The following is a 72,089-nucleotide window of genomic DNA, read 5'->3' as shown; positions in this document are numbered from 1 at the left end:
CCAGGTCCTAAGTGCAGGGGGAGCAAACCTAAAAAAGGCACCCCCCTTTGGCTCCTCCTCTGGCCACGCCCCCCTTGGCTCCTCCTCCGGCCGCTCAGCGCCCCGCCCCGGCTCCTCCGGCCGGGCTGCACCCCCCCCATTGGCTCCTCCGGCCACGCTGTGGCCATGCTGTGCCCCCCCTCGGGGGGAGGGGGCCGGGGGCAGGCTGGCGGCGAGGGCTAGCTGGGGCTGGCGGCTCCCCCCAGCGGAGCAGCAGGCACAGCCTTTGGGGAGGCCGGAGGGCTCCTCATGGCAGAGGTGGGGGGAAAGCCGCACGGCTCCGGCCATGTTCCAGGAACCAGGGCCGCCGCCCTGGGGCCCGAGCCGGGCCGGAGCTGCTGGGGCCAGCCCGCTCGGCTGGAGCCGCCAGGGCTGGGAGTGGGCCGGCGCCGAGCCGGGCCGGAGCTGCTGGGGCCGGGACCAGGCCAGAGCGCTCGTGGGGAGCTGCTGGGAGTGGGCTGGCACAGAGCCGGGCCGGAGGGGCCGGGACCGGGCCGGCACGCTTGGGGGGAACTGCCAGGGCCGAGCTGGGCCGGAGCCGCTGGGGGTGCTTGGGCCGGAGCCGCCAGGGCCGGGAGCGGGCCAGCGTGCTCGGCCGAAGCCGCTGGGTTCGGGAGCGGGCCAGCACCCCAGGACCTGCGCTGAGCCAGGGCCGCTGGGGCTGGTCGGAGCCGCTTGGCCGGGGCCAGAGGGAGCCACTCGGCCAGGGCCGGACTGGGCCGCGCCGCGCGTCCCCCCACTCCCCGCCCCAGCTTACCTGCTGCTGCTGGCCTGCCCCTGCTTGTTTTCAGACTTCCCGCGAACATGTGATTCGTGGGAAGCAGGGGAGGGGGAGGAGCAGGGGGACGGAGCGTTCGGGGGAGGAGGAGGGGGAAGTGAGCTAGGGGGAGGTGGACAGCTGCGGGGCCCTTTTAGGCACCGCTTTTGAAAAATGTGATGGGGGAAGCGGCTGCTTCCCCTGCACCCCACTAGCTACACTAGTGTGTAGCGGGGGCTTTATAATCATTACTGTCCCCACATTTTCCACAGACTGTGTTCATTATGGAAGATCTCGCTGCTGAGGGTGAGCAGGGAATCAAGGGAGGGTCTTCTCCAAGACTGCGGCTTCTGCCCCGGCCCTCATGCAGCCAGCCTGTGTGCAGGAATGGTCTCCCACACAGTGACGGCTGAGTGGCATGTGAAAGTTACCCTTAATGGGGCAAGAAACAAAGTAGCTCTGCCAAAGAACCTGCAGCAGCAGATTGCCCAATATATCCATGAGAGTTTCCTGGAGATCTGAGGTAGATTCCTGTGAAGTGAGGGAGTCAATCAACACCCTGTTCCGCTGCTCAGACTAGGCATGTGGTGTTACACACATCATACAGACACAAGCCTGCTTTCTGCAACCCTCCTGCCCCCAACAACTTGCTTCAGCAATTCCCAAAATCAAAGCCACTTACCAGGGGCCTCCTCTTCAGTTTGTGCTTCGCCAAGCTCTGACTGCTGTGACTGGCTAGTCTCCTCCGGTAGAGAAGAGCTCCTGACTGCATGCATCTCTGACCTCCGAGTCATCCTCTGCCTCTGGGTCCCCCTCCCCCTCCTCGTCCAAGATTTCCTCCTCCTGACTCAGTCCACTCTCGACTGGCATGCAAGCCACCGAAGTATCCACAGGGGCCTTTGCAGTGGAGGTGGGGTCACCACCGAGTATCATGTCCAGCTCTTTGTAGAACCGGCAGCTTGTGGGTGCAGCACAGAAGCGGCGGTTTTTCTCCCGCGCCTTCTGGTAGGTGTTCAGCAGCTCCTTCGCTTTGACCTGGCACTGCAGTGTGTCCCGGTCATGGCCCCTTTGTGTCATGCATCATGAAATCTGTCTGCAGGTATCATAATTCCTACAGCTGGAGTGCAGCTGGGACTGGACAGCTCTCCCCAAATGCTGATGTGGTCCAGCAGCTCGGCATTGCTCCAAACAGGGGATCGCCCGGTGCGTGGAGCAGGCATGGCCACCTGGAAAGATGTGCTGAGACCACTGCACGTGTCACTGAGCAAACAGGAAGGGGACTTTCAAAATTCCCAAGGAATTTAAGGAGTAGGTCTCACGGTTGGTCACCTGAGAGCAGGACAGTAGAGTTCAAACCTATGACCAGAGAGGCGAGAACAGGCATTGCGGGACACCTCCTGGAGGCCAATTGCAGCACTGTAATCGACCAGGGTGTCGCTGGCACTGTGGCGCTGTAGCCGGCACAGAAAGCTGTATGTCTCTCATCGGGGTGCTTTTTTTACAGCGCTGCAACTGCGCAGTTTCTGCACACTAAGTGACTTGGCGGTGTGTATGCCTCAGGAGTTATACCGCAGAAAGCTGCTTTACTGCACAGAAAATTGCCAATGTAGACAAGGCCTTAGGCTTACCTCTGAATTTGTACCTGACTGACCAAGGGAGGAAGCAAGAGCTCATTTTTTCATAGCCTTATGGATATTTTAGCAATATTTTAGATTCAAATGAATTTGGTTTTAGACAGAATTATTGTAGAACCAATAGAGAAACTTTTTTGCATCGTATGCTGAGAAAAAACGATGCCACAATATGGACATGAAAAGAAATCATTGCAGCCTGTTAAAACAAATTAGGAAACATGCTTTCAAATCTTAATATAATTTCTAAAGAAAGGAGCCTGTTGACTCAAATGCTAAAGGTCTGAAAATGGTCAAAGAGCATCATAGAGCTAAGTGGGGATCCAAATTACAGAGAAGCAATAATGCAAATGTTAATACAGAGGGACCACTCAGCTTCTGTCTTTCAATAGCTGTGGTTCTGACTGGAGCACAGAAAAAAAATCAAAATATCTTTATCATTATTATTCTTTATTATTTGCATTACGGTAGTACCCAAGCCCCCAATAACAAATGGGATCCCATTTTGCTAGGCACTGTACAAACACACAGGCAGACAAGTGCCTGCCCCGAAGAGCATGTTTTTCATCTTACAGAGTGTTTACAGCTAAAACTGTTCCTTCAATGAGAAAACCGAAGCGTACACCCTTCAACGTTTGAATGTTTTGACCTACATATGTATAAAATTATGGGAATAAGAGGTAGGGAGACACAATAAAAGCCGACAAGTACTTGAAGTGTGTAACAAACATTTCTGATAGAGAAATTATCTAGCATGATAGCAAGATAACTAGTTAATAGTGGGATGAAGTTAATAAAGGAAAATTGAGGAAGTTTTTCCTGAGGTTCATCCTACACAGTGAAGTCTATTACACTGTGGAATGGTCTCCCAAGGGAAGTAACAGAAACCCCATTGCTTGGGTTTTTCCAAAAGCAGACTATAAAACAAAGATAATCCTGCTCCATCAGGGACATGGACTAGTGAGCTATTAAGCTTTCTTCACCTCTAGTCTATACAATTCTATGGGCAGGTCTGCACTACAGTTGACCTAAGTTATGCAGTTCTAGCTACATGAACAACATAGCTGGAGTTGACACACCTTAGGTCAACTTATTGCGGTGTCTACACCGTGCTGGGTCGATGGGAGAAACCCTCGTTCCGGTGGAGTACCGGAGTCAGCGCAAGAGCGATTGGCAGTCAATTTAGTGGGTCTTTGCTAGCCCTATGTCTATAAGCTTGCGTGACAATCAAATAGTTCCTACAGTAAAAGGAAATCTTTGCCCACAAAGTTGATCATTAACCCAGATGCAACGAACAAGTCTTTAGGCATGAAGGCCTACATTCACAAAAGGATTAAGCACCTAACTACCAGTTCAGGTCCTTCAATCCCAGAATCAGGCCCCACTGTGATTCACAACACTCCCACTCAGCTGCCACCGAACCACGTAGGTTGCTAAAGTCACTCAGCTCTTAAGTTTTTGCAGTAAAAATTCCCTCCGTGCCTATATCTCTGCCCTTGCACATATGCACTGCAGCTTCCCTCTAAGCATCCGGATGCCTAAGGCCTAGTGTGATGCATGAACCAGGGGAAGAGGCACTCCTCTGTCCAGCTCACCTGCAGGGCCTGATCTGGTAAGCCTGTTCAGAGCTCAGCTACTAGATTGGGCCTGTATAGGGAAACACACAAAGTGATGGTGGTAACCTCATAACTTTTAGCCTCGTAGTTAGGGTACTCACCTGGGATGTGTGAGACCCCTGGTTCAAGTCCGCCCTTTACTCGGGGGTAGAGTTGCCACCTAATTGCTAGTAACAGGACCCCAAAGGCTCTGTCCCCACCCCTTCCCTCGAGGCTCTACCCGCATCACTTGCTCCTGCTCCCGTCGCTGGCTGGATTATCTCAAGGAGCCTGCCCGCAGGTAGGAGGTGGCCCTAGCTGAGCAGGGGCTGTCATGGGTTAATGACCCGGTGCCTCCTCTGCCCCGTGGTAACCGGATTTTTGGTTCAGGTGCCGTTTAGGGTTGCCAGGTCCTCTTTTTGACCAAACTTTCTGGTTGAAAACTGGGTACCTGGCAATCCTAAATGGCACCTGGACACAGAAGCCAAAACACTGTCTAGGTAGAACCCAGATGGGTGGCAACCCTACCTGAGGGGAGATGAGGAGGAAGTGCTACTTCTTAGGAGAGAGCCCTAACCACTGGGCTATAGGATATTCTGAGTAGGGTGCTCTCAGTCTCTCCTGTTGAAGCTGTTCCACGGTCAATTAATTTTTAAATTTATCTGCGTAAGGGGACTGGAGCCTGCATCTTCCACCTCCAAGGCTACAGAGTCATTGAGTCTCTCTGGCCCAGTGACTCATTATTCATTTGCAGTGGAAAAGCTTCAGCCAGAGACACTGATGAAGCCCCACATCAGAATATCCTGTAGCTCAGTGATTAGAGCACTCATGTGAGAGGCTGCAGATCCCTCTTCAAATTCCTTCTCACCCTCCGGTGAAGCAAGGACTTGAAACAGTGGTTTCCCACATTGTACATGGGTACCCTAACCACTGGGCTAGAAATTATGAGGGAGGCCCATATCCTCACAAAAACTATGTAACCACCCAACACCAAGAGAAGGTTTGCACTGAGGCTCCCAAGCAGCTATGAGGGAGGCCCATATCCTCACAAAAACTATGTAACCACCCAACACCAAGAGAAGGTTTGCAGCTGAGGCTCCCAAGCAGCATGAGGCACCTCCCTCCAGCCCAGTATTAGGCGCTAAGTTCCTTGAGAGGGATGAGGCTTACGACACACCCCTCACCTTGGTTAGCTTAGGTGAGGAGCCACCTAGCGTGCTGACTTTTGTGAATCCCATTCCATACTGACGTGCCTATCTCTTCCCATTCAGTGTATAGAGCGCCTAGGTACCTAACACAGACTCTGGGAATCCCAGTGATTTTCTAGGTGCCCAAAAGTTAGGTGACAATCAACGTTGCCATGCCTAAGTTCCTTGGTGAATCTAGCCTGTAGTCAGTCTCCAGAGGAGGAAAATCAGTGCACCTTATGACTCAGCACCAAAAAGAATTATGGCTATCCAGGCTAAGGACACAAACATGCCTGCATACGAGATGACCAAGTTCTACTGAGGCACAAGTCCATGTCATAGCTTCAAAGAGTTTAAGGCCAGAAGGGAATCCTAGATCTTCTAGTTTGACCTCCTGTATGTAACACACCATTAAATTTCAGCCCCATGTTGAGAATCCATTCTTGATTTGAAGACATTAAGAGATGGAGAATCCATCACTTCTCTTGGTATTTCTTCCAGGGGCTAATCACCATAATTATTAAAAATTTGTGCCTGATTTCAAATTTGAATTTGTCTGGCTTCAGGCACTTACTTAGGTCTCCAGGCTGTGCTGGAACACCAAAGCCTGGACACAATCGATCTATAAAATAAAGTCCAGGAAACTCACGACAACTATCCACATACTTGTGTGTGCTTTTTAAAAAGAAACCCAGCAAGCCTGACTAAGTCCTCATTTGTGTGATCTGTGAGGCATCCCAGAACTTGACCTGCTGATCATGATAATGTCTATCTAAGCATATGTGCAGCCTCATAGATGTTGGTACTTGACAAAACTCCCAGAGTGGCATGACTTACATATGCCATGTAAGTCATGATCAGGAGGCCATCACCCTTCAAAGCAAACACATCAGACATCGGATATAAGCTGGGACAGGTATCTACATAACTGTGCTTGGAGTAGACACTTCATTAATAACTGCACAGGACATACCCAGGGCTATATTGCCCAGTGCGCACACACACGACTGCTGTATACCACTATCATTTTTACATTTGTATTGTTTTCTGAGTCAGGAATGGTTGGGCTGTGCACGGATGCAGACCACACCTACCTGCTGGGAGATGGAACACAGACAATCTCAGCCATACCAGGCTTTATTCCATCCACATCCTTTGGCACTGCCAATGCAAACACAACAGTCCTCTACTCACCTCTACTACAGAATCCTGAGGACACCACACAGAGATCATAGACTCATAGAAGATTAGAGTTGGAAGAGACCTCAGTAGGTCATCTAGTCCAATCCCCTGCTCAAAGCAGGACCAACCCCAACTAAAATATCCCAGCCAGGTCTTTGTCAAGCCAGGTCTTAAAAACCTCTAAGGATGGAGATTCCACCACCTCCCTAGGTAACCCATTCCAGTGCTTCACCACTCTCCTAGTAAAATAGTGTTTCCTAATATCCAATTAATATCCTTAGACCTCCCCCACTGCAACTTGAGACCATTGCTCCTTGTTCTGTCATCTGCCACCACTGAGAACAACCGAGCTCCATCCTCTTTGGAACCCTCCTTCAGGTAGTTGAAGGCTGCTATCAAATCCCCCCTCACTCTTCTCTTCTGCAGACTAAACAAGCCCAGTTCCCATAGCCTCTCCTCATAAAGTCATGTGCCCCAGCCCCCTAATCATTTTCATTGCTCTCTGATGCCTCAGTCTATGCAGGTCGGTAGCACCATGGTAAGTGATATCAGTATGGTTCACATGCCTGGAGTGACTGCTTTGTCACCATACCTCACAAATCATTGGTGCTGGAGCCTTTTCTCCTCATAAGGAGCAAGATCAGGCCACTGAACTCCTAAACAACAACCTGCTACTCTTAACTGCTACCTCCTGCTGCACCATTAAAAGGCCTAAGTGTGAGCTAGGATGGTGGTGAACAGAGTTATTGTGCTGGCTGGGTGAGTGAGAATTTCTTGTACACACCGAGACAGATCCCTGTTTGGCGCCTTCCATTTGGCAAGGATCCCCGACCCAGGAAGTGGTTCTGACAGGAAATCAAGGATGCCTCCCTTTATACTGCTTTTTCCAAAGAGAAGATGTGACTGTAACAACAGCACCAGCATCAGGAGGTGAGCTATGTCCCCATTTCTAGCAATAAACAGATACAGGGAGATCCTCACCCCCACACTAGCTGCTATATGCCCAGTAAAAGGAGCAGAGTGGTATAAAGGGACTCTCAAAGCCCTTGTCCCATGATGGGGTGGAGAGAATTACCTCAGTGGTGTTGGGAACTGTGCCTTTAAGGGCTGTGCAGACACCTGAGTCCTTTAAGAGCATTAGTGCTGAAGGTATGCCAAGGCTAGGGCTGGGAGGGGTGATTGTTGTCCATGCTGTAGCTCTTAGTGTTGTGAAGATTCTGGGCAGCCAGACACAAACTGCCATAACTTAGACAGGTCCCCAGGGCTGTCTAAGTTTCTTAGGAATTATGGAGAAACCAAGAACTGAGAGGCACAAAAGTGGCTTACAGCCATTATAGCCCCCCTCATTCTGGGCTGAGAGTTGTGTGCAGCTCCTCTTATAGCCACACTGCAGAATCTCAACCATAGTCTTCTGTTTAATGAACTTGTGCCTTATGATATTTTTCTAGGGTTGAGCCTAACTCACCAATAAACAGACTGCAAGTTCATGTAACAGGTTCACAGATCCAGATCTGCTTTTCATCCTGGCATATTTCCTCATTTCTAAGAAACAAGGACCGGGAAATGCGAGATCTCATCTTATTGCTCATTGTCTGGATGGCTGGTTGTCCTTTCCACAGTTTCTGCAGAGTGCAATTATTCTTCCTGCAGATGCCCACACTGTTTTGTTATCCTTGCCCTGTGTTATCCATTGGTCAAAATGAACATAGGAGTATTCTTTAGATAGGGGGAATGGCGAGAGTGACTTGGGGAACAGCTGCTGATAGGGCTCGTCAGCTATTGGGAAGTGGTTGACAGTGCTCTCAGCTGTTGTGGGTATTTCAATCTGTTTTTTATTCTCTGTATAGGGGTGAAGACTCAGTGAGTATGTATATAGATTGCTGAACCTCCACTAATATTTTAGAGGCCTTCATATATTTGTGTTCACATATTCATAATGATACAGAGTTTCTATACACAAACAAACTATATGTGGCTTATGTTCCCTGCATTTATATGATTTCTCTCCCAAACCACCTTCTGTCCTTGTGCCTTTTTTTCACATGCATCATCTTAGAAAGAAAGAAATTAAGCGCTGTTGCACCCTTTCTTCTGGTCATGCACTTATGGTCTGTGCCCTTTGCTCTCAGTTGTTAGGGAGTACCCATTATGTGCTTTATGGGTAGGGGTCTTACTCCTCATGCTAGCATGCTGTTTGTCACAGCATATAACACAATCTCCTTTCATTTATCTCTATCTCCTAGATCACATGTGTCAAACTCAAGGCCCGCGGGCCACATCCGGCCCGCCATACAATTATATCCGGCCCGCGAAATCGTTTTATATATCTGTTTTTAATGGCCCTGTGATATGACGCCCCAATAACACACACTACAAATCCCATGATGCAGTGCAATTGCCGCCAACGGCAAGCCGCGGTTCAAGTTCGCGGTCTGTTGATGTATACAACGCTAATCTCAAATCAAAGCTAGACCCCAACAATGGCCAAGAGAAAAATTGATTCTGAAAACCGAGGCTTTCAAAGCCGGTGGGAGAATGAGTATATGTTTACTGAAATTGCAGGTAAACCAGTGTGTCTCCTTTGCGGGAGTAATATCGCTGTAATGAAGGAGTATAACCTAAGACGGCACTACGAGACGAAACATGAGAACAAATTCAAAAACCTGAGCGCAGGACAGAAGCTACAAAAGGTAGAGGAGTTGAAGAAGAATTTGACATCCCAGCAGACGTTTTTCACCAAAGCAAAATCACAAAGTGAAGCTGCTGTGAAAGCAAGTTTCATTGTGGCCGAAGAGATCGCCAAATCAGGACGGCCGTTTACCGAGGGGGAATTCGTAAAGAATTGTATGATGAAAGTGTGCGACGTCCTTTGTCCAGATAAAACGCGAGCGTTTGCAAATGTAAGCCTCAGCAGAAACACTGTTGCTAATCGGGTTTGTGAGATGGCGACTGATTTGAAAACACAGTTGATTGAAAGAGCAAAAGATTTTGTTGCATACTCCCTTGCCGTGGATGAAACTACTGACGCGACTGACACTGCACAGCTGGCGATATTTATCCGTGGTGTGGATTCCAATTTGTGCGTAACAGAGGAAATACTGGACATTAAATCGATGCACGGGACAACGAAAGGAGAAGACATCTTTGGAAATGTATTTCAAAGTGTAACCGACATGAAACTGCCGTGGGAAAAACTCGTTGGACTTACAACAGATGGCGCACCTGCTATGTGTGGTGAAAAAAATGGACTGGTGGGAAGGATGCGCTCAAAGATGCGGGAGGAGAACTGTGCCGGTGAGTTGACAGTGTATCACTGCATCATACACCAGGAATCGCTGAGTGCTAAAGTCCTAAAAATGGATCATGTGATGAACACTGTAACACAAACCGTCAACTTTATCAGAGCCCACGGTTTAAATCACCGCCAATTCCAGTCTTTTCTGCGGGAAATAGATAGCGAGTTTGGCGATATGCCATATCATACGGAGGTCCGGTGGCTAAGTCGGGGAAAAGTTCTCAAAAGACACTTTGAGCTGCGAGAGGAAATCTGCCAGTTCATGGACAGTAAGGGGAAAGACTGCACAGTTCTGAGGGATGAAAAGTGGAAATGTGAGTTGGCGTTCCTGGCTGACATAACGTCGCATCTTAGCGCTTTAAACCTTCAACTCCAGGGACGGGAGCACATAATAACCGATATGCATGATGCAGTGAAGGCATTTCAAGTGAAGCTGCGCTTATGGGAGACACAAATGCACCAATGCAACTTGTCTCACTTTCCCTGTTGCCAAGTAATACGGAACCAAGAAAGTGCCACAGTTTTCCCAAATGCCACCTTTGCTGAAAAACTCAGCGCGCTGCGCACTGAGTTCGCACGGCGCTTCAGTGACTTTGAGGCACAGAAAAGTAACTTCGAGCTGCTTCGCAACCCATTTGCAGTCGATGTGGAAACCGCACCTGTAGAAATGCAGATGGAGCTGATAGAACTGCAATGTAACGGGACACTGAAGGCAAAGTACGACACTGCGGGGCCAGCACAGTTCACTCGCTTCATTCCTGAAGCGATGCCGCAGCTCCGCCAACATGCGGCTCGAATCCTGTCCATGTTTGGCAGCACATATCTGTGCGAGCAGCTGTTCTCTGTGATGAAAATTAACAAAACGTCACACAGGAGTCGCCTCACTGATGAACACCTGCAATCGATCCTGAGAATCTTCACAACACAGAACCTAACCCCAAACATAAACGAACTTGTTGCAAAGAAAAGACTCCAAGTATCAGGCTCTGACTAAATAGGACAAGAAAATGGAATGTTATGATTTGTTATGATTATACTTTTGCTTTAAATTCAATTTTTTATTTATATTTTCAGATTTTTTAATATTCCAGCATGTACAGATTTTGAATGTATTGTATTGACAGGATATTTTTTTATGAAGAGCAAAATATTTTAAGTTGAAATGTATTTATTTTGGAATGATATCCTGTATTTTGGTTCATATTAATGGTTAAAAAACATAAATATTTAGTCTGTTAAATAAATGGTTATACTGTTCGGCCCGCGAGTTTTGAGTTTTGGCCCCCTGTGCAATTGAGTTTGACACCCCTGTCCTAGATCACCCCTCTATCTACCTGCTTATGGCTTTCACTGTCTACCATGTTATTGATCCTCTTCTGCCTCCTGCTCTTTCCCCTTTCAAGCTTCCTGTCCCTTCCTCCTTTCTGAAGGCCTTTCCCTACTATATCCACACTCATGCATGTATTAAGGCTGGACAGCTTGGGATACAGTTTTTGGGAGTAACCCTCAGTCAGTTTATTTTTACATGTACTTTCACCTTTTGGTGATACATTGCCTCAGAAACAGAGCACCTGAGCAAATGCTTTGACAGCTTTTATTTCAGAGGTATGTTTTTGAAGCGTCCCTCTGCAATGTGTTCCTCGTTGCTGCTCTTCCTGCACTCTTTTCCACAGGCACATGTATGAGCAAAACCTACAGGAATTTGGTCCATGGAATGCAGAGCCACGATAAATGCCAGGGATTTATACTTAAATAAGATTGGTGGATCATGGAGTTAGCATTTAGTTGGCTGGAAGAGTTTTACTTGGCCCCTTAATCCAGATGTTCAACTTTCTGATTATTAATGTAAATTGTGAACTTGAGTATTCCTGAATTTGTGCCTGGGTGACTGTCACAGCCTTTGGAGTGAAATGGCTCCCTCCCACCCCCCACTTGGGGGAACTGCCTTTCAATGTGTCTATGGTGTTTGTGTGTTTTTAAACAAAAAACTGCAAAAAAATATTTTAGGGAAAAGTGTATTCAGGGGGAATTGTATATTTGTTGTGTTTTGTAGAGAGAAGAAAATATGTTTGCAGAGCCCCTCACATTGCCAGTCCTTTATTAAAATACTTTCCCTTCCTTTCAAACTGGGACGTTGTTTTTTAATTCCAATAATATTTTTAGATCCCCTGAAAAGGTTTGTCAGTTTAGCTTTTCTAAAGGAGATAATCCAGCATGTAATATACAGAACATACCTCAAGAACTTGTCTGTCTCTATTTATTTCTGCCTACCATTATTCCCACAGTTTTAGTGTTTAGCCACAGACATGTTATGTCCTTTGCCCTGGTCAGTATTCGATCCTGTGCTTCCTTTCCCTGCCTATGATTATATTTGCTCCTTAGCAGTCATTACCTTTCATTTTGCTGCACTGCATGTGCCTTTAGCTGTCTGTAAGCCTAATTTATTCAAATCATTTTAAATTTGCTTGCTCTGTGCACCATTCTCCACTTTATCTGCCATCAGCAAAAAATTCCACTTTAAAAAAATATATCCCCTGTAGGCCATTTATATAAAAGTTTAACAAAAAAAGTGGGCATCATGCTGAAATTTGGGAGAACTGTCTTGTTACTGTCCCTCTATTCACCCTGAACCATTTCGTTTTGCTGACATCCTGTTTCTTGTCCCTCAGATAATTCTGAATCCATGTGTTATTGCTCTCTTCCCATTCCATGCTTACTGACTTTGTAGATCAATCTTTTGTGGGGTACAGTACCAAATGAATTTCTCAAATCCAGATAAATTATGTCCACCATTTCACTTCTGCTTGCCAATTTAGTAATGTACTGAAAGAAATCAAGCACATTTGCAAGGGGTGATCTGAATCTGTGCTGATTCCCCTGCACCAGATTATATATTTCTACATGTTGCATAATCCTGTCCCTTATTAATGTTTCCAATATCTGTTCAGCAACCGCCGTTAGGATTACTGGTGAGTAGATTCCTAAATCCTCCTTTGACTCTTTTTTTAATACAGCTGAACTGGAGTAGCTACCTTCCAGGCAACTAGTCATATACCTTCCTCCTTAGCAAGCTATCAAGCATCATTACTAAAGGCTTTCCCATTTCCCTTGCTAGTTCCTTCAGAATTCTGAGATGCAGTTAATCAGGGTCTTGTGCCTTGTCAACTTTTAATAGTTCTAATTGCCTAACTATCTGCTCTGGTGTGATCATAAAACCTTTTAACATTTCACTTTTCCCCCTCAAGAAAATCTATCCCAGTTTCCGGGACGTGACCTTCAGCTTCTTTCGTGAATTCTCAGGCAAAGAATTCATGCAGGCTCTCAGCAATATCAGCCTCATCTGTCACTGACTTCCCACTCATACCCCTTAATGGCCCCACTGATTCCTCGGCTGGCTGTGCACTTTTAATATATTGAATGAAAGTTCTCACTTGATTTTCTTCATTTCCTTGCTATTTTTTAAAAGCATTTGCGACTTTAGTGTTTCCTGCCAGTGTTTATAATTGTTCAATTTTGGATGGAATGTCATTGTCAGACCTCCTAAGTAATGTAACACAATAAAGAAAACTGAAAACCATGCTAGGAGCCAAACCTTGCACTAGTGTAAAACTGGAGAAATTCTATTTACTTCAGTGGAGTTACTCCAGTTTTACCAACGGTATGAGTATGATCAGACTCTGTCCCTATGTAGGGAATAGCCCACATATTATCTGGGGCTTTATGGACAAGCACAATGCAACAGCAGTGCTGCCCAGCATTAACACCCGAAAAAGAAAGTTTTCTAGAGCATTCAAAAGCAAACCTGAAACTCACCAGAAAACCTCTTGGGAGATAAGAGGGTTGCTTCAGAATTTGTGAGGAATTGAATGCCTTTCCTTCATGAAAACATTCATATTTCTGTGTGTCTGTCTAGGTTCTTAAAATGGCACAGCAGTATATTTCTGTTTAACTACATGTTTCACATTTGATTTGCAGTCACCTTTAATTTCTGTATCACCCTCTTTTCACCTTAATTACTACATCCTGTGGGCCTGATTCTCCACTGATTTACTCTAGGATAAGACAGGAGTAAATCCAGTGGAGTCAATGGAGAGGGGAATCAGGCCCTGCATTTTGTCCTTGTCGTTTTAAATGTCACTGCTTTGTCTCAGCACCTCTAGGTGAGAGCCTCATCCCTGCTCCAGCTGCTTTACACGGGGTAAGAGGTCCCGCGTGGCATAAAGAAGCCCTAAAAGTCCTAGTTCTGTCTATGGGAGGTTTCCCTTGACACAGGCATTGTGGAACATCACTATAAAGCTGTCATCCAATCACCCACTCACAAATGCTCGCACAGGGGCCATATGAGAAGTGGAATTGGGACTGAGAGGGACATGTCAGGTGCAGGGCTGCAGCATTCAATGCTGTGGAGGTTCTGGGAAGCACTTTGGCCCATAGGGCAAGCCCAGGAGGCAGATGTAACTTAGACAGGGGCCCAGAGCTGTGTGTGTTATATAGGTGCCTTTCCAGCCCCCAGAGTAGTCTAGGATCGAGAAGCTTAAAGCCACCTTAGCTAACCTCTCCCACAGACTGAATTCTGCCCTCCAGGTCTTAGGGGCACAGCACAGAATCTTGCCCCTAGCTTCTGTTTTTGCTTAAAATCACAACCCAGCAAGCTTGCAATCACTACTCCCTATACCTTCTTCTACCTTCGTGCCCTAAATCATACTCTGTATGTTGCTCAATACTAAATCTGGCATTCTTCCCTTCATTGTCCGTTTATGTACACATTAAATTAGAAAGCAGTCCTGCGCCAAATCAAGCTTCACTTCCTCCACTTAATGTGCCTAGGTAATTAAAATCTCTCAATATTACCACTCTGGCCTTTTCCTTGCTTTTTTCCCCTTTGTGCAATATTTCATAGCTCTTTTCTGGCCAAGTTGCATGTAACATATGCTCTAGGAATTATTTTGGGAAAGTTCTATGGTCTGTGCTCTTCAGGAGTTCAGACTAAAGGATCACAATGGTCCTTTCTGGCCTTGGAATCTATACATTTGTGAACATAATCCTGTCAATATAGTCTCAATCTATATATATTTTCCATACTGCCTGTGCTACATGCTAGTTTATCCCAGGCTTCACCTTTCAAGAATCTTCACATTTTCCTTTACAAACGTGGCTATGCTTCTTTCACCATATTCCTGCCTCTTTCTTCTTAACAAGCAACAAAACTCAGTGGTCACTAAAGAGCATAGGGCCAAATCATAGCTGGTCCCGTGTAGAGGAGGAAAGAAGGGAGAGTGGGTGCAAGGAGCTCTCCCACCCCATGATTCCTTGTGCACCTATAGAGGGGACAGCCATAAGTGTGCTAGATGAGTGGCACCAGCCACACTAACCTCTCAAAGAAGGAAGGGAAGAGCAAGAAGAGAGCAGGACCATGGTTTCCCCCACACTCACACTAGCCATGAGACCTAGCCAGACACAAAAGGGTGTACATAATGCACCTTGCAAATGGATGGCAGTGACTGCTGCATCATGCCCTGCTCTGAGTTCTTCTTGGGCTCTAATTACAGCATCATTCACCCCACTCCCACCCCAGGCCTGTTCTTTAAAGGCACAATCAAATCCTTAAAAACATCCTATGTTTTGATGTTAAAAGAGCTTATTCAGTAATCACTGAAAAACTGAGTTCTGTGTAGGAATGAAGGTATGGACAGGTATGAAGTCACAACAGACCATTCTAGAGCGCATACTTCTGAGATGCTCTCACAAAATGGCTGCAATTTTAAAAATACACAAAGAAAACTTTGAAAACTTTACAGATGGATCAGGTTAACGCAGTGGTCATTCACCTATAGAGAACTGACCTTTAATCTATTTGAAGTCATGGCAAGTGATAGTCTCATGCTATACAGACATTGGTTCAAATGCCACATTTTGGTACAATTTGTTATGATTCACAATCTCTGCTGGGTGGGGGGGGGGGGAACAACACTGGAAAAGGAAGGGTGTAGGAAGCCAAAAATTAGTCATATTGACATTATATTTGGGGAAAACCACTGTGGCTCTAGCTGGGGGTTGCTCTCAGATTTAAATTTTAAAATGTTCCAAATTTACCTAAAAATGAAAATAAGACTTATAAAAATGCTGTGCTATTCTACAAAGCTATTTTCCAGCAATGTTTTCCCATCAGAAGATAAAGCTGAATACTTTAAAACTCAACATCAGGCCTACAGTTTAGTGAGTATATTCTCCTTTGTCAGCATCAGACACTAATAGTATCTTTCAAATATTATGAAAAAATGAGCGACTGGACTCTACATCCTTTAAGTTGCAACTCATTAACTCAAATTAAATTTTAAAAAGTTTTCCCCTCACCTTGGGATATATATATATATATAAATAGAAATTCATACATTAAAATAAGTACATTTATCAATGACACATAAGAAACCTTATCTTGTGCAGGTGATCACCATACTCTGAAATCCAACTTGGGCCAAAACCTTACTCGCCTTACTGAAGCAAATGGGACTATTTGCATGAGGAAGGTGATTTAAAGGATGTGGCCCTTTAAGTTTAGCAGTTCAGGATGGAATGAAAGTGGAAAAAGCATGGGCTTTTCTGTCTACATGACAAGTTATTGTGCAGTAACACAGGGTGTGATTCTACACAACACCAGATTGACATGCAGTAGATGTCCTGTGTGGGCATTGCTCCAGTGCACTGAAAGTCACCACGTTGCCCTTTGGGACTTTCACTGCACTACAGTAGTGTCCTCATGGTACATTATTGTGCAGCAAGCTGATGCACTGTAGATTCAGGCCCTAGCTTGCAGCACAGTAACGTGCCATTTAGATAAGATGCAACTCACATCACATACAGCTCAATATTCTTAGCATGATGAACCAACGAGCAGGCCAACTTCTCTACTTGCATAACTCCAGGTAGAGGATTTGGGTTAATATTTTTGTGATGATATCAAAGAGAACATTTATTTACATTAGTAATTTCTCACTAGAGTCATTATGGACTTGAGCACAATGATATAAGGTTTTACCTCTTCAAAAATAAGAAAAATATCAGGTGATTTAATCTAGTTAAAATCTCCAATAATTATATTAAAAATATTTTCAATCATATCTTTAATTTTTTTAAAGAACAATTTTCAAGGCCAACACCTCACTAGCAAATGGAAAAAAAAGAATTTCACATCCCTTAAAATCTAGTGTACCAAATTTCAGGCTATAAATAAAGCAATTAAACAATGTAAATGCTTAAAAGCACTAGCAAAATTCAGCCAAAATAAGGATCAGAAATTTATATCCTTATTACTGGTAATTATAGTCACATTCTTTAGTGAACTATATTCCCAGCCAACACATAAAAGTGTCCTTATCCATTATCCACTTAAAACTAAGTCACCCTTACACACATGTGCAAAAAAGAGAAGCTGTGGCTATGTGACCATGTTAGCACACAGAGCTCTGCATGCACTGCTGTAAATGTATCTGTCTACCTTTTAAGCAAAGTAGCTGAAAGCCCCTCAGGGTGTTCTTACGAAATGTAAATTCACTGAGTTGGAGACCTCAGCATAAAAATCTCTGCTTATACTGGATGGTAGTTTAACACTATCCTCGCCTTAAGAAAGGGAGAGAGAGAAAAGGAAATACAATCTCCTGGGTGCTATAACATATATTCAGCAATTTTTATTGGTTGGTTGGTTTTTTTTAAAAAAATAGAAGCATTTTAAGCATCTACTCAAAGTTGCTCTTTTTCAGCAATAAGTAATAAATCCTTAATGCCATTGTGAAAGAGCAACCTGCCAATAATTCATATTTGATATTGAGTAGAATAAAGTTAAGATGGAATCACAAGGAAAGGGGAGATGCACATCTTTAAAGACAGACTGGAATTTAGACTGAGGTGGACACATCCAGTCAGGACTATCAATATGCAAAAACATGGGCCAACATTTTCAAATCTGTGCGCTTAAATCACTGCAGGTCTTTTGGTATACATTTTAAATAATGTATGTATTAGACATCCCATGTTATGGTGTAAGTATTTAGACATCTATATAGAAATGGCCTGACTTTCAGAGCAGCAAAGCACCCTCTTTTCTTATTGACTGCAATGGAAATTGTGGGTGCCCAGCACCTCTGAAAATCTGGCCATTTGAGAATATAGATTTAGCTGCCTAACTGTAGGCGCCCAATTTTGAAAATGTTGGCCCATATTGATTAGGAAAGAACAAAGTATAGGTGCCCTTGGAGTGAGGAATGATTATTTCGAAATAAGATGCCAAGCGTGCAGGTAGGAGACAATTATGGTGTCTATGCATCTATTTAAGTAGCTTTTGCAGAGTTAAGACTAGATATAGTATACATACTATTTCTTTTGTTTTAATCCGAGTCCCTCTACTTATTCTTAATAAATAAATAATTGTTTTTAATGAGTCCATCTATGCCTTAGATTATTTTCTGGCAAAGTTGCTGTGGTATATCCTTGATAGGAGAACAATCTTCTGACCTCTTATTCAATATTTTTATTAATGACTTGGACAATGCAATGAAGAGTATGCTTATAAAATTTGTAGAGGGCATCAATCTGGGAGGGGTTTCCAGCACTTTGGAGGACAGGATTAAAATTCAAAATAAATGAGAGAATTGGTCTGAAATCAACAAGATGAAATTCATTAAGGACAAGTGTAAAGTATTTCATTTAGAAAGGAAAACAAATGCACATCTACAAAATGGGGAATAACTGGAACTGCTGAAAAGGATCTGGGGTTTATAGAGAATCACAAATTGAATATGAGTCAAAGTGATGAAGTTGTGAAGAAGGCTCATATTCTGGGGTGTTGTAATGGGGTGCTCTTCTCACCACCGGGATGGTGCCTCCTCCTGGGGATTAGCTTTGTGAGGTCGATGTCCCTTCCTCCAGTTGCATATCATCTCTCCGCCTCTCTTTCTCGCTTCATGAGCTGCAGCCTGCTCTTTGTGACTCAGCCCTTCAGCCAGGTCACTACACACATTTTCCTCTTCCAAGGTAGCTTTTCAAAGTCTTTCCTCAACAATCTTAGGCAGTCTTCCTATTCACTGCCTCATAGTGCCACTCCCTCAGTGACTGTCAGGGGGATCCAGGCCCACCCTCTAGCCAGCAGAGAAGGTATGTTCCTTTCTGGACCTTGCTGCTACTTTCCCAGGGCTTTCCCTACCTACCTACCTAGCTCCCCACTGGGTTTGCCAGCCTCCTCCTAGGGAGTAACTCTAAACTATCTGCCTCTGTAGTCTCCAAACACAACTTCCTTCTCCCAGGGAAAGACTGCTTCCCTACAGCCTCCCTCTCCTGTCAGCTTCCTGCCTTTATAAACCCAGCCCAGCTTGTTCCTCCTCAGCTGGGCTCCCTCATTCAATCAGGGGATTACTCAAGCCACCTCATTCCCCTCAGCTGTTGGCCATCTGGCCCCCTTCCTTGCCTACATTAGCCCTTTCAGGGCAAGAGTGAAGGGAACACCCCCCCCCCCCCCCAGGTATATTTACAGGAATGTGACAAATAAGATACAGGAGGTGAATGTCCTGCTCTATTTGGCACTTGTGAGGCCTTCGCTAGAGCACTGTGTCCAATTCTGGGCATCGGACTTTAGGAGGTATGTTGAGAGAGTCCACAGGAGAACAAAAATGATAGAAAGTTTAGAAGACCTAACCTATGAGGAAAGGTTAAAAAAACTGGGCATGTTTAGTCTTGAGAAAAGGGGAGACCATGATAATACTTTTCCAATATGTTATAGGCTGTTAAAGAGGGCAGGGATTGAGTGTTTTTGATGTTAAATCCAAAGCTGACTGTGAAGATTTACAAAGGGATGTCACTAAACTGGGCCACTAGGTACAAAAAGTCAGATGAAATTAAATAGGTAAGTGCGAAATAAAGCACACTGGAAAAAAATAATCCCAATTATACTGCGATAGGACCCACTCACCGCTAGTGGTGCCTCCTCCTGGTCACTCTGGAGATTAGCTCTTGCCCAGCATTGTGCCCCCCTCTGGTAGTGTCTCTCCCATCATCCTCTCTGTTACCCTCTGCAATGCAGGGTGTTCCCTCTTTGTGACTTAGCTGCCAGCCAGGTCCCTATGCATGTTTCCCCCTTCTGGGGTAATAAAGGGTTTCTTGACAAATGGGCTCAAGCAGTCTTTCTGCTCACTGTCCACCTGGTGCTACTTCCCCAATGGCTGGTAGAGGAACCTGCTGTCTATTCTGGGTTCCAGCTCAAGGGCCCCCTAATCAGCAGCCAGGGTCATTTTCCTTGCTGCTTTTCCCCTAAGCCTTTATCCTTCTGGCTCTCCTAAACTCCCTCCTCCCAGGTAACTGTAAGCTCCTCTCTGTAGCCCCAAACACACGTCCCTTCTCCCAGGAAGTAACTGCAGTGCAGACTACTTCCCTAGAACACCTTTCTGGTCTCAGCCTCTGGGCTTTATGCAGGCCCCTCCTGGTCCTGTCCAGCTGCACCTCATGTCTAATCAATCCCTGCTCCCTGGCTCCTCCTCCAGGTGCAGCCTGGGGAATTAAATGGCCTACCTGGCCACCTTAACCCCTTCAAGTCTCATATGGGGTGGACACCCCATCACAGTGACATACAAAATGATGGGTTCTAAATCAGTCATTACCAACCAAGAAAGAGATCTTGGCATCATCATAGATGTGGGTGCAGTCAAAGTGCGGTGGCAGTCCAAAAAAAGCTAACAAAATGTTAGGAACCATTAAGAAAAGGATAGATGATAAGACTTGAATACTGCATGCGGTTTTGGACATCCCATCTCATAGAATTGGAAAATGTGCAGAGAAGGGCAACAAAAATGATTTAGGGGTATGGATCAGCTTCCATACAAGGAGAGATTAAGAAGACTGGGACTGTTCAGCTAGACGACAAGGGGCAATGCAATAGAGGACCATAAAATCGTGAATGGTGTGGAGAACGTGGATAGGATAGTGTTACTTACCCCTTCATGTAATACAAGAACCAGGGGTCACCCAATAAAATTAATAGGCAGCAAGTTTAAAACAAACATCAGGAAGTACTTCTTTACATGATGCAAAGTCAACATGTGGAATTCATTGCCATGGAATGTTGTGAAGGCCAAAAGTATAAATGGATTTTAAAAAGAATTAGATAAGTTCATGGAGGCTAGGTCTATCACTAGCTATTAGCCAAGATAGTCAGGGAAGCAAGCCCATGCTCTGGGTGTCCCTAAACTTCTGACTGCCAGAAGCTGGGAGTGGATAACTGGGGATGGATCTCTTGATAATTGCCCTGTTCTGTTCATTCTCTCTGAAGCCTCTCGCCATGGCTTCTCTTGGCAGAGAAGATACTGGGCTAGAAGGACCATTGATCTGACCCAGCACAGCCATTTTTATGTTCTTATGTCCACCAGAAATAATGGACTTAATCTGCAGCACCGGATATTTAGGTTAGATATTATTCAAAACTTTCTATGAGTAGTTAAGTAATGGAACAGGCTTCCAAGAAAGGTTGTAGAATCGCCATCACGGAAGATTTTTAAGAACAAATTTGACAAACAACTGTTAGGAATGGTCTACGTTTACTTGGTCCTGCCTCAGTGCAGAGGGCAGGACTTGATAATCTTTGGAAGTCCCTTCCAGTCTTACATTTCTAGGATTCTAAGAATCTAATGTCCCCAGCTATGATTTTCATAATGCATACAAACATTACTGGGCAACAAGTAAACATACAAGAATATTAATTGCATGCAACAGTTCAGTCCTCCATACCTTACTCATGTGGGTAGATCCATTGTCCTAACATATTTCAATAAAATGACTCTTTGGGGAAGTATGAACTGTAATCCTGAAACAAATATATAAATCTGAATTTTAAAGTGTAGTTGTACTGGGTGTAAAAATACCTTCCTGGTGTCCTAGGTTTATTGCCTCATAATGATCTACAGATCAGTCGTACTCCATTTACAAATAAAAATATTATTTCCCTAATGTCAGTCCTGCAAGTTCACCCAGAGCTCCAAGACTCAAGCTTTTCCATCTCATGGATCATCATCATCATTGCTGTTATTGTTCATTAATTTGCATTATGGTTGTGCCAAGAGACCTCAACTGAGATTGGGGCCACGTTGTGCTAGGCACTGTACAAACACAGAGTAAGGGACAGTCCCAAAGAGTTCACAGTCTAAAAGGAGAAGACGGACAAAAAGCAGTGCCAAGGTGGTAATAAGGTTCTACAGGGCAAATGATGGGCTCTCAGTGACACCGGTTAAACCCTTCTGCCCTCAGTATATTTGCTAGTATAGCTCAACGGTTTAACGAATAATTCTGTTGATAAGGCACCAGATGGAATAGAATCTGCAGCTTACTCAGGGCCACTTACAAGGAAGGCACATCTCATCCCCCTGGTGCCAAGGCCCACATAAGGCAGCTACCCACAATTGCAGTCCCTGCACTCGGGGGTGTACAGGGACTGCTCCTTCTGTGTGCTCTTAGGGATGCACAAAGCCCAACAGGGTGTGGGGGGCTGAGGTAGAAGAGAAAGCGCCAAACAATCCACCATACTAGCATGCAGCATGGGTCATGTGAAATGGGGGAACAAACTGAACCAGCCAAATGGAGCATGCAGCCTTCACACCTACATGTACACCAAGAAACCCCCCCCACACCCACAAGAGCCATTGCCTATCATGCACAATCTGTTTCTCAACCTGTGCAGCAGGACTTTTGTCTCTTAAGCCAGGAGATATGACTGAATGCACACAGGGAGTAATGCATGGAGTATGAGGATGCCATCTTTTTATGTGGTCCCTTTTCAGAGCTGAACTATTCTTTAAATTGACAAACACAGAGTGACATCATTAACTAAGGTGTCTGTTAATACCCATTAACAATAAATGGAGACAATAACTTTTTTTGTATTTCAGTCACAAAACTATACTCAATATCTGCACTCAGTTTCCAAACACTGCATATTCCTCATTAATTACTGCCACAATTTGCAGAAATTATTCCCTAATTGTTTGGCCTTTAAAACACTCTGCTTTATCTCTCTCACATTTGGATAGTGCTATTCTAGCATCTTATTTTTTACACAAGTTCTGTGCATACTTTGCCAAAGACCTTTGAACTTGTCATCTTGGCAGATAAAAACATGACTCAGTAGCGGCTACAAGAAATGAGATAGCGTGAGAAGTTTTAGAAGAATGAAATATCACTGTTGTATGTAAAATTAATGTGGCATGTCTATCTTATAAAATCTTTCCCACCAAATTATAAACTAGTTGTACTTTAAAAAGCTAGAATGAAGATTACTTAATAATTTATGTAGCAATTTAAGAGTTTGGGTCAACTCCTCTAGAAAGTAGAATTTATTTCAACCAAATTGAACAATAACATAACTATAACTTGTGCATATATAGTGCTTTTCGTCAGAAGGATCCCAAAGCACTTTGCCAGCCCCTGAAATGCAGCCACCACTAGGGTGGAATGCAATGCCCATTCTGTGCCAGCTATGCCCTATGGAGCCAGTCCGCCCAAGTGCTTCCTGTAGGTGTTGGGTGCCCTCTGTCAATGAAGTCAATTAAGAATCGAGGACCCTCAGCACCTCAAATGATTGGGCCATACATTTATAGGAGAAATGAAGACTTATCTTCTCCATACAGAACCACAAGAGAGATTTAGGCAGGCAGAATATAGTTATTCAAGTTAGATTCTTTTCAATGGGATCATTAATAACTACAAATGGTCAGGATATTTTAAATCTCATCTGAAGACACATCAGTCACAGCAAATAGCATCATGCCCCAATCACAGGGCCAGATTTCCATAAGAACTCAGTGCCTTATTTTCAAGTGCTCAGCATTCGTATTTGGAGCCTGATTTTCAAATAAGCTCAGCACCCAGCAGCACCTGTTTTCACACTTAGCTCAGCAGCCAATATGCTGAGCTCTTTGAAAATCTGGCCATTCTTTCTGATGCCTAAATGGAAGCTGAGCTCTTTGGAAAATTTAGACCCCGCTATGGATGCTGAACCCTTCTGTAAATTCCAGCCACTGCCAGTTAGCAATCATACCAGGGTTCAGGGTACTAAATAAAAGAAAAAAAATCATTGTTCCCATAGCTGAATTGTAAATCTAGAGATGACAAACCTTGGAATAAAGCAGTACTATTCCCAGGCTAACCTATGCTTAACCCTCAACCTTTTGGAGGGGAGGGGGGAGAAAAAAGCCCTTAAGCATTTATGAGATTCCAGGGTGCATTTGGTCGCAGCATTACATTACACTAATGCAGAATTTAAGAAAATACAATAGCCATTCTCTTGAGATTCAATCTGTTCTGAGTAGGGTCCTGAATGCTAACTTCCAATGCACAATTAAAGGCTGTGAAAGAGAAGTATCAGGAATGGAAAAGAAAGCAGAATAGGAAGGGCTTTGTAGAGATTGGGGTAAAACGTTCAAAAGTGCCTAACCTGCGTAGGAGCCTAAGTCCCCTTTCAGTGGGACTTAGGTGCTTTTACAAATTTTACCCCATATGTATGCCTGAGCAGAGTGAAGGAACTGAACACAAGGAGCTATGAAATAAACCACGTAAATCAATAAATATAAGTCACTGAGTGTTCTGTAGACAGCCAGAGAGTGTTTGACCCTTTTTTATGACTCCCCATTGGCTGCCTCTCCTCCAGCACATCAAACACATGTTTGCCTTTAAAGCACTTTACTATAATCACCCTGTTTATCGGCTCTACTATCTTCTCAAGCCATCAACTCCCACCTTCACTCTGCCAGGGATGGCAGCCTCAATCACCTATCTACTTCTTCAAGCACCTCCTCACTTTCTACTGTGCTGTACGCTATGGATGGGAATAGCACCCTATCAAAATGACAAGCCAGCACCTTATCTTCCTTGAAATCTCTCCTAACAAACCTACCTGTGCCATGATGCCTACAAATTACTGCCACCTGGTATTGGTTAGGCAAGTGACAAGCTGAGTCCTATGCTTTTAAGCTAAACTGCTCTCCAGCCCACCCCATTTGTTTGTTTTGTCCACCTGCTGACACCTAGATTGTAAATCCTCTGGGGGAAAGACCATCGTTTTTGGTACATGTATGTACTGAACCTAGCACAATGACTAGGGTTACATTACCCTAATAATGAGGCTTTGAGTTATATAGTAGATACAGTTATGACTGGTTTTGGCTAAAACCTTTCTTCTGCATAATAATTTAAAAAGAAGCATCATGGAGGGGACCCCAACAGGAGATTGGTAATGGGTGCTGGTTCCCGTGTGACTCAGACTAGTACTAAGTAAAAATTGATATCATCGGCTGGCTGTTGGAGGCCTGTGTTAGAAGACAGAGTGGATGTGTGTCCACAACTAAAAAAAAAAAAATCACAGTCACAGTTGGCATTAACTAGCACGTCTCTGTAGAGCAACTGAATGGAGGCAACAGAGACTGAACTACCATCTCACTTTTAGGGTTGGCCCCACTAAGTCAGAGCTGGGGCACATTACACAAATAAATATGGTGGAAGCTTGTACTGTTGCTGACTAGGCTGCACCTGATTTCCACCTCCCCAATCCAGCCCCATTCCACTTTATTTTGGTTAAAAGAGAAGCTTTTCTGACGAATCTGTAACAGACATGGAGGGTTGTTGAGCATTACACTGATGTAAAACTGGATCCTATCACAGAAAATCACAGAAAAACTGATCCTGAGGTGCATTAGGATTTAAGCTTTGGAAGTAGTATTTGGTAAAAACAGGATCATCACACTAATTTTTCCAAGCAGACCATTAGGACTGTAGAATAGCGGGTAGGACTTCTAGGTGGATAAGCTTTGAAAGCTCAGGTCTATCTCAAAAGTTAAATATCTGAATTTTTGGATATTACAATAAAATATAGAGTTAGCTATTAGATTAACATATCTTTATATGTGGACATCTTTAATTAGAAACTAACGACAAATCCTGATCCAGGTTGGAGGACACAGAGACATACTAATGAAAGAAGAACTGGAGTGACTTCTATTAATACTGTGATACTCAGTACAGCTAAGGTATCAATGCAGGAAAAAGAATGTTTGCCCCCTCCCCCCATAAATTCCCTAATGATTTTGGCAGCAACATTGAACTTAGTATTACAAAGGCAGACGTGTGGATTGAATCTGGAAACGATAGGTACCTGAATACCTTAGGTGAAACATGGAAACACTGTCCTTTGTATTAAGTGGCAAAACCATGATTTGGAGAGACATCAGTAAAAAGCTAAATGTTGTCAGCTGAAGAAACGAGGTCAAAGTAAAAGAAATGTACTTTCTTCTAATGTTTAAGGAAGCAGAGCCAAAGTGTAGTTTCAAACTGGCAGAAAAAAAAAATAGAGGGATATAAAATGATACAGGGATCTGAATGAGGCTGCAGCTAAATCAAAGAGGTAGGAATTAATGATCTACCCTGAGGTATAATACGCATGGCATAGTTTAGGTGGCCTAGCAGAAACAGCAAATCAAGCTTAGTGAAGGATTTGGTATCCGGAAAAGTGAAAAAGAAAAGAGTGAGATGGTCAATGTACTGTTGAGGGCAAAGTTTATAATAAATGGGCATTACATTATAATGCAAAGGAAATCAGTAGGATTAATTAAATAGACCATTTTCTCTTGAATAAAATGAGTACCCAACATAAATAGCATTGCAACTGCCCCCACTGCATGTGTTGTGGAATACCATAGTGAGTGTTGTGGAATACCGGTCCCCTCTAGCAGTGTGGCATCATGCTCTGTGTACTGGAAGCTCAGAGGCAAGTACTGTAGGTGCTCAATGTTCTAGGCTCTTCAGGCTTCTGTCCTCTATGGGCTCTAGTTCATGAACACCCACATATTTTGAGTAACAGAGGATTACTTTACTAGGGCTGCCAAAAGCTAAAAAGTGCAAGGGCCTAAGCACAATAACTTCTCACACACCGTTATAATAAAAGATCAACAATTCTTAAACAAGCCCCTATGGGCAACCCAAGAGTATAAATGTAGCAGAATCTTGTTGGGGTCCTCTCAGCACTGGTAATAAGAATGGATGAGGTGGCCTCTGTGTATTACCGTAGTGACTAGGAGCCCAAGTCATGGATCAGGACCCATTGTGTATAGAGATATATATTGTGCTAGGCACTGTACAAGCACAGTACAAAAAGAAGGTCCATCCATCAGACAGACAAAATGTTTTGGGATCCCTACCCCCCATCTAGCTATTAAGAAAACTTAAAATCTGTTTGTAAACCCCATGGAGGTTGTTACATGCAGGTTGAGAACACCGGATGTAGGAAAACCTCAGGCATCCTGATACAGGAGTACCATATGGATGGGTTCTGAATGGAATGAAAAGATGGTCATAGTCAATAGAGGAAAATATGGAACAAGAACTTTAATTGAGAGGGTAACACAACTGAAGGGAAAACACAAATTAAAATGGTCATCTCTTCTTTACAATACATAGTGATGAGTATTTCTTATATAATTGATGAGTTTCATTAACTGAATTATACCTCCCACCCCAACTGAACAACATACAAGAAGAACTTAAAGAATGGAATAACTCTCTATCCTCCCTGGGTAGAAATAATTTGTTAAAATAAATATACAGCTATGTTTTCTATTCTGGTCCAATTCATCCTATGAAATTCAACTCTTTTAAAAATGCCCTCTCCTTTTCTATATATATTATCCACACACACTTTTTCTTGGGTCATAAACAACCAAGGATGATCAGAAAGACATGATATCTTCATTCTGAAATGGTAGTATTATGATGCCTGACTTTTATAGCTATTATGGAGCCAGCAGGCTTACAAGATCAATCCTATCGGCTTAAAGCTCTGGAAGAATTAAGTGGTATTAAAGACATAGATATATATGCAGATTCAAAAGATGCTATAGCACCCCATATATTCCAAGACTCATTCTATCAGTTTTGAAAACCTTCTACTATGATGCCTCAAGAAATCATCCAATTGATGATGCCTGGGTTGAACAGAAGTCCAGGACAGCTGACTATTTATAAAAGAGAAACAATATAAAAACAGATACAAAATAACAAAACCCATTTCCTTTGATTCAGAACCACCAAGCAACCTATGTAACCACAAGATCTTATTGCTATTGCCCATATTTCTTCCCCACCTTCCCTCTTATTGCTCATTACATTGCATTGTGTCTTAAATTAAACCGTTGCTATTCTAGTCAATGTCCCTGTGTAGACAAGCCCTAAGCTTTTGCAGAATTGGGGCCTTAAACTGTAAGTTTTTGAAGCAGGGACTGCATCTTCCTGTGTCAGTACAGCACCTAACACAATGCCTTCCCAATCCCAATTGGTGCCTTTGGACACTACTACACTATTACTACTAATAATACTACGTAAGTACTAGAACTGCCACACACCCTGTTCAAGCATGTATGCATCTTGAATCATGCTCTAGGAAGCAAAGGTTGATTGTGAGACTACTGATAATTTCTTAAGAAAAATGAAAGTTTCTGAAAGTGTTCTTCTCCTTAATGTCTGGAATAAGGGGAAGAAATGACTGCCTTATTACGAATGAGGATTTTGAAGATGATTGGTGTAGACTGAGGTTGATGAGGAAGGAGGAGCTGCAAGCAAAGCTACTGATGGGACTGGACCAGGATTCTGGAGGCATTACAAGAAGAGGATCTTTGAATAAAGTACAATAGCGCCATGTTTGAGACTGTAGGGAGCAAATGCATGTTAAGGTACAGAGTTGATAATAACATGAATCTAAAATGAGTTGCTAGCCTATAAAAAATATCCACAAAAAAACCCTTTAAATGGGATGCAGCAGGAAATCAAGAGGACTGATATTAATTTTAGGTGGAAGTAGTGGAGACAATGATGCATCTTATGTGGTATGAAATCACGTGTAAACTTGCTTCCTACTGTTTAATACTTCTGAAAATATACAGCTACACTTAAAAAGCTACAGTGGCACAGCAGCACAGCTGTAGTGCTTCAGTGTAGACACTACCTACACCAATGCAGGGGGTTCTCCAATCAGCATAGGTAATCCATCTCCCTGAGAAGCAGTACATAGGTCAATGGAAGAATTCTTCCATTGACTTAGCACGGTTTATAAGGGGACTAAAGTCATCTTAACAACATTGCTCCGGAGTATGGATTTTTCACATCCCAACTGATGTCGTTAAATTGACCTAATTTTCTAGGGTAGACTAGGGCTACATAAAAGAAGTGGAACTCTAAGGGCATGCCTACACAAGGAACACCCAGGAAAGTTTTAGGAGAATTAACTAAAGGTATGAAGTCAATGCTCATATGTTATAATATGTTCAAGAATGAACTAAGGCCTGGTCTACACTAACCCCTCAATTCAAACTAAGGTACGCAACTTCAGCTACATGAATAATGTAGCTGAAGTCGACATACCTTAGTTCGAACTTACCGCGGTCCAGACGCGGCAGGCAGGCTCCCCCGTCGACTCCACGTACTCCTCGCGCCGAGCAGGATTACAGGAGTCGACGGGGAGCACTTCTGGGTTCGATTTATTGTGTCAAGGCAAGACACGATAAATCGAACCCAGAAGTTCGATTGCCTGCTGCCGAACCAGCGTGTAAGTATAGACAAGCCCTAAGACACTTTACTCCCAAGCGAGCACATCCACATGGGGATTTAATGTGCTTTAATTTATGTGCGTTGACTCATACCTTTAGCTGATTCACCTTAACTTTCCTGGGTGTTCCTGTGTAGACATGCCCTTAGAGTTCCACTTCTTTTATGTTTTTTACAGATCTAAGATGAATCTAGATGTTTTATTGTTACTGCATGGCAGGAAAAGGAAGTTTGTCTACTTTTTTTTCAATTAAACGTCCCCTCTTTCAACTTGCTCTCTACAGCTGTCTGACTTAATCTGCCAATAACTTGATTCTGGTGAGTTTCAGCAGATAAGGTTCCCTGCACTGGTAGAGCAATGCTGAACAAGTACAACTAAGGAAGCAGTCAGAGTCCAACTCTGAGAATGAAGAAGATGCTTCCTCAGTGATGAAGTCTGAAAATGCTCTAGTAATTAAAACTCAAACATTCAGAAGTGTTCCCTAAAAATGAATTTTACACCTGGGCCAGAACAAGGCCAATGCATCACTTAACCTATGGGCTTAAGTAGGACTTAAGTGGTACATAGGCCTTGGGCGAGCCCCCTGCAAAGAAATATACTCCCCCCGGTTGTGTGTGCCTTAATATTTAAAGGCTGAACTGGAGACATATAGAAGACCAAAAGCTGCCGCTGACTTCAGTTACATGAAAATAGTCTGATTTCACAGAAAATGTGCAACACTTGCTGTTTCTCTCTCTCTCTCTCTATATATATATATATATATCTAATTTGCAATAAAAATGGCCCTAAAATTGTCCAATTTTTGAGATAATTGTTCAAAATTTCATTTGGACAAGGAAATTTTCTAATTTTTCTCATCTCCACTTGTATTTTTAAGTATTTTAAGTGCCTATTGACTGGCAGTTATAGTGAAATTCTGAAATTTGTGGCATGAATTGAAAGGAGGAAGGACACATTTATATTTTTGAGGCATATTTTGTTCTTTCTTCCTTGGTTGATGTATAATCAATAGACATATTTTAAGCAACTATTTATACACGCAATTATAGGTGTCTACCAATAAAATAGACACTAAACACTAATTAGGTAAAATTTGTAATTTGTCTAAAAGTATTAATAACATTCTTAAACAAAATTGTCAATGTCTGAGGCCTTTGACAACTGTAACACAATTCTTTCACAGGCTGCACCATTAATCAATATTAATTTGCACTAAAAATGGGGTTCATGTTTTCTAATGATCCTCTGAAAATGTTCTCTAAGAAAATATTAAGTGGTAACATTTGATGGGAGTACTAAATTTTAGGTAGCAGACATTTTTCTCGGGCTTTTTTTTGTAGACAACAACAATAATTCCCTCATAAATAGCTGTATAATGACTACAATCTGCAAAATTCAAAGTAATTTAAAAAAAATCTGCATTCAGAGAACATAGTTCTCACTTCTTTCAAATACTGTTTCCTTATTATGACTTTCTGCATTTTGATTGAGACAGATGCTGGCAAATTTCTTTTGGGGCCTATTCTTTAAAAACACAGGGCAAATTATTACCAGCAGCCAGCAGCAAAATAACATAACAGACTACAGTTTACTATAATCGTTTCAGAAAATAACTACCAGATTCCTTGTACACCCATACGTTATCCATATTTTGGTTGCTGAAAAACGGACAGTATTTTAAATGCAGATCCAGGGCCCAGATCTTCAGGTATGCCAGAGCTCAGTTCAGTGCAGCTATACATGGGGCACAGGGAGATTTAAGCCATATCTGTGCTGCTACAATCCTGGGACGGTTGGAGACTGGCTCAGTCTCCAGCATAATTCAGAGCAGCTGCAAGGTTGCTCCAAATTACATCTGGCTGCAACAACCTTCCAGAGCTGGGGATCTGCCCTCTAGCCATGCCCAGTCATGGTCCTCAGTATATCAAATAAGTCAGACCTTTCGTAAGTCTAAACCAGGTCTTTGAGTAGGGCCAAGTCTCTTACCAGCACTCTTATATGTTAAAACCTTATTACAACTGGCAACAAAAAAGCAGCAATAAAACCCAAATAAACCCAGGCGTGGCTACAAAACAAAAACAATCATTAACACAAAACTTTTCCACTATTGAGTGTATGTTAGTAATCACTTACTGGCAGATCCTCTTTTGTTATAAGTCTCAAGTAACCCATCCTTGCTACCACATGACATATACTCATTTTTTCTAAATATTTTGATAGCTTAATACTAGTCTTTTTTTTTTCATTAAGGCAATCTTTTATAGGTGAGGTACTGCCCTTGTGAAATGACAAACTGCAATAATTAAATTGCAGTGATGTATGCTGAAGAACACTACCTGAAAAGTACTTCCGCATATAAAGCTGCAGCAGAATTTACCGTATTACTTTGTTAGTTGTCAGCTGAAAACTTGCGGACTACAGAGCATTTAGGCTAACACTTTACAACTTAAGTCCATTAATTAACTGTGTACACTTGTGTAACCCTGCATAAGATGACACTTCTGCAGACTTGAATCAAGTGGCTCCAACATAACATGGACAACTACGGGACACTTTATTTCTTGAAAATTGATACTATCTCCTGGTCTGCCAATAGCATGTTTTAACAGGATCCCTGTAGTTCAGACATTGTTTCCTGCATTCTGCAGATGTACTGTAAAGTAGTTATATATTTGCTGTAGATGGGTAAAGTTACACCAAGAAAGGGTTTGAGTGCAACCTGAAATTCATTCTTCAGTCAGCATGTGTAGCAAAGAGAACTGCACAGCATGCAAGTTAGTGAGTGACGTGTAACAGGACATCCTATGTGGACCACCTCTTAATGGTGTAGCAATGGATACTGTAACAATGGGGTTGGCATTAACCAGCATGGTGGGGAGTGGAAGAACAGTAGTAGAGCAGGTAAAATTATTTGGATGACCATACATCTGAGACAATTAGCGTTGTGGGGTGTGCGACTCTGGGAGAGAGAGAGAGAGCGTGTGAGAGAGAGAAGGGATATCTTGGTGAAAAATAAAGTTCACTAATTTTCTTAATCACATTTTGTTATACATTTGTATATTTGCTCTGATATCCAGGTTCTTAAATTCTTCGTGGTGTAGTTTGCCTGTACCTCCTCTCCTGCTCTTCACAGCTTCTCCAAATACTTACTTTTCTGACCTCCTTCTCTATCCCAGCAACTTCCCCCCTGGCTGAATTCCTGGCACTTGATGTGTTCTGCCTACCATCCCTCAGGATCTAGTGGACTTTACTATGACTGTGTTATTTACCTTCTGAATCAACTCTTCATTGGACATTTGCTGTGTGGGTGCCCCGATTGTGACCATGTGGATGGTATTCAAGGAACTGCTGTGCCAAATTTAGACATGACGAGGCTTAGCTTCATCTCAGATGCAATGGTTACAGACTTTTTCATGGGATGGATGCCAGCATTTGGGTGTCCTATCTTGCACAAGAGTGGCCCCCTTGAAGACTTAACCACACACCTGTTAGGCATCGCAGTCTCAGCATCTATCTGACCTTAATGCCTTTTAAACCACGAGTTGAGGATGTAAATGGTGTCCACACCATCATTAGCCTGCTGAAGCCTTTGTCTGACCTCTTATACTGCTACAGAACTGAGATCTGTATGTCCGTGAGTACAGAGGCTCCAATATTTCTAGCTGATCTCCAGCCAGGTCTGCACATGCAGTATGTGGAGTCCTGTTTTTATGCCTTCCGATAGCAATGCCAAAGGCTGATTAACGTGGCTTCAGGGAACGGAAAGGGAAATGACCATCCTCTCTGTTCTCATGCTAGCTGCCAGTCAGAAAGATGGTCTTTAAAAGGATACAAGTAGTTCTGGCACCAAGAAGATATTTAAATCATGAAAATAATTGTAATTCTTCCCAGTAAAGCCTTATCCATAAATCATACTAATGTGTGGAATTAACTTTTTGAAAACCAGAAGTTTATTCCAGCCTAAACCACATCTTGAACTGTAAAAATGTAGCAACAAAAGAAGGGTCAAGACTTTTGCTACGTTGGATAGTAAAATGTGTAAACCTTTGTCACAATGCTTATGAAAATTGATAAGGTTTTAACAAAATCTCTGGCCGTTTCCGTAAGAAATGCTATGTGGCCTCACACCTACAGAGAAAATATATTTCTCTAGAGAAAAAACTCATCCGTATTGTCTTTCTCTGGGATTTATCTGAATAAGATATTTTTCTTTAATTGTTTTAAGAGGCATTTGCAAATTGTCTTTACTTGCTACTCTAGGTTTCAGTAGTACACTTACAAAGGCTTATGGCCAACTACCATGGAAATCTCTGAGCCAAATTCCACATTCTGGAGAGGAGGATGCTCTAGTGATTATAGCCCCCTCCCCAGCCTGTCTCTTCCCTCCTGTCGGACTCACACTGTTCCCTTTCCCTGTTTCACTATCCTCCTTGCACCCCATGACTTGGCTCCTGCCTCTTCCCCAGCTTCTCCTATTCCCCGCAACTTCTGAGTCTGCCTTCTGTACTCCTTTGCATACCCCCAATGCCCCAGCTCCTGTCCTACTACTGCCCCTTCCTATCCAACTCTCCTAGCCTCCAGCTCCTTCCCTGATTACCCTCTGCTCCTTTACGAGCCCTTCATGCCCCAGCTCCTGTCCTCTTCCCCCACTGTTGCCATGCTGCACCACATCCTGTCTCTTTCTGCTTCCCTTCCTACCCCCTTGACCAATCAGCTGCTATCTACCCTTTGGCTCCTGCAAATTCCAGTTCACCTGTCCAAACCCTGGAGGCTCTGCATTCCAGTCAGTTAGCTTCCCCCTTCTCCACTGCCTGGGCTCCAGCAGGAAGACATTGAGAGCCCAGAAGTGATGGACTCTCTGCTTTCAGTGCTGGTGCCTGAAAGCCAGTTTCCCCACCTGAAGGGAAATTCCTTGTAAATGTAAGTCCTGCTCAGTCCTTGCATCCCCAAGCTAGAGCATGCCCAGTACAGATGGAATCTTCAGAGATTTTAGCTGCTAAATTCTAACAAGTCTCTACTGATTACATGTGAGTTGAAATTTTTCAGATTCACAATTTGACAAATTTGGGTGAATTTCACAGGCCTGGCATAGGACACATCCCTGACACCATGGCAACCCCCTGACCAAATTTCAAGTCTCTGTTTCAGTGCCTGGGAGCACTAGAGCTTCTCAACAAATTGATTGTAATTTTTTTTTAATATGGGTAAAACAATGTATTTTTGCCTGACCTTGTTGTGAGAAACAGCTGAACCATTTTAGCTGAAACTTTCAAAAAAAAAAAAAAAAAAAAAAAAAAAAAAAAAAATTCTGCCTCTGGCAGACCTTGAGCATGGAAAATTTCAGCCCAAACAGTTAGTCTGGCAAAATTATAAATAATTGAAAACAGGGTCTTATAATAGGATGTGTTGAACAACCTGAATTACAGACAATGGTACCAGTTCAACCTTTAATACAGCTTTGTGAGGCAAACAAGCCACACAAATACAAGCATGCTATTTGAGCAGCAAGCCAACCTGTCCAGGAGAAAGAGTGGTCAGATGCAAAGGCCCAGGAAGAAAACATAACCCCACTCAGCACTAGAGAGCATGAGGTTGCTTTGGTGAGCATATATAGTGAACCTCACCTCCAGTGTCCAATGAGGGGACTGCTTTATCATTAGTAGTTGCTTTTCCTTGCACGACACCACTGACACGTAAGAAAGATTAATTTTTTGTTCAGAGTAAAATCCATTCCAACCGTAGAATAAAAGGCAATTTTTTTAGAATTTATGAACAGACTAGTGGCTGGTAAACGATGGACCATACAACAAAGAAATCTTGAAATTCTTAGGCTAAACCCACCCACCTCTATCCCTAAACCCTCTCACTGTCAGATTTTCTAATGAGGTTTTCAATATTTTTAAATGTAAATGTGCCATGTGAGAGTTACACGGCTGGGAAAACTCAGCATACACCTATCCCACTCTTAGTAAAAGGGCCAGATCAACAGCTTGTCTAAATTGGCATAGCTCCACTGATGTCAGTAGGACTATGCTGATTTACATTAGTTGAGGATCTGGCCCCCTTACTAATGATCTCCAATTTTGTCAGCAAACTAAACTCTTGCCTAGGAAGTGGCTGTCTTCAAAAAAGAATGAAACCAGAATCATTAAAACTATGAAGGTATTTAAGCAGTCAACTTTTTCTGAAAATTGTTTGATTCATTTTTAATATATTATTTTAGTAAATATTTGTAGATGCTGTGAGTAGTAGAGCTAATTACTGCATTTTCTTTCCAAACAGAAGCAAGGAGAGTAATTTAATTGCTATTTGGTATGAAAAGCTATTTGGAAGTTTATTTTGTTTGTTATGTTCTAAACTCATGATCAGCTATCTGTTTAAAAAAAGTCCCCAAAATTCTTAGTTTTACATTTGTGTATTATCTAGTTCACTTTACGGTAGTTTCTTTTAGCTCTATCAATCTAGCAGAAGATAATTATAAATATTGTTCTGAAGTAGATGAAACCTTGGTATAGGTTTGAGTTCAAACCCCATTGAGATTGGTAGGTGTGAACTCACCCTTCAGATAACATAACTATACGCATAAGCCCCACCTAAGGCAAAAGGTGTGTGTGAACTCACCCAGGAGCTTTTGGCTGAGAATTGATTTGAGTAGAGGGGTGTTTGTGATCTCCCAGAAACTGAGGGCAGACAAGAACAGATGGAGTGAGGGACAGCCTGAAGGAACAGCTAAAAGAGTGTGGTTGACCCTGGAAGAAACACAGGGAGGATTTTTGGGTCAGCAATTCAGACTGGGAATAGTGTTCTTGGTGCTCTGAGCCAGAGAAACTATTTTCTGCTATTTGATTCCTTGTATGCTCAGAGACACATGACTTTGTACATTGATTATAAATAAAATTACATCAAAGAAATACCCGAATACCACCAATTTGTACTCTCAACTGGAACTCTGACAGGATCCCAACCTTTAGGTAATGACTTGGATCAAGAATATCAATGTAATGTTTAGTGTAGAGCTCAAACTTTCCTAAACTTACACAGCTTTGTGTATGTTTGGGATCTTCTGCTAAATGCTGATGTGATTTATATAAAGTTTTGCTAAATCTCATTTGTGTTGTCTCAGAGCAACTGGAGCTCAAATCTCTCTTTGCTTGAGATCACTAAGTCTTTTGTTGTTGTTAACACTAAGTGGTGGAACAGGAGAGTATCTGAACACTTCACTAAACTGGACTAGTCAACCATCTATATTTATGTCCAGTTGTCACACTATGCAATTGTAATCACCCCCCGCTCCCATAGTCCAGTTTAAATCTTAGGCCTTCAGCAGAGATTTTTATTACTAGATCTATAGGACTAAATCCATTATCAGGAAGTAGTAGCAGGCAGTTATCCTCAGTAGTTCAGCCACAGAGAGGGGACACAACACACATTGTACCAGAATGCGTGTCATTAACAGCATACCACAAAACCCAGATTATACACAAGATGGAGTGAAAGGAGCACATAAATGATCATTATTTTTTTATGGGAGTTTGACAGTTAAAAGGAACATAATGCTGACATGAACATTGTCAGTGACCTGTTGTGTCCAGATTAAAAAAAACATTTTATTTTTGTCAAGGCTGTCATAGGAATGGTAGAATGAATTATTCTCACATTGTGATAAATATCCAAGACTGCACATTTTGGGATTTTTGCACGTGAGTAAGACAAACAGGAGCCTGATCAAAGAGTTCTTATATAGGTAAAATTCCCAATCATGTCAATAGGAATTTTTCTCTGTGAAGTTGTAGCATCAGGCCACTGGTGAACAAAATTTGAAAGCTATAGAGTTAAGCCTTGGGCTGCATAGGAAGCGAAGAGAGCAGGAACTCAGCAACAACACGGATAAGAAAAAGAACTAAGTTGGTAGTCTCTAGGGAGAGCTTTTATTCCCAAAGAGATCATTAACTTCCACGTCTTTCCCCAATTTGGATACAATATCTATAATACTGATGGGCCAAAATGGATTTGCAAACATCAATTCAAAGGCATTCACCAGAGCTAATCACAAAGGGCTGAATGCTCAAAAGGAGTTAGACTCCTAATTTGAAATCAATAGAAGTTAGTAGCCTAACTGCTTATGAGCATTCAACCCCCCCAAAAAAAGAGTCCACAAAAATAAAATTTTAACAAAGAACAGAAATGAAATTTCACAAGTATTTTTTGCAAATTTGTTTTCTGACCTAGTATTTAAAAGGGTAGGGCATTTTACACATTCATTGTTATTGAAATACTCTTTTTATTTGCACAAGAAATGAGAAGTTTTTGGATGAAAAACAATACCTGTGATTTTTAATCTTTTGCTTTTCCATCAAAGTGTTTGTCCTTTTCCACTTCATCTGGATTTTTCTCTGAAACTTGTTGTGACAGGATCCACTCACCACAGCGGCACCTCCTGTTGGCTATCACGGGGATTAGCTCTGCCAGCCAACATGCCCTCTTCTGGTGGTGCCTCTCCCATCATCTTCTCCACCTGTAAACCACCTCAATCCAAGTACCACAGCATCCTCTTTATGACTTGGCTCACTGGCCATGACACCATTTGTGTTTCCCCCTTTCAGGGGTAAGTATCATTGTCCACCAGTCAAGCCACTTTTCCAGTAGCAAATGGGAGAGGGGGGAACCCCAGACCCACCCACTGCTCCACATCCCAATTCACAAACCCTGTATATAGCAGTCTCCAGATGCATCTCTTTAACTTTGTTCAATGTTGCTTCAATGGGCCACTTCCCCAGAGCTCCAGCACCTTCTTTGCCTTTACCGCAGCTACCAAGGCCCAGCAGCCAGAAGCATCCTATTGCTCCCCCAGTCCCTGACAGCAACTGCACTGTCCAAGGTACTACCCTTGCTGCAGCCTGCTAGGAACACAGTTCACACTCCTTGGGCTCCCTGCAGTAACTAACTCTGCTCTGCCCTGCAGCTCCTTTTGTACTAGCCTGCTGGGCCCTGATTGGCTGCTTCATGCATCTGCCCTCCAATTGGTTGCTTCCTGAGCAGCCTGTCTAGGCTGCTTGGAGGACTCACCTCTACTGCTCCTTTCTGGGATGGGGTTTGGCAGGCCCATGAAGCCTCCATTAATCCCTTTCACTCTAGTGTGGGGTAAACACCCCATCACACTTGCCATGAAAAACTGCAGTCCTAATGTTGACTGGTTAACTCACAGTTATTAGGAATTTTCCAGTATTCCACTCCCCCTATATTCTTACTCTAACTGTGAAGAGATAAGTAAGATAAGATATACACCTCTACCCCGATATAAGGCGACCCGATATAACATGAATTCGGATATAACGCGGTAAAGCAGCGCTCCAGGGGGGCAGGGCTGCGCACTCCAGTGGATCAAAGCAAATTCAATATAAGGCGGTTTCATCTATAACGCAATCAGATTTTTTGGATCCCGAGGACAGCATTATATTGGGATAGAGGTGTACTCATATATGAAAACAAAACAAAACAAATAAAGGCTGAAAAAGGATTTTACAGAGAATCCTTAAGAGTTGAACCATTCCAAAAATATTGAAAATCTTTCACAAAAGAAACAAAAAAATTACATACTGTGTTTTAATCTACTTCATATGATAATTAAAGGTAAATGGAATGTTCCTTTTTATGCATGAAAAAAGTTAACTGAGTTTTTCACTTTTCCTATTTGAGGTTATTAAAAAGTATAACTCATTCAAAGTAATAATTTAACACCCAAAATTATGTTTACATGAGATTCATGTTGTGATGACACAAAGTGACAAAAGCAAGTAAATTCAAAATTAAGAATGATACCATGCCTGAAACATATACTGAATACTGATCAGATATGGCAATAACATTGCCTTTAGATCCTTGTAATACCTAGAAACAAAGTGACAAGGACTGAGAATGAATCTTAATCCAAAATGCCCCTGAGTTGTCTATGTCAATATTTAAATATAAATTGTTTTCATTTATATTCCTTTCCCCCCCAAAAGTAACAAAATAAAATAAATAATACTTTGAAAAGTGCTGTAGAGTTTCAAGAGAGACCATGTAAATCCTTTTCGGTTGGTGAAACATTGACGCAGCCACTGCTCACGCTCATAAAATCCATGTGCTATAATTCCTCGTGAATTTTTTTTTGGAAAAAAGTTACTGTGCGTGTACAACTTTTCTAAATGTAGTTTTTCCTATGAAATATCCCAGAGCATTAGTTCATATTAAAGCTAAAAAGACTAAAAGATTTCAGTTTGATGATAAAGCCTTCATTTTCTTACATGAGCACAATAAAGCAAATGAAATGATTGCTTTTCCTTCCTTTCCCACAATATATAAATGGCTAAGATGTTTTTCTGAAAATTTTTAAAAATAATCATGTTCCATCCCCATTTATGGGTTAACTGTTTAGTTTCTATGCTCATTTGCATTAAACTGGGCAAGGTTCCTTTAAGTGTCAATGTTCTGTTAGAATGTTAGCAATTCAGTATGGCTGAAAAACTTGTGATGCATAATTTATTCAATTAATTTAGCCCTTTTTTGTGTTTGCAAAAAAATCTACAAACAGGCTGTGTTTTTACAGATATGTTAGTTTTCAAAATTATTAGATTTGTTCAGATGTATTTCAGCCTGTGGATTCCTCTTGAACAGTGTGCTGAGAGCATTATTTTCGCATTTTTCATAGTCATAATTCACTATCCAAGCTATTTTGATTGGAAACATAGATCAAATGGTCTATGTCCGTGGCCTGTTTGGATGACTAACTCAGAATCAGGTTTCTGGTGGAAATACTCATGATTACAAAATTAAATTTAAGTAATTCACTTTCCATGACTGCTGAAACATTTGCTTAAAACTCTCTATTTTGCTGACTATTTCAACCAGCAAACTTTTCCTAAAATAGTCATGAAAAGCAAACATTAAAGTGGTATGAACCCAGCTGAAACAAATTGGTTTAAAATTTAAACCAGATATTCATGGTCATAAGATGTATATAATTTTTCACTATTCACTTTATTTACCTATTTAGGTTTTTATTAGGGCTGTTGATTAATCACAATTAACTTATGCAATTAATTCAAAAAAATTAATCGTGATTAAAAAAATTAATCGTGATTAATTGCACTGTTAAACAATAGAACACCAATTGAAATTTATTAAATAGTTTTGGATGTTTTTCTACATTTTCAAATATATTGATTTCTGTTACAAAACAGGATACAAAGTGTACAGTGCTCACTTTATATTATTATTTTTGATTACAAATATTTGCACTGTAAAAATGATGAACAAAAGAAACAGTATTTTTCAATTCACCTCATAGTTCTGTAGTACAATCTCTTTATTGTGAAAGTGTAACTTACAAATGTTGGGTTTTTTTTGTTACATAACTTCACTCAAAAACAAACAAAGTAAAACTTTAGATCCTACAAGTCCACTCAGTCTTACGTCTTCTTCAACCAATTGCTAAGACAAACAAGTTTGTTTACATTTACAGGAGATAATGCTGCCGAGTTCTTATTTACGTCACCTGAAAGTGAGAACAGGCATTTGCATGGCACTTTTGTAGCCAGCGTTGCAAGGTATTTACATGCCAGATACTTTCGGCTACACTTCTCTAGTTACAAACTATAGAAATGATCCCTGAAAGTATAGTCAACGTTTGTATGCCCCTTCATGCTTTGGCCACCAGAGGACATGCTTCCATGCTGATGATACTCATTAAAAAAATGTGTTAATTAAATTTGTGACTGAACTCCTTGGGTGAGAATTGTATGTCTCCTGTTCTGTTTTACCTGCACTTTGCCTTATATTTCATGTTATAGCAGCCTTGGATGATGACCCAGCACGTTTGTTTTAAGTACACTTTCACTGCCGATTTGACAAAATGCAAAGAAAGTACGAATGTGAGATTTCTAAATATAGCTACAGCACTAGACCCAAGGTTTAAGAATCTGAAGTGCAGTCCAAAATCTGAGAGGGATGAGGTGTGGAGCATGCTTTCGGAAGTCTTAAAAGAGCAACACCACCAAAAAGGAAAATCAACCTTTTGCTGGTGGCATCTGACTCAGATAATGAAAATGAACATGTGTCGGTCTGCTCTCCTTTGGTTCGTTATCGAGCAGAACCCATCATCATCATTGACGCATGTCCTCTGGAATGGTTGTTGAAGCATGAAGAGACATGAATTTTTAGCACATCTGGCATGTAAATATCTTGCGACGCCAGCTACAACAGTGCTATTCGAACGCCTGTTCTCACTTTCAGGTAACATTGTAAACAAGAAGTGGGCAACATTATAGCCTGCAAATTGTAACCAAACTTGTTTGTCTGAGCGATTGGCTGAAGTAGGACTGAGTGGACTTGTAGGCGCTAAAGTTTTACATAGTTTTATTTTTGAATGCAAGTTTTTTTATACATAATTCTATATTTGTAAATTCAACTTTCATGACAAAGAGATTGCACTACAGTGCTTGTATTAGGTGAATTGAAAAATACTATTTCTTTGTTTTTTACAGTGCAAATATTTGTAATAAAAATAAATATAAAGTGAGCACTATACACTTTGTATTCTGTGTTGTAATTGAAATCAATATATTTGAAAATGTAGAAAATATCCAAAAATATTTAAATATATGGTATTCTATTATTGTTTAACAGCACAATTAATCATGATTAATTTTTTTATCACATGATTAATCGTGATTTTTTTTTATCGCTTGACAGCCCTAGTTTTTATACTGTGCTCTTCACCATAGTATCTGAGTGTCTAATACCACATACATGGGGTAGCACTCATGGAGCCATATCTTGCAGCATTTAGACACAATCTGAAGTGAATGGGCTTTTTCCTAAGTAAAGGCTGAGTAAAGTCTGCAGGATCTGGTCTTAGGTTTGTTCTATACCCCACAACTGGAACATTAGTTATCACTGATGTGATTAAATTTCAGATCCAAATAAAAAAGAGCCATGCTGCAAACCCCAAGAAAAAAAATGGTTAATAACTCAAACACTGACACAGCCAGTGCTATGGTTCCCTAAAAAGATACTTACCTAATAAGCATATCTCATGCTTTCACTGTTGTATACCTCATTCCCCACCCCCACTTTTGGTAATTCCTTTCTGTGCTTTGTCTAACTTAGGCCCTGAGATACCTACTGGAGTGTAAGAGTCACTTGCATAGATCCCTATGCAGGATTGGGCCCTAAGAATGTAAACTTCTTGGGATAGGGACCTGTCAATGTTCTCTCTCTAAGCATGCATGCTGATGAGGCTAGATACAAATTCCATGATCATCAGTAATATGATGGCATATATTAGATTCCTGCATGGTAAAAATGTTGAAAAGTGCTGTATGTTAAATATAAACTACATGATGATACACTAGTGGATGCATGTTCAAAGTATCAAAGTTTTTAAATAGTTTTACTTCAAGCCACTGCCTAACAAATGCAAAGCAGAGACTTTTGCCTACTTGTACTTACAGTCCTTGCATATCACAGGTAAATCCTATACCTACCTACATAGATAGACATAATATGTTAAAAGTCAGTAAAGAGCATGAGAGGCAAAACATTACAATATTCATTTTAGACCCTAGTCTGGTAGTCTTAAGGAGGTTTAGATGCATTTGCGCTGGCAGGGAGCTGAATTGGATGATATGAGAGGTCTCTCCCATCTCTTGACTTCAGAGATTCAGGCTATGTTCATTTCAATGCAGCTATGAAAAAGCAGACTTCAGTGCAGCTGTTTCTCTCCTCGTCTAAAGCTTCTCAAGAGAAACTGCTCCTTCCAGGCGGCCGCCTGAAAATGGTTAAGCAGGGGGTGAGGTTGGGTGCTCATGAAAAGCATCCTTATAACAAGCAAGGTCCTTCCCACTTCATTCTGCGGCGCGGCTCTGCCTGCCCCCAGCAGACAGCACAGCCCCACACAGAGGCAAGTTTGCTGGGGAATCAAGGGGCTAGAAGCCTCTGCCAAGTGCCTGCTCCTTACAAATGATTCTCCAGGAGCCCCCCCGCCCTCCAGCACCCCCACCCACCGTGCGAGCCCTCCTGTGCAGCGGGGATGGGAGACGAACGTGGCTGGCTCCTGCGCTGAGCAGGGGATTTGTGCAGAGAAGCAGTGGCCCGTGTGCGCCTCCTGTTCCCGGTGTAATTTGCAGCCAATCATCAGTAGGTGTCCACATCCCTGCATCCTCCTCACCTCGGAGCCAATCACCCCCTCCCCTCTTCTTCTCTCTTCCCTCCCCTCCCCCAGCCACCACCACCCGCACATACACACACACAAACAGAGAGAGAGAGAGAGGGAGAGAGAGACTCCCTGGCTCCCTCCCTCCCTCGCACACAGCGACTGGAGACGGACCGAGAGCAACGCGCAGGGAGAGGAGACCACCGAGCACACAGCCAGGCGCTCTCACACATACACGCACACACATACTCACCCAGTGCCTGCTCTTTCCCCCCCCTTCCTCCTCCTCCTCCTTTTCTCTCTGCAACCAGGGGGGGAAAGCCACTTACAGGTATTTGTCTAGTGGCTCGGCGTCTTTATTTTTTCCCACCCACCCCCCTTCACAGTTTGTTTACAAGTATCAAAGTTGTAATTGAGGAGCCGCCAAGACACATCTGGATATTTCTTCTTCTTTGTGCTAGGGAGTGATGTGCAACTAATTAAAGGCAGACAGGCTGGTAGCGTCTGCAATTTCCAGCCCCCCAAATAAAGAGACTGGTAAGTGATTGTTTGGTTCTCTTGCTCTCTCTTTTTGTTTTTCCTTCTGGGGTTTTTTATTTTGGGGTTTCTTTGGTTGGGTTTTGGGGAGGGGGGATTGGTTTTGTTCCTGTCCTCTAGGATCGTAAAAGTAGATTAATGCGAGACTTGGGCAATAAAAGGCGCCGCTGTATTAATTTATTAATTAATCTGCACCCGCCCCTCCTCCTGAATGTTAAATATGACCTTTGATCTCTATGTCTCTGGCAGACCAGACATGCAATATTGAACATGTACAGGCACATTGGCTTAAGCAGGAACCAAATCATGCAGTCTGGATAGCTATTTTTATGATTATTTTTAAATGTGGACTATAGTTAAGAAAAAATCAATAGCTGCGTCTTAGGTACCCTTTTCATGCTCCAGAGATGCATCGATTAAACAATAATGACCTGGTTGGTGGGCACCATCATTTTCTCCTTTCTGATGGCAATAAACCTTGAAGGGGGATAGGGGTGGGGGATTGGAGAGGTAGCAAGAAAAGAAAGATTTTGTGCAGAATAGCCACTTTAATACTATGAAAATAAAGCATAAAATGCGTGTACTATTTAATATATCAAATTAAAGGCTAAAATGTTAACAAATTTCCCTCCCCAGTTGTGTGGATTTACTACACATGGTTGGCAAAACTAGTTTTATTGAGTAGTTGTTATTATGGACATGCGGTTACAGTTTCATTTATAGAAACTAGAGGTCTTTGCTATGTGCAAATTCTTAGCCTTCTTTTCCAAGTCTATGTTTAGCCTGGAGCTTTTGGGGGCACCCTTTTTATTGCCATCAGACCCCTGAAGGGAGCAATAGTCTCAGTTTTTCCTGATGTGAAAATAGAGGTGGTTCATGTGTGATTAGGGTCTTTATGTGATTGAAAGATGCATGCTAGTTCCTAATCCAGCCAAGGGTGAGGTTCTTTATCTAGATTTATTCTACCATAATCTGGATTTGTTTACATAAACCCTGCTTTTTAGAATATAACATCAGTAGATGATGAAGTTTTTGCACTTGGTAAGTTGGGCTATAAACGGTTCATTAATCTAATTATGATCCTAATTACTATAATTGATAACCATTTGAACTAGACATATTTTAGCCTGAAACAGTACTGGGCCACATTTGGTGTCCCGGAAGTAAAGGTTTCTGATCAATATATATAAATCTAAAAAAATGCTAGAATAAGTCTAAAATAAATATCCAGGTGAAGAATCTAGAAAACAGAGACTGATAATAGAATTGTGTTTTAGTTAGGTTTTGTTTTACTTTCTAAAGACAGAAATAGTGTGTCTTTTTCTCTATTATAAACTAAAATATCCCTCTCCACATCATAAGAATGGCCTATGAGACATAAAAGGCATAAAAATCCTTATTTCTGCATTAAACTTTTAAAAAATAAAATAATAAGAATAACAATGAATCTGTCAATCCCACTAATGGTTAATTCAGCAGGTAACCATATACCTAATGGAGTCTTTTTTTTTCTTTTTATAACCAATGTATATTCCTGTAATGCCTGCAGGAGGTGCTTAAAAAAAAACAGTCTTGTGCAGCCCCCATGGCTTGGAGATGGAAAAGAGCCTCCAGAGGGACTGGGGATGTTCAGCCCAGCTGCAGGCTCTGAGGTCAAAAACTGTGAAATTGCCTGGCTTAAATATTTTTATCTCCTCTCCTTTTTCATTTTTTAAAAACAAGCAGAACACCACCTTCTCTACCCCACAAGCACCACCACCATCAAATGGCTTGTACAATTGAGATCTGTCCTTGGTACATAGAATTAAGACCCTGACAGAACCAGCTGTGCTGGGATTCAAACTAATGACCGTCAGACACAGAAGGACACTGTGGCAGCTGGTAGTTCTTCCCCCCCCTCCCCATTTTTTTCTGCCTCTTTAGTTCAGCTTGTTTGTGGGCAGGCTCTTAGTATTGTGTGTTGCTTACAGTTTATTCTCTAATGCATTGTGGACTTTCTCAGTACTTCATATCCTGTTCATTTGCTTCTTCAGCCCATCGCTGCTTTCTGCTTTACTTGACATTTGCATGCCCTGGCAACACTTGTTCACACATTTCATATGCCCTCTGGTTATAGGTATTAGAGCCCTTCCACCCATCGTTTGCATGTCTTTAGCACTCCAACTGGTCCCTTTCCCTAGGCATTTGTCAGCGCCCCTCCCCAGGTATGCCCAGCTATTAATGCATTTACTCAGGGGGAGGTGAGGCAGAATAGACCGGGAGCGTGGCGGTGGGCTCGTGGCTTTATTGGTTCGCGTGCAAACGCTCTGGAATTGCTGCTGAGTGTGTCTGTGTGACTGTTTCCTGTGCCTTGACATCTTTTTGGAAATGACTTTCTTTATTTTAGTTGTCACAGTTCCTGGGAGAATGCAAACGAAGAGGCTGCCTGACAATTTGCCGTCTGCAGAAATGTACCCCAAAGAGGATTAACACCCCCCCTCCCCATCCATCCAGCACCCGACCCCATCCATCCCACCCAGACGACGGCTCCTGTGGCCCTCCGCCCTGCCCTACCCTGCCCTGCCCCTCACTGGTGTCCCCCCCCTCCACCCTTTCTCCCCCTGTCACCCCAGCATCCCATTGCCACCATGAACACCAACGTGTGCGTGGAGAGCGGCCCCAACCCCGAGGCCCCGGGGCTGCCCAAGGATAACCACCTGCCCGAGGGGGCCCTGAACAGCCTTGTGGATTACAACTCGGAGATGGAGCGCTACCGCTCCTTCGCCACCTTCTACAAGACCAACGGGGGCGCCTTCCCCCAGGCGGCCAAGATCGCTCGCATCACCACCCCCATCTTCCCCAGCGCCGCCGCCGCCGCCGCCGCCCGCATCGGCATGTCCCCCTGGAACTGCGATACCGCCACGGCCGCCGCCGCCACCGCCATGCTGTGGGGCAGCGGCGGCGGCGGCAGCAATACGGTCCCAGGCGGCGCGGCTGGTGCAAGGAAATCCTCCTCCGCCGCCGCCGCCTCCGCCTCGCTCCACGCCGGCAGGAGCAGCATGCACCATCGGAACGAGTCCCAGCGGCTGGGCAAGCCTGGCTGCGCGCCAGCCGAGCAGCCCGCGTTGCAAATGGCAAATAATAATTTCCTCTCCACCTTATCCCCCGAACACTGCAGACCTTTGGCTGGGGAATGCATGAACAAGCTCAAATGCGGCGCTGCTGAAGCAGAGATAATGAATCTCCCCGAGCGCGTGGGGACTTTTTCCGCTATCCCGGCTTTAGGGGGCATCTCATTACCTCCAGGGGTCATCGTCATGACAGCCCTTCACTCCCCCGCAGCAGCCTCAGCAGCCGTCACAGACAGTGCGTTTCAAATTGCCAATCTGGCAGACTGCCCGCAGAACCATTCCTCCTCCTCCTCGTCCTCCTCCTCCCTGGGAGCCGCCGGAGGAGGGGGGGCGGGAGGAGGAGGAGGAGGCGGGGGAGGAGGGGCAGGCAACCCTGCCAAGAAGAAGAGGAAAAGGTGTGGGGTCTGCGTGCCCTGCAAGAGGCTCATCAACTGTGGCGTCTGCAGCAGTTGCAGGAACCGCAAAACGGGACACCAGATCTGCAAATTTAGGAAATGTGAAGAGCTAAAGAAAAAACCTGGCACTTCACTAGAGGTCAGAGGAGATGATTTCTTTTTCCCCAGCCTCCCTCCGTCCCTGCTCAACCCCCTCCCCCCACCCCTCCAGTGTTTCTTGTCTAGCTTCAAGATGCAGCATCCCTTTTCTGAAGCCTCATTCAGGTTGTAAGGGTTATTGCATATGTGACACTGGTTTCCCTCACTGGCACCTGGTATGAACCCACCCTGAAAGTAGAGGGTGGGGGATGCTCTTAAATAAGAGTGCGAAGGAAGTGGGGGAGGGGGGTGGGGAATCCCTTTGACATTTTTATTTTGGTCCCTGGAAAAATCACTATAGTTTCATATAGTAACTAACATCACAGAGGATGAATTAAAATCTTCGTTAAGAGGGTTCTTTAACACCTCTGCACATGCTGGGCACATCCACATTGATGTGAACAATCTCTGTATGCTTATCTGTTATTTTAAAGAGTTCTGTCTGGAGACATGGAACAGAGTTTTACTTATATGAAACCAGGGGTGGAGGGTAAACACTTTTAAACCTGAAAGCAAATGGGGTGTTTATTTATTTTTTCTAACTTAATTGTTGCCATTATGAGATCTCTGTGCTTTATCTACTGTGTTTTCTATCTGACTGGTAATTATCTTTGATTTTTGGTGGAGAGGAGGGGGAAAAGAGCAGGAAAAGAATGTAGCTGAACACCTGACTTTTTAGTGGTCAGCGGTTCAGAACAAAGTAATAGCTAGTTATTTTCAGGGTGACTGATGGCAATTTGATTCAAGAAAGACAATTAGTCACAGAGTTAAATAGTTTGGTGAAATTGTGCTACAAATTCTTTTTGGCAATGCATTTTACAACATAATCCTTTTTTTGGTGTACTAAAATGTGATGTAAAAATAAGCACAGGTATGACTGAAATTATGTCTGATTGAACTGTATATACATTTATTTTTACAATATGTCCTCAGAACTGACAAATGTATTGAATATCACAAAGCTGTAAAGACAGGTTTTCAAGTTTGCTAGACATACAAAAGACAGACAGATATGATGTTGTGGAAATTTCAGTTCATGTATTGAGTACAAGAGACAATGATAAAAATACAAAAATATATGTAAAATGGCTATTAGGTGATATTTTTAGACAAAGGAAAACAAGACAGAGGAAAGACTAGTAATCATATGTAATCCCTTGTCATTATTAAAATTATAGTGTTGCTGGTTAGATGCACATATCAGACGTGTCTGAAGGTGTCGGGGCGAATGGTAGATTTAGTACAGAGGAGTACTGTGTATACTGGGTGACAGATTAAGATTTACAGTCACAGAAAATAGCAACAAAGTGAAAAACTGCAACTTTCCTGTTTGCATGTGTTTTGTGGTTATTTTCTAAATCATTGGTTGCAGGAGTTTTCTCCAACAAAGGGTGGGGTCTTGGGGTAAAGAAAAACAATCCTTCAGTTTGTTTGACACCAAATAAATGAATACAGCCTTATTGATATTAATATTGCCACTGAACTGAAGGAAATTTTGGTTTTTTATATTAAAATTTTGCCATTGTGATTTATTGTATTATATTGAGTCCCATCAAAATATCATGTTCATTCCTCCTTGCAAGAGTGAACTATCTTTGTTGAAAGTTTGGTTATTAGCCCATTTTTATTACATTTTCTTCAGCTGCTTTTTGTAAGTAATCCAGTATCACAGAAATACAGCAAATTATATGGATTTTTTCTGGTGCTAGACATCAGCTGTTAACTTTTGATTTCACTTACTGTTTTTGGTCAACAATATACTTCTGTTATATTTGTAGAAAGTTTTCAAAGAATGTTTATAATCACCCACTCTGCAATAAACAGATAATGCTGAATTTTAATATTGATCCACAATTTAAAGAGAGATTACTTTTTTTCAGTGGCACTTGTTCGTTCAGCGACGTTGAACTTTGTTATACTACTTAGGCAAAAAGTTCTTTTTCATTAGGTTTGTAAACCAAGATGCCTCTGTGATTTATTATTTATGATAAATGATAGATCCCGATGGATTATTGATTTGTTCAGAAAGTGAAATATTTCTAGAGGAGATTAGTTTATATGTTATCAGACTTTTGTATGAGTTTGTGTGCATTTCTAAACACATTTCATGAATTTCCTTGCTCCTGACAAAGGTGTTCTACAGCCTTAAAAAATGTTCAAGCATGTTATGAGAATGCTACCCATTAAAATTGTTTAACTGCTGTGGCTAGTAAAAAAAACATGGTTTTATTAGCCACTTGTGTACTTTCATAACCACCTGCCTTCACTGCTTTTCTTCATTTTTTCTCTCTCTCTCGCTGTCACACACACCTCTGCTGCTATATTATGACTGGAAGGAAGCAGATTTCTCTCTCCAGCTGTAGAGATATCAGTAGACGTTCATTCTCCGTAGGTCATATCCAGTCACAAAGCATGTCACGGCGTGTGGCTAATATCCTTACAGGCATGTTATTTGTCAGTAGGAAAGGAAAAGTTCCCAAATTGGATAACTCTCTATTTTTGGTCATTTTTCTTCTTTCTTCTTCTTCTTTTTTAATTAAATAATAAAGAATGATAGCATGACTGCCTCAAGCACATGTGCAGCAACACTGTTCTGGTTGTAAGGCAACCAGCTGGAAGCATGTCAGAGAGTGACAGGGCCTACATGACTGAACTGAAACAGCAGTCGTGGTTGCAGGTGGGTGAGCATAGTCTGCTTGCTGAACTGGCTTCTCAAGCTAGCTTGTCTTGTGGTCTTTGTAAATCAACAGATCTCGTTAGGTGATACACTATGACCTAGGTAGGCACCTTACTGAGACAATATAATAAGAATCAAGGGTTCAAGTTCCATTATATACATATGGAAATTGTGGTTGTCAGTTACATACAAAATATAAAGGATGTCGTCTACAAAATATGGAAATGACTAAAGATTGGAAGTGAAACTATGCAAAAAAGTCAGTAAATTGGTTGAAACCACTGAATTCATCTTTCTTTTCCCCCCTTAAATCTGTTCTTGTCCTGGTGCAATGAAGGCATATGATATAACTCTCAAGGTTAGTACACTAAGTTTAAAACAGATTCTCATTAATGCTTTCAGATTACCTGACCCTTACATTTTTAATTAAATGCTTCCCTTCCAGCCTTTTTTTCAAACTGATTTTATTTTCCCATGTTTTTCTTATATTACCTGTGCTCTAGTATTTTTAACAGAATTTTATCATTACTAGGTGACTTTATGTATAGTATTAATAAATGTATGAAAATAAAATTGATGCCATGTATCACTCTGTATACTTGTGTATGTATACACTGTGTTCATTTAGATTTACAGTTAAAGAGGCATAACCATTTTTAGTCCAGAGAGATTACTTATTTTCCTCCCATTAGTACACATTTATATAACGCCTACTGTAAGTTATAAAGACTAAGAGCCAAATCTTACTTTGTGCCTTTCTCACTCTTTGAAGTCAATTGGCCTGATTATGAATTCACTAGTCAGTTTTATGCTGGTGTAACTCCATTGATTTCAGTTGCACCACTCCTGATTTAAACCAGTGGAATATCAAAATCAAGCACAGAGTCACTCAACTGAGTAAGAGTGGGATTTGAGCACAACATTAAGTACTTTTCATACTTGGGCATAGTGTTACAATATTCGGTGTAACGTACTTTATTTGTAAAAGATACATGTTAATTAATTGAGTTACTATTGTAAAAAAATAAGCATACTTATTTTCCATTCAAAAACAAGTTTTCAATATTAAAATTTAAATATGAAGGGCCTAATCCTGTTCCCTTTGAACTCAGTGTGGTTTTGAGATTGAGTTAATTGAGAAAAGGATTGGGTCCACTGATTTCAATGGAAGCAGCATTTGACCCTGAAAATGTAGCAGCATATGGCATTGCCACTAGGGGAAAAGGGGACCTGTGGGCAACCTCAGCCCTTTTGCTCCTTGTTTTGGTGGCAAATGTGAACATTGTTAAGGCAACACTATGGAGCTCGGTGGGTAGGGGTCAATTAGTGGGGCCTCAGAGGAGGCATTTTTCCTTATGTCTTTCTAGCTTTAAGTTACATATTTTGATGGGAATCAATAGTGTGAAGGAACACTGGAAAATTGAGAGGGAACAGGCAGCTAATGTGAATGTCAGGATGACTAACTGGAAAGTCAGATGAAAGTGCAAACTACTCTCTGTGTTTAGTGATCAGCTCACTGTCTGTGTTTCCTGTTGTGCACTGAATTAATTATTACTATTAGTTACTATTTGTGTTAGCATAGTGCTTAGCAGCCGTAGTCCTGGACCAGAACCCCACTGTGCTAGGCGTTGTACAAACACAGAACAAAAAAATAGTTGCTGCCCCAAAGATCTTATAATCTAAGCAATTGCATCAGTCTCTTATGGGCTCATTTCAAGAATTTGGTTATGAGCCATAAATCCCGCACCAGTCTGGGACTTTGCAGTTTCTTCCTCGTTGTACAGTTGTATTCTGCCACAATGCTCTTGTTTTTCCATCTCCATGACTGAACTCTTAGGGGAAGTGGTAGAACATTCTTAGGGGAAGGTTCTTGGCTCTGGAATTCACTTCTCCTTGCAATGTACTAGAATCAGAATCTGGTGATTTTATTTGATTGTTTCTTTGTTTTTTTAGAAACAGGGCAAGATGCATTTGTTTCTCTGTGTTTTCTTGTTTTCTGCTGCTTCTTCTTCAATTGAGCATGTAGCCAAAGAGGTATTTATCTTGTCAGTGGGTGGAGGAGACAGAGGCAGTTTTGCTGAAACTTTGCAATAGCTTTTTTAATTAATTTTTTGTAGCATTCACCTGTATATTACAATGATGGGTATGATAGACACGAATTAAATAATCAGTTCCTTTTGGCCAGCTGAGATCCCATCGAGACAATGCGCATCACAATGACTGCTGCTTCAAGGTATAGTTTGGAAGAGCTGCAGGCATCTTCACTCACTCTGGTTGACATACGGCTTAATCCTGCAGCTGCTCAGAAATCTCATTGAAGCCATTTGCAGTTCTACACATGGGACAGGGTCCTGCAAGGTGTGAAGTGTCTTCATCTTTCAATTAAGTCATGAGAGGCCAGTGAACTTGAGGACCTTGGAGAAAGCATTCAGCACCTTTCCAGATCAGGCCTGCTGTCCCTTTACTGATCAACAATTCTAAGGGGTTCTTGATCTTTAAAACTGTAGAGGAATTGGTACCTTCTTAAACAGAGATGGTATTTAATCTTTTTATTAAATTTCATATTTTCTTACTGTCTTTATGTAATTTTTAGAAATACAAACCAAACAGAAACCACACCAATTATTGGTGTACAATTCAACCTATTAATATAATAAAATCCCCAAATTTTTAGTTCACCATTGATGGGAGACATTCACAGACTACTGTTGATGAAATGCACTAGAATTTTGTGTTGTGCGAGATGGGAATGAATGCTTTTTAAAATGAAATGGACCACCACCAAAGAAGTCTAGCACCACCAAAATTAGGTACTAAATTGAACCTAATTTTAAGGAATCAGATAGACAGCCATACCTGGTTAAACTTTTTTTGTTGTTGCAAACTCTACTTTTTACTCAAAAATCATTTATATTAACTAGTCTAGTGTTGTTCATCAGTAAAATGCCTGAATGATCAGAGAGTAACAAGTTATGACAGTTTTTTGTATTTTCATTGCATGGACTATGTCTTTGCATACCTTTTAAAAATATTGTGTCAGGATTATGGATCAGATTCAATCCCGAGTTACAGTCATTTATTTTAATGAGGTTGCACATTGTTTAAGTCAAGATTTAATTTGGTTCAGCGATCTCAAGGTATTTTACCTTATATAAATACAATGGGTGAATTTTTGGCCCCATTGCAGTCAATGGGAGTTTTGAAATTGACTTCAATGGGGCCAGGATTTAATCTAGTATTGTGACTGATTCATCACTGCATTTTTCCAGTTTTACGCTGGTGTAACTCCCCTGAAATCAATGCATATTGATTTGGTGGGGTTGAACTGATTGGTTCACAATTTATATGGTAAATAAGATCAAATATTTGTTTGGTAGAAATAAGCGTAATAAGTAAAATTTTGAAATGGACCTAAGGGTCTTAGTAACCTAAACCCCATTTTCCAAAGTGACCTAGGCACTTAGAAGCCAATTGGAGTATGCTCCTAAGTCACTTAGGTGCCTTTGAAAATTTTATCTAGTGGTGTATTTGTTCAATGCTTGGATCATACAAATAACTACATTGTGTGGGCTATGAACTGCTTGCCAAGTAGTCTAATTTAAGTCAATAGGACTCCTTGTCTGAGTACCTCACCATACTGTTTATTCGGTGTAAGAGTTGCAGAGTTAGGGCCTAAATATTTGCATTTATATAAAGTATTAATATTTTATTTTAATCAGCCAGATCCTGAAGTTTATATTTATTACTTAGTCTTCCAGAACTCTTTCTGAGGTCAGTGGGAGTTTTGCTTTAGTAAGGAATGAGTTAAGACTTCAGCTGTTGGCACACTATGAATAGCAAGTATGTGGAAATACTTTTAAAATATATATATTTTAAAAAGTCTGCTTCAGAGACTTTGATAATAATCCCAGTTGATAAAAGCCAGTTACAAATTGCTGTACCACCATTAATGTATTTGTTGTATAGTGACCATTATGGTATTGATAGTGCAGTAAAACCAGGAACAAATCATTTCAAATTATACTAAAAAAAAGTATCAATGAAAGGAAAGTTGGTACCCTGAATGTGTAGGTTTTAAAGTTTAAGTTTGCTGAATAAAATATCCCTATGCAGGTAAACCTAGAACTCACAACTTTAATAAAATATTACAGAATCTGTTCAATCACTGGTTTAAATTTTAAATGGTCTTTGTGTAGGACATGTTGTGAAAGGTTTAGGGTAAAATTTTCAAAAGTGTCTAAGTGACTTAGGCTCCTAAGTGCCCAAGTCACTTTTTGAAAATGTTCCTAAATCTCATAAGTGACTCTATGGGACTTAAGTGCTATTGAAAATGGGATTCCTAAGTCATTTACATGCTTTTGAAATTTTTTCCTGTAGGCACAGTTATTTTTGAGGAATAGTTTTGTCCTCAAAAAGCATTCTCTGTTATTGTAATCTATATATTTTGGGGAAAATTCAATTTATCCACTTGTTCTTGTCCTCTTAAATCTCTCCTTTGAGTGCTCACACTGAACAATAACATTGTTTCATTTGACACTATTCCGCTATTTGGAAACTCAAAGCTACAGTGGCTTATTTTTTCTGTTTTGGGTGCATTTGTATTTTTTGCAGTCATATCTTGTTCCATCACATGGAAACACCTGTCCTAAAATTGAATTATTCTGCAGGGTAATCTAAAGCCTCCCCCTATTCAGCATCATATGTTTTCTGTTGTTTATTGAGTTATGTTGCACCATACTTCAGATGCGACAGCCATTTAATAATGTTGAAGCCTTAGCTCTGCAGGGGCTAAAAAGATCCCAGCAGGCTTGTTAACTTCTACTCTCAAACATTATGGGAAATATTTTCTCCTCCCTGGAACTCCTAGGCTTCCTCTTAATTTATTTTAAAACTATAAAAATCCATAGCCAGGTATCTATTAAGCCTACTGGATTTTTGCAGTTTTCTAGTTTCACTGTTACTTAATATTTAACCAGGTGCTCAGATACTACAGTGATGAGTGCAATATTATAAAAACCTACAACCTCAAGTCTAGGTTATACTTTGTGCCTTGTTCTTACAGGGTAACAAACTCATCAAATACTTGCTTATTTAGCTACATTAGTGTTTCTTTTTTCTGCTGTTACTGAGTACTTTTACTGAGATTACTGAATTCTGAACATTTCAGAAACCTTCTTGTTTATTGTCTCAGGACAGTGCATGTTTCAGCTCCATTCTGACTTGCAGTGAGTTACAATTTATTTTATGTAGCGTCTTTAATACTCAATATCATAAAACACTTTATTAAAAGAGCCATTTGTAAGGTAAGGAGAACGGAGAGGTTTTAAAGGGAGGAAATTATTCAGTGGCTTAAAGAGTGAGGAAGAGAGAGAGAGAATTCCAGATGGACAGGGCAACACAATGAACTCAAGACAATTACAGTGAATTTTGTAGGGAGTGGACACAGGGGAGTTCAAGATAGGTAGTAGTCAAAAGAGTGGAGATGAGGACAGATAGGTAGGGTAGAACACAACTACAGAGAGGTCTCACAATAAACAATTTTGATCTGGATTCAGAGCCAGTAGAAGCTCACAAAAGATCGGAGAGATACAACCTTCTTTTTATAGAAAAATAATAGCCTATTGCATTCGGACCATAAAGGAGAGAACTGCTGTAGTCAGGACAGGAAGTGACAAAAACTTGAATAAAAAATTCAACAGAAGCTGCATAAAGGTAAGGATGAATTCTTGCAATGTTTCATAGCTGATGTTAGAAAAATATACACATACTCAAAATATCCGAAAATATTATCGGCGTCTAGTATGACCCTTGAGGTCTCTGGTTGTGGGACAAAGTACAGATCTGATTTAAGGAGAATAAGAGCAAAATTAAAAACATGAGACAAACAGGATGTTTTATCCAGGAGGAGCACTGCTATAGTTGATGTATTCTGCAATAGAACATTATGGTGAAGCCAGGAGCTGACAGAGTCAAGATAGGCCAGTGAATGAAGTGAGATGGAGAGTTGGTCTGCAAGGTCTTGATGGGGAAAGTGGCAGTCAGACAGCCCAGAAACAGTTCAACCAGGGGAGGACAGTGCTGGAGATGATCATGGTTTAAAGAAGGGCAAAATTATTGATAATACTGAAAGCTGCATTGAGATCAAATAGTGCAAGAAGAAAGAGGAATTTGTGGTTGGGGCAGAGCGTTTATCATTAACTGCCCAAAGAGGCACATTCTTAAAGATGGTGAAAGGGTTAAAAACCAGATTCAAAGCAGTCAAAGAGTGTGTGCTGGGAAAGATGCTTAAATTGCTCAGAGTTTCCTGCTTTCTCCATGACTTTGCTGAGAGAAAGGGAGGGAGTGAATAAGAAAGGGTCTAATGAGACCTTTTCTGGTTTGTGGTGGTGGGGTAGTCTGCAGCTTTCAGAGCCGGAATAAAATCTCCAGTGGCATCAATGGGAAATTATGCCAATATAATATTGCAAGATGGAGGGGAAGGTTATGACAGCCGTTTTTTTGGGGTGGGTGGGGGATCTACTGAGGAGGTGGTTTTGTTCATGACCATGACCAGTGATGGTTGTAACTGGGACAGCAGTGGCCATTAGAAGTGCTGTGGAAGGAGTGCCGGTTGTAGGTGGAGAGAGGAAAAGGTGGCTGAGCTAAAAGTAGTGATGAAGTGACACAATATTTAGGCCATGTCTACACTACCCCTTTTGTGGGCAAAACTTATGTCGCTCAGGGGTGTGAAATAAAGACATCCATGAGCAACATAAGTTTCACCGGCATAAGCGCTCATGTGCACAGAGCTACGTCAGTGGGAGATGCTCTCCCGCTGACATTTTTAGATGGTTTAATTATGTCACTGCACGAGCCATCTTACAGCGGCATGGCTGCATCGGTACAGCTGTGCCACTGTAAGCTCACTAGTGTAGACATGGCCTTAGATTTTCAAAAGAAAGATGATAGCAAACACCACCTCAATGGAGAGGGGTTGCAGGGAGAAGTGTCAGAATGGAAAAAGGATTTGGATTGACACTGAATTCCCAAGACCCTGGATTATGATTGACAAGAGACACTCAGTCTTCACACACTAGAAGAGGATTTTAAAGATAGTGAACTGGTCTTCCACATGTCCCAGTGGATAGTGAACTCCAATTTATTCAACTTCTTTTCCATTGGAGATGATGTGGGTACCAGGGTGAACATGTGGCATGGGAAGCTATATAAGATTAGAGGAAGACAAGCTGATCAAGAGCTAAGGAAATGATGAAGTTGTTAGTACTGACAAGCTGATAAATGGAGGAAGGGAGATGATGCTAGCAAACGGAGGACTAAGATGATTCATTGAGTGGGCACTGCTTGGCCTGTATGTTTTAGGTTATTAGAGGAAGGTATAGGCTCAAGGAGTGCAATTTTGAATTTGTGGAAGGAGTGATCATCCTGACGCAGTGTCAGAGAGCTAGAGATGAAAAAGGGGGAGCTGGAAGTGGATTATGTTGAAGGTGTGATCTCCTGAGTGGATGACAAAACAAAGACAAAATGTATCAGGGAGGGAAAAAGTCAGAGGCAAGAAGATGTTTGGAGAGGCTATTAATATGAATAGTGAACTCACCAGTGATTCAGGGGCGGGGGACTAGATGAAAGAAGGGATTGGTAATGAAATATGAAACCTGTCCCCTGTAAATCACCAGTTCAGCCCAGCCCAGCCCAGGATGGTGATACTTATAAACTGTAATACGCCAGTGATTGTTTGGTGGCCTACTGTAAAATGAATTGGAGGTCTAAGTCTGGTGAGGGTGGACACCTCACAAAATCATGCCAAGTTGAGTGTTAATTGTCATTGTAAAGGAACTCAGAAGGGAGGCCAAGGACTGAATGGCCTTGGAAACAATATGCAACCTTTTAAAATCTAGAGGTGATCCTTCCAGTTGCGGAATTTGGCTTAAATTCTAGGGAAGACTGTGCTGCTGCTCTTCTTGCTGGACCTAATCTGTGGATATGTTGAGTTCACCAGGCTTCTGGACTGTCTGGCACCTTTAACAATCACTACATTGATTAAAAACAGTCCCTTGCTCCTGGAAATTGAAGATGTCACAACTAATTACTAGAGCTAGTTGTTATTTTTTTGACAGTTTTGCCACAAACAAGGAAGCCTTTTTGTGACCATTTTTTGACTAACTCTGCTACTTTCACAGTGTGAGAAATCCTAATGGATTAATTGGTCATGATGTCCTATTGATTAGATCGGGGTCGGCAACCTTTCAGAAGTGGTGTGCCGAGTCTTCATTTATTCACTCTAATTTAAGGTTTCGCGTGCCGGTAATACATTTTAACATTTTTAGAAGGTCTCTTTCTATAAGTCTATAATATATAATTAAACTATTGTTGTATGTAAAGTTAATAAGGTTTTTAAAATGTTTAAGAAGCATCATTTAAAATTAAATTAAAATGCAGAGCCCCCCGGACCAGTGGCCAGGATCTAGGCAGTTTGAGTGCCACTGAAAATCAGCTTGCGTGCCGCCTTCGGCACGCGTGCCATAGGTTGCCTACCCCTGGATTAGATCATTTTAGGTTCAGCGGTGTAGGAAGGAGGAGCAAAGGTTGCTCACCGGCAGCATAGTTCTAGGTCGAGAGAAAGGAAATATATATTTAGATTTGGTGATGACAACCATGCCTCATCTATGTTTTGAGATAGAGGTTTCTTAGAAAAAAGGTAACCTAGAGGACATTAAAGAGATGTCAAAGCTTGAGTGCTAAGTCGTGTTCCAGAGGATGATGTACCAACAGGGATTTCTTATTAATGGATTGAATGTTAACAAGAATGCCTGTGGGGGAGGGGGGGCCTAAGTGATAGGGACTGATGGATGGTGTTCCTAGGGATTAAATTACTATAGTGACAGACTGTGTGTGTGGAGGGAGAAGGGAGTTTATAGCTGTTAATTCATAGCAGAGTAGAATGAGAAGAAATAACAAGACAGATTTTAGAAGGGAACAGGGACAGAGCTGTAAATGGGTCATGAGTGGTTTTGATTTTTAGTATTTTTTGTAATATAACCTCTTGATATTTATATTATGTTGATGTGAAATAGCCAAATGCAGTGTTTAGGATTACATTTTAAACTGTTCTTAATATCACATGAGCTAAAGTAAATAAATTGGATGCTACCATATTTTAATGTGAACTGTGATCCTGAAGGTACTAATTCATATCTCCTCTGGACAGGTTAACATTTTTCCTAGCTCTCTTTACTACAGTGCTTCTACATGTCCCTTCTCCTTCCCTGAAAAATAGTAAATAGAGTGTCAGAGGCCAGTCAGAATAAACAAGAAACAATCCCTGATGCTGATTGAGGCCTTTGGGCTCTATTTATTAAATAATAAATAATAATAATAATAATGTCATCATAAGCAGCTTGGAAGCTGCCTTCAGCAGCTAATCAGCTCTGTCCTCAACTTCAGGTATAGATGAAAATCCACAGGAATTAAAAAATATTAAATGACATTCCTCTGATGTTGATTTCTTCTGATTCACCTTTGACAGAAAGCTTTAATTAAGGACTGTTGTTTAGTGCCAGATCATGGCTGCACAGTAACATAAAGGGAAGCAAGATCCCCACCACCATCTTGCACAGCCTTTCCAGATCACTGCTTTGGGTGCAGGGCAATGGGGAAAGCAGGATCTACAAGCTTGCTACTCCCCCTCATGAGCAGATGGGTGGGGAGACGCAGAGTCTTGGCTCCAACCCTCAGTTTTTTGGCCAGCAGAGCTGAATTGGCATAAGGGAGAGAGTGTGCTAGAAAGGGACTGTAGCAAATTATTCCCCAGCCCAGAAGAAGAAGGGCAAAACTGTTCCTTCCCGAAGCTCTTCCTGCTTCTTGGGGTGACACATGTACATGCCAGTGTTCAAAGAAGCACTGCTTAACGGCACAATCTAGCCCTTAAGGATTTAGGACCAGATGGTGAAGCACCTATTTATGTTGGGGAGATCTTACTTATGTGAGTAGTTTCCTTGAAAGCCAGTGAGACTACTCATAGGTGTAGGTGCTCACCAACACGATTAGGGACTCCATGATCTGGACCTCAATATTTCACGGCTGATATTTTTCTCAACGCTAGTTCTGGTTCCATGCACTTACTGATCTGTATTTACTAACTGTTTTCCACAGTGATACTATTCACTGATATTTTTAAAATGTTAAAATTCTTCACCCATTTCCCAAAATTTAATCTCATGCTTTTAAAAGATGTTCCAAGTAAATTCAAGTAAAAGAAAACGAATATATGAAACAAATAATGTCAAATACTGAATATAAATAAAGACCATATCCTATTATCCTTATTCCCATCGAGACGTACCTTACTTCATGAGTAGATCCATTTATTTCAATTGGGGCTACTTGCTACGGGCTACTACTGACCGTGAGTACAAGTGGAGAAATCTGGCCCTGTGAGGACAGGTCTTTAGTTCTGTAATTACCACAAGCCAATTCTGATGCCTTGAATTGTACTTCACGCCTCAAATAGCCCCTTTGAAATCTGTGGGACTGCTTGCTGTGTCAGGTACTGAAAGTGAGTTAGGGTATGACACCCTGGTCCAGTTTTTATTTCTATGTAGTATCCAGTGTAGTGGTTTACGTTTTGCTGTACGAACTTGGTGGCAGAGAAAGTCAAATGAGTTTCCTAATCTGGTCTGTTCTAAATCTGGTTTGTGTCAAATACTGCATGGAAGATATGCAATACAAGTGGAAAAATAACTGCCAGTAAAAAGATTCATGTCCTCTCGAAGCAAATAAAACTGACTTTTAACATAAATGTTAAATCTCATCCCTGGTATGAAGGAAGACAGGAATGTGGCTCAGGTATGGTAAGAGATATTTTAACTCAGATTGTTAAAATAAGCTCATCACTGAGTTTCTGACCTGAAGTACTTGTTCCACTTAACCGACAAGTCCAATCTTAAGTTGGTTGTTAGAGGACATCTGTTACAGTATGGTATAATTTATAATAAATAGAAAGACAGGGTCTGTGGATGGAAGGTAGCAGAACCCAGCAGATCCTGGCAAATGTGGAGAATGACAGCAGAACCCAGCAGATCCTGGCAGATGTGGAGAATGACAGCTCCATGGTATGCTTCCATCTTTGTCCAGATCCTATGGAAGCTCTTCTGTGGGGTTAGGACTCTGCAGGATTTTGTGAGGAGATGCCAGGGTTGGAGGGGGAGTAGGAGCTCCCTGTGGAACCAACCCCCTCCCCTCCCTCTGTTAGTCAGTGGATATTCATGCCTAAATTGTATTCATGCCTACCTGAGACACAATAACTTGTCTCTGTGCCAGCACAGCTAGCCTGTTCAATGGTAGCACAGCTCAGCAAGATCCATCAGAAGGGGTTGGGAACAGGGCAGAGAAATAGCTTGAAAAGGCAGCCTGTAGTTTCTCTTCTGTGCAGATTTCCAGGGTATGGAAGGTTAGGAGTTCACACACTCCTCTATGGTTCTCCAACCTCTCTAGCCTGAGGGAGAATTTCAGGGAAACTCTGTGAGTTGAATCTGGCATTTATTGGGTACCCCAAAGCCATTCCTATATTTGTAAGTATATTCATGGGTGGAACAAACTGGCTGCAGAGAAGGTGCAGATAGGGACTTCACACATGTGCACAGCACAGCTTAACTCTGTCAGCTTCACCTAGTCACTTTGAAGGCGACATTGAGGTGTATAGGTTACGAGGGTGTGAACCAAATCCCTGCAGAAAGCAGCACCAGGGTAATGGCCTTATACAGCTGCCCTGCACCCTCACCTTGGGCTGGGAAAGGATTTCTTCTTCCCAATCCTTGCATAGTATCCTGCACAAAGGTAACTTATTCTGGCTTTGTGTGATGGAGAATACACTCCATGTATTCATACCTACCTTGTCCCTACTCTTCTAAGACCTGCTCCAAGGAGAGTAGCATGAGGAGGAGGGCTAGTCTGGTGGGAGAGTGGGTGTGTTTTGGAGGATATAGATTTACACCCATTCCTGGACACGTGAGTAGCAGCCATCTTTTATTAGCCTTAAAAGAGGAACCTCAGGTAAAATGAAGCTTCCATCAGCTTGCAGCACTGCAGGTAATAGGTCTGGCTTAGTGGAATGGACAAGGGGGACACCACATGCCTGGACAGAGCTTCCTTGCCTCCTCAAATGTTCTGCTATTTTCTGGCTGCTTTGTGGATTTTGTAGAGTATAGTAGTCCTTTAACTAACTAATGCTGTGTTATTCATATATATAAGAAACCTATTCAGCTAGTTACTTAAGCAATAGTAACTGGTAGCCAGCCCCAGATCTTGGGCTGATAATGGATGCAAAATGCATTACATGCAGGAATTGTGATAATCTATCCTTGGCCTTGAAGACTAGCTTCTCCTTATCCCTCCAGTCACACATCACATGGCACCAGACTCTCCAGCTTGTGCTAATGTCTGGTAGTAATGACATAAGTCTCACTGGGCCAAATTGTGCCATTTTTCCAGTGGCCCAAGTACAGAACTGGACCTGTGACTTGGGGATTTCAGGGAGGCAATGTCCCTCACAGAGAGCCACTCCTTTCCCAAGCTCCCCAGTACACAGGGCACTGTGCAGAATGGTCCAGCCTGCTTTTTTTCTATGCAGGTTGGCCCACTGCACAGGTTGGTTTGGGGTCAGGAGAGGACCCAAGGGCCTCCATGTTCCATTTATGATACCTGTGTCTTTGGGGCATATTAAGGGAATAGTCCATGCACTCGTCCAAGTTCAGGGACTGTAATTGTGATAGGCCTTTGCACAGGCCATGCCAGTGAGGGAAACAGCTTCTTGTGTGCACCCCAAACTCTGTGCACCCCATAAGGGCCTCTCATGGCCTGGCGTGTTTACTTCAGTGGTACTAGTCATGTCAGTATATACTATTCAGCATGAATAAGGGGTTCAGAATCTGGCCTGCAAGTATCTGGGTGTGTGTAAAAGCCAAGATTTGAATTTGCTACTGTGCTTAAAGGGTTTTCCTTTAAAATTTACAAATACTCAGGTCATAACTATGTATCCTTCTCAAATACATTTCTTTTTTAAAATTTCCATATGCTGCTACAAAATTGTTTCCCTAATGCTCTATATAAAATAATAATAGAAATATGTAATCTAGCATCTGCAAAGACTTGTATCGCAACACTGTATTAGAGCTACACTCACAGCAACAGTGTATACAGAATACATTTTTAAAACGTCTGAATTCTTGCACCAAAAAAGTAGCTGAGTTCAAGTTAAAATAGAGTCTGTGGTGAAGAATTTAAAGAGTCTGTAATTTCAGTATATTTTGCTGTTTTGCTGTATTGGAAGCGTGTGTATGTGTGTATTTGTATAAAGGACCTGGTCTCACTAAAGTTAATGGGCATTTTTGCCCATGTGAACAGATACAGGCCCAATATATATAATTTTTAAAATGTTATTTTTGGTGTGTGTTTATTTAAAGGGATTTGATTGTGTTTCTCTTATCTTAAAGCCAAAAATGTAATTCTCTAGGCTGTTTATGTGAAGCTGACTTTAAAAATGCAATTAAAATATAATATTTCAAATGTTTGAGCTACTTCTTTTACTTATGTAGAAAATACTTTTGTTAGTTAAAGCTGACCCAAAGAGAAACAGAATAGAAAGTTTTAAGCTTGAAGGTCATTTCATATCAGGTTTGTTTAGAGATAAATTATCTGGAACACCATGCTTTATAGCATTACCTGTTAGGAGAAGCTGGGGCTGCAGGTTTTTGAGTTCCCTCCTGGGAATGAGGCTGCTGTTTGTCAGTATTTGCACCTGCATGAGCAGTGAAGGCTGCCTTCAACAATGCTGATCAACTCCAATTCTATTCCTTACTTCCCCCTCCCCCTAACTTCCAGGGGAATCTGTCTTTCCTGTCACTCAGGATAATGATTCCCTGCAAGCATAACCGTGATTCAGAAACTCACTGTAATCTCATCAAGAGTTTGATTCCCCAGCTGGGACTCTTGAATTTATATAACCAGAAGGTAGATGGTCATTGCACTTAAGCTTATGGATTGGTGTGCTGAGCCACCAAACTGGCAGAAAGATCTCTTTTCTACTGGCTATAGTCTTGTCCGTTGTGAGGGTAAAAATCAAAACATTTCATCCCATAAATTGGATTTGAGCTAATTTGATCCATCTATTCAATCCTCATTTTTTTTGTTTTTGTTTTTGTGTGGTTTAATGATTGAAAATAGTCACAGCTGATTCCCCAGTCGGTGGCTAGTGCAATAGATATTTAATTATATAATATATGTTTAATTATAATTTCCTATGCCGATGCAAAAGACCTTATCTTGTAGTTTTTCAGAAGCACAAATATTAAACAGCAGCTTTGCCCTTCAGAAATATTATTCTGTGTATTTAAAGGTCTGATTGACCTTTTAATCAGACACTGCACCTTTACTTCCAGCTGATACGACAATGTCTGACAGAGTAACTCAACTTGATGCTGCAAGAAAGTAAATAAATGCCAGCTCAACCCCAGATATATAAAAAAGTATTCATAGTGGAATATTTAAATGTCGCTTTCAAAGTCAATATGTAAGGGTAATACTTACACGTGATTAGCCATTCTTCTGAGGTTGATTTAGACATATGGTTGCTTGCTATTGTTCTAAACTCAGGCTTCTTTTATAGTCAACTTCTTTATAAATTATAAATTATATTATCAGCAGCCATCTTACAACCTACACAGAACTCTGTGGATAGTCTAGCAAGCATATCGTCTTTCTTTGGTATACCTTTGAAGGAAGCTTTGCTTTGCTTTTGTCATTACAGGTACATACCCTAGAACTGAGCATGTGTGACAGAATAGAATAGGAATTGTTAAAGGGGACATAATCAATACTTATTTTGGCACATACTAACAAAGAACACTCAAATATTCAGAGCATATTTATACAACAACCAAACTCGTTTTTGGAAGCTAATTTTCAGATGATTTATTAAACTTTAACATTCATAGATAGAAGTAGGATATTGAATAGTTTAGAATTCTGAGTACACAGCAGAAATTCTTTCTTCTCTGATATTCCAGTGGGAATGAATGATAAAGATAAAACAAGAGGAACTCTGGTTCCTTTTCATCCCCTTGCTATATTTATTAAACTGATTAATTTTAAGTATTTCTGCAAGGGGACCTGCATACTGTTTGAGCCTGGTTATTACAACTGATTACTTTTATGGTATAAAATGTTTGCCGTGGTAATTATTAGTTTTGTAGAACTTTGAAAAGATGCCTTAACTCATATAACTGATTGGCGGTGCCTCAGAGCATCTAGCGCTGCATCCATACAAATTTCTGGGTGTATGATTTATTAGCTGTATTTTGGAATGGAAACATTTAAAGGACCGCCATAAAAATATAGTTTAAAGACTGCTTCTTTTCAGTGGCATTCTTTAATTAAAGCTTCAACATAATCCACAAGAACTATTTCAAAACAATATTTATCTGCAATTTCCTTAAGCCCGTGTATTAGGTTTTTTAGTTACACTTCTTCAGATATGATATTTGCTTATGTGGATATTTCTTAATGAACCAAATACAGCAGGATGGAATAACTGATGTGAATTGGCATGTATGATTTAAGGGACTGATCTTGCTCTCACAGTAGTCAGTGTAAAATCATTAGCTATAGTAGGAGCAGAAATAGACCCCATAGTCCAATCTTTTGGGATGCGAGCACCATCAACCCACATTGAATGCAGAGGGAATTGAGGGCACTCAGTACCTCATAGAAAGCACTCAGCACCTTGCAAGATCATGGTTTAAGTCCTTCCCTGTATGTTCAAACTTGGGTGCCAAAAGCTGGGTGTCCAAGGGCTGATTAAGGCACTTAAGAGAGTGGTGCAATTTTCAGAAGTACTGAATGCTTGCCTGCAGTGGGAGTTGTGGGTGCTCAGCACCTGGGGAAAGTAAGCCATTTTTATTTAAGGCCCAGATCCAGGAAAGCATTTATGCATGTGCTCAACATTAAGCAAGTCAGTATTCTTGTTGAAGTCAGTTGGACCATTCACATGCTTCAAGTTCAAGCTCTAGTGCTTTGCTGGATCTGAACCTAAGTGCCAAAATATGGAATGAGATGGCCAACTCTACGTTGAAAATGTTGCCCTATTCTCCCAAGACATCAACACAGGTGCATCAGTTCACAGTGCACATTGTGATCATTAGATCAATGTCTTCATTATTCTTGCATTAAAAAAAATGTCTTGCCAAAGTGTGTGTCTGCAAAACCACCCAACTATAAGCATACACCCAGTAAATCAGTGGATAGGCAGAAACCTTTTCAAAATGGTATCGTTATTCTATGACTACTCTCCATTTTCCAGGCTATATTTACTAGATGTTTATAATTATGTTTTCATTTCCATGACTTTATTGTTTAATTAAAGAGGAAATAGATAGTACATAGTGTATGTATGTATAAAATCCTGAAATGGCACATTTTTAGAAGGAGGACATTTCTATTAATTGTTGAGTTATGTGAGGCATCATGTTATATCTAGATAACTAAAAATATGGCTGAAATGTAAAGGAAAAAACCACAAGAAGAAATCTTATTTTATAATGCCACAGAAAGAAAGCTTAACTTGTTTTCTTGCTTTTTTTTATAGAGAACACCTGTTCCCAGCGCTGAAGCATTCCGATGGTTCTTTTAAGCAGTAGTAGATCTTATTTTCAAGGCAGTCCGAAGTGAATGGCAAGCTAAAGTCTTGTTTTAAGAAACTGCTTAGTCCACCATTGAAGAATATACTCAGATACTATTTTCATTTATGTATAGGGGTTTCCTCAAAAACAAAATTTAAACAATCTGGGAGCCTGGGGAATTGGCCAGTTTATTCACATTCAGTACACTGAATCTTTATTTGATGTAACTTAGCTATACTAGTGAAGTTGTTGTCTATTTTTAAAGTGGCTGTAAAAATAAAAAAGTTTGGGTAAACCCCTGCTATAAAATCATGTATCTTTGAAAAGTAACATATCTATACTTCATTTTCAAATATATGTGTTTCAGTACTGTAAACTGTACAGATAGCAGCTTGTATTTTGTGTGTTTAGACACAAGGAGACAATCATGTCTGAGCATCTATGGAGATTAACGGTTTGTACACAACAGTGTGGTTCTGCAAGTTAAATCTGGAGCAATAAATTCTAGCTTTAAATATTATTTTGCTGGCTGGTTAGCAGCAGCAGCAGCACTGTTTTACCATGCATCCTTCCATAGAGACTTGATGCCAAGTTTTACAAGATTAAAAGATTATGATGCATCTAGCAATTACCTTCAGTTGTATTGTTGTAAGAGGGGAAGACAAAAAATCTAAGATTAATCTTTTTGAGCACTATTTTAGAGTAGTGGTTGTACACTTGCATTGCTTCCAAAAGAGCTTTACAGAAGGGTATCCCTCCAAAGTAACACACCATAGCTGACTTGCTTTTGACTGTGCTGTAGGGTGAAATGCACAGTATAGATGGACATGCGGAATCAGTCATTTATATATAGCATGTTCTAGCATACAAAATGAAAAAAGAGTACCATATCTGAGAAAAATCTATGACTCAATGTATTTACCGTCCCACTAAGAGTTGCTATGTAGGTTTTTTCAATAGACGGAATAAAATTTTTATAAAATATATGAAAATATTTTCGCTCCATGTGCAACATTTAGAGATTAGACTAGTTTATAAATTTAGACAGGCTTGAATATCTCCTGCAGTTGTGCAGGCCATGAGAGCCTGGGTATTTTTTAAGTATATAAGAAAACCCCACATTTTTTCAATGAGTGACTATTTGTCCCCACACATCTTTCTTTGTCCACTGATCTTGGGCTTGCTGAATAACTGGTCCCTTGGGCCTATAGTAGAATGCTTCACCATTCTTTCTCCTGTACTAGCTATGTATACAGAACATTTACTCCTCATAAAGGCAGAGAATAGAGTTATATAATTCAGATGTAATACAAGGATATGGAGGATACTGAGTTTATGTACACTTCATACAGATTACCTCATCACCTATTTATAGCTTGGCTTTGTTTTCACTCACATGAAAAGGCCACCCCATGAAAGTAAGAGAATGCTGTTATGCCACATATTATATATGTTTAGTATTTTATACAAGATAGGATGATAAATGCTAGTAGCATCACAGAAAAGCATGGAAATAACAGGCTAATGATGCAGAGAGTGTACCAATAGCATAGTATTTCAGCACTTTCTCCATTATCTGCTAATTGTTTCATACTGTTGGCACATGGCCACACTCACTTGCTTGACAAATATTGGGGGGTTAGGTGAGCAGCAGAGTGTGTCATCAGCTGTCTGTGGAGAGTCAGAGTTCTGGGAAAGTCTGAGGACTGACGAGCCCTGGCAATGGTCAAGCAACCTAAGGGCAGCAGATGGGAGGAGAAGCATCCTAGAATTGGCTGTGTAGCAGCAAGGGTCAGTAGAAGGGCTGGGACACAGTAGAAGAGCATCAGAGGACTGGTGTGTTGAGCTGGAGGAGATTGCACGTGCATTCTAAACGTTAGGGCTGACACATGTCCTGGGTTCCGTGTAGCACGACATCTTACATGTAATTTCAGAAAATAAATGCCATCTTTAATGTGCTCCCAACATGTGCCCCCTCTTATATTTTATTAAAGATCATTAATTAAACAATCATAAAATAAGCTTTACCTTCATTTACTTGGCAGCTTTGTACCTGATGTTATTTCATTTAAGACTTTCTGGTTAAGGCCTCCGTTATTTACTGCTGGACCAATGAGAGCTACATAAGGCCTTCTTTACCAAATTGTTAATTGATTTAAAAACTGACTGAAGCCTTATTTGCACATCTGGCTGGTGAGCTTGCCTTGCTTTTTGGAAAATTGTGATTGCTCTGACAGAAGTAGAGACAAAATTCAGTTCAGGCTACATTAGGTGTACAAAGATATTCATAGCAATGTACTTACTGTCTAATACCCTAATGTTGCATGTCTTGATGTGGTTTCTTTTTTTGTTTTGTTGTTTTGTTTTCAAGAACTGATGGATCTGTATATTGTAATTGTGGTGTTTTACGTCAATTCAAAATTGTTAAGAAAAGCAAACAAACCTGTTAATTATTAAAAATGAACAAGGATTGATTTTCGTTGATTCCCACATATGTCTTTTTTTTTTGGACATTGTTTCTTTATATCATCAATTTTCCATATTGGTAAAACAATATTTATATGATGTAGTGCATAGAGAGCATTTTTGTTTTTGATGTTTGAAGAAGGAAATTCCTTTTCTGGCCTCTCTCTTTCTCTCTCCTATACGTGGTACATACATATTTATAAATTAGATTATTGTCAAGTTCTAATTACTGAATTTGTGCTTTTCACAAGATCCTAAAATACTTTACAATATGAATTTTTTTATCCCTTTTTGTGTTCTTCATTTTCACAGTGCAAAAACCGCATAATATAACTTTGAAGTATTCTAGGTGTGAGCACTAAGCATGCCTAATAGAAAAAAATCTTTTTATCATACCCCAGATAAACCTATTAAATAATAAGGCTGTAAAGGAGGCACACATACACATTATGTGACTTAATAATAGACACTCCCTAGGAGAAAGGAAGTACTTCCTTTTGTCCAGAACCCCTGGTATGTAAGTAATACAATTAATGTTAAAGAATATAAAGTCTCTAAACGGGCTATATCTGTAATCAAATAATGAAGAAAGAAAGTAGTTAAATGAACATACCATTTAGGGTCGAATATATTCAGCAAAAAGCTGTAGTGGGTCTTTGATCATGGTTAGATGCATAGTGATATCAAACAGTTGGTTCTCATGTAGCAGCTAAATGTTTCAGATTTTTGTTTTTATTAAATTTGGCAGTTTCACACTGAGATCTACTCTATTCTTAGTGAATAAAAGACAGCTCCTATGTTAGAAAGTATTCCATTTTCACAAATGCAGGGAACTAGGAGATTTTTCAGAAACATGGGCCACAAAAATGTACTCCTTTCACAGTGTTCTCCTATTTCTGAACTGTGCAGTTATCTATTAAATTTTCTAAAAGATATTTGTGTAAGGTGTATGTATGCTTGTGCAATTATGAAAAAAAGCAGTTTTGGAAAACAGTGTATTTATTAAAAAAAAGTCACTTATGGGGCATGTACAAAACTGTATAAAAACATTCAGTTTGCCCAGTAAAGTTGTTTTTGTGATATTTCTGTGTTGTTGAATAAAGGACTTTAGTATTCAAAATATCTCTCTTTTTCCATAGACAGATTTTTGTTTGTGGGATCTTAAACACTGAAAACATTATCCTTAGAAAACTAATCTTCAAAATAATCAAGAAGATGCAAATGCTGTAACTGAATGAACACTACAAAGCTTCAGTACAGTATCGGCATAAAGTTTTTGTTCTCAATTGGCAGTTAATGGAAAAGTTGCATACATGGAGATGACATAGTACGATTCATTTTTTAATGACAGCAGAAAAAGTACATTTTTAATTTGAAAGATTGGAAATGTTATATTAGGCTTTTGAGAATATGAAAAAATTACTGAAATAGAAGCAAAATGGATCAAGGAAAAATAACTCAATAATACTGAAACATGTTTGTATGATGGAGGAAAGTAACGAGGTTGATACTTGACAGAATTATCTACATAGGAGAAAGTATGCACCAGTGAAATGTCATCCATAGTCATTAAATCCATCAGTAATCCCTGAGATTAAAATGCCATTTTGTTGCTGGAATATTTTGGACTATGAATATGGTTTGTTAGAGTGGCAATAGCACTTTACCCTCATTTTACTACTTCTCAGTACAAAGTTCTGCTCTTTGGTTGCCTCATAAACTACAAGAAGCAGAAGAAACAGGTTCCTGCACATTGTAAATCCTTATTGTGGTTACAGACATTGGAACAACTTCAAACAGTTTTAAATGTTCTTGACTGCAGAATTCAATGACAACATATAACCAGGTTTTTATGAAGTTTGGAATCATATTGTTCTGATAATATATTCTGATAAACATTATGCCTAGGCTACTGCATCAAAAACTGATTGTTAAAGGTGCAGAAAGAAGAGTTAGATAATTTGGTCTCTGAGATTCTCTGAATACCCAGCAATTTTCCAGCTAGATGTCAGTGTACTTGTTGGTTTTTTAAGTAAGCAACAAAAATGAAAGGAATAGAAGCAGATTTTTCACTGAGCCAGCTCTCATTCATTGAAATCTTTAAGGATATATGCTCTTGTGAGATTTATAACTCTCATTAAACAATACAGAGAGTGAATCTTGAATACAATTTGAATACAGAAAGGGGGCTGCAGGTTACTTGCAATAGACAGTGATCTCTCTAGACTAAATCTAGGATTCTGGTCAGGAAGGATACTCATTTGGTGAGATGGTTGATTTGGAACTGGGAAAAGGTCTCTCTGTTCCTATCCCTTTAATGCTGTCTGTTTGAATGTTAAAAAAATGTTTATAGCAGAGATGGGCATAATCAAAAACGTCCCTGAACTCCAGGGAAATTTTGAGCTTTGCTGTTTAGAACTGTGTCTACTTTTTGTAGGGTGTTTGTTTGCTTGCTTGCTTGCTTTTTTAACAAAGAAAGAGTAATGTTTCAAAGTAAAACTTAAACTCATTCATGATCCCAGTAATATCCTGTTATATGGAAGCTCCATTCTTATAGTAAGAGTTGACCATAATTTGTTTTAACCACTAGCCAGTTCA

General features: G+C 41.1%; 2 protein-coding genes and 1 pseudogene across 4 annotated transcripts; 2 read left to right on the top strand and 1 right to left on the bottom strand.

Moving 5' to 3' along the window:
• The first annotated feature begins 8,636 nt into the window (after window positions 1-8,636).
• Window positions 8,637-10,998, top strand: LOC135983580 (general transcription factor II-I repeat domain-containing protein 2A-like). Its single transcript, XM_065596189.1, has one exon. The coding sequence runs from the start codon at window positions 8,872-8,874 to the stop codon at window positions 10,678-10,680; it is 1,809 nt and encodes a 602-aa protein (XP_065452261.1). The 5' UTR covers window positions 8,637-8,871; the 3' UTR covers window positions 10,681-10,998.
• Window positions 10,999-40,893: 29,895 nt separating this feature from the next.
• On the bottom strand, window positions 40,894-40,969 carry LOC112059826 (small nucleolar RNA U3; annotated as a pseudogene).
• A 2,570-nt stretch (window positions 40,970-43,539) lies between these two features.
• CXXC4 (CXXC finger protein 4) lies at window positions 43,540-70,611 on the top strand. Of its 3 annotated transcripts, none has more exons than XR_010601278.1 (3): window positions 43,540-44,035; window positions 46,422-61,801; window positions 61,909-66,983. XR_010601278.1 is itself a non-coding variant. In XM_065596187.1 (3 exons), exon 3 carries the CDS (start codon window positions 46,663-46,665, stop codon window positions 47,809-47,811), a length of 1,149 nt encoding a protein of 382 aa, XP_065452259.1. In that variant the 5' UTR covers window positions 43,540-43,829; window positions 43,960-44,035; window positions 46,422-46,662; the 3' UTR covers window positions 47,812-66,983. The 3 variants fall into 3 exon arrangements, 2 of the variants coding, with proteins under 2 accessions (XP_065452259.1, XP_065452260.1); XM_065596187.1 differs by having other exon boundaries at window positions 43,540-43,829; window positions 43,960-44,035; window positions 46,422-66,983; XM_065596188.1 differs by lacking the exon at window positions 61,909-66,983 and adding an exon at window positions 66,992-70,611 and having other exon boundaries at window positions 43,545-44,035; window positions 46,422-47,679.
• The last annotated feature ends 1,478 nt before the right edge of the window (window positions 70,612-72,089 follow it).

Source organism: Chrysemys picta, chromosome 5 (assembly GCF_011386835.1).
Source record: "Chrysemys picta bellii isolate R12L10 chromosome 5, ASM1138683v2, whole genome shotgun sequence".
NCBI lineage: Eukaryota > Metazoa > Chordata > Testudines > Emydidae > Chrysemys > Chrysemys picta.
This window is presented reverse-complemented; position numbering and strand designations above follow the sequence as displayed.

What these genes read in the sequence shown, in the direction of transcription:
- LOC135983580 (XM_065596189.1), top strand. Translation starts at nt 8,872, where the DNA reads ATGGCCAAGAGAAAAATTGATTCTGAAAACCGAGGCTTTCAAAGCCGG.
- CXXC4 (XM_065596187.1), top strand. Translation starts at nt 46,663, where the DNA reads ATGAACACCAACGTGTGCGTGGAGAGCGGCCCCAACCCCGAGGCCCCG.